Source organism: Cetorhinus maximus, chromosome 7 (genome assembly GCF_964194155.1).
Source record: "Cetorhinus maximus chromosome 7, sCetMax3.hap1.1, whole genome shotgun sequence".
NCBI lineage: Eukaryota > Metazoa > Chordata > Chondrichthyes > Lamniformes > Cetorhinidae > Cetorhinus > Cetorhinus maximus.
The window spans coordinates 124,035,619-124,107,707 of record NC_135885.1 but is presented as its reverse complement, the minus strand read 5'-3'; the positions used below and the strand labels follow the sequence as shown (position 1 = coordinate 124,107,707).

General features: G+C 43.1%; 1 protein-coding gene across 3 annotated transcripts; it reads right to left on the bottom strand.

Annotated features, from left to right (window-relative positions):
• Window positions 1-32,071: 32,071 nt before the first annotated feature.
• Window positions 32,072-70,887, bottom strand: slitrk6 (SLIT and NTRK-like family, member 6). Of its 3 annotated transcripts, none has more exons than XM_078545933.1 (2): window positions 69,859-70,834; window positions 32,072-35,816 (listed from the first exon to the last, which is right to left on the bottom strand). In XM_078545933.1, the coding sequence occupies exons 1-2, from the start codon at window positions 69,912-69,914 to the stop codon at window positions 33,236-33,238; spliced, it is 2,637 nt and encodes an 878-aa protein (XP_078402059.1). In that variant the 5' UTR covers window positions 69,915-70,834; the 3' UTR covers window positions 32,072-33,235. The 3 variants fall into 3 exon arrangements, 2 of the variants coding, with proteins under 2 accessions (XP_078402059.1, XP_078402060.1); XM_078545934.1 differs by having other exon boundaries at window positions 70,027-70,834; XR_013577153.1 differs by lacking the exon at window positions 32,072-35,816 and adding an exon at window positions 62,051-62,811 and having other exon boundaries at window positions 70,027-70,887.
• Between the last annotated feature and the right edge of the window lie 1,202 nt (window positions 70,888-72,089).

Sequence of the window (72,089 nt, the reverse complement as noted above, 5' to 3'; positions counted from 1 at the left end):
TCACCTTCATATTTCTATACTCTATTTATTCGTACCTTTTCATGAGCTATACTGTGGGTTTTAGTTGAAGGGTCTGTAATTGAGGTTTGTCTGAGTAGAACCAGTTGGTGTACCACTGGTCTCCTTTCAGCATCAAGGCAGAAATTCAATACAGACCAGCCTAGGTATCTGAGATGATTACACCCTGATGGATCTACTCTGGAGAGAGCCATTGCCAAGGAACAGCTGGAGAAGAAGAACACTTGTTTCAGTCAGTGCAAAAGAGGTCGGACTTCAATTATGTCAAGTGAGCCAGTGGCCATGCAGCTTACAAATACCTTTTGTTGGCTGTGGCTAGGGTACAGGGGGGAAAAAAAACATTGACATGTTTACATAGCAGCAAAACGGGTGTGCCTGTGCAGTCAGAAAGCAGCTGAATAGTTGCTATTGTGCTTTGTATTCTCCTTCAGTGGTGCATGTTATACAAGCAATGTACTAGAGCAAACTTAGCAGGGAATGCAGATCCTTCTCCCCCTGGATGGCTGCACAGGACAATTTCCCCTTGCCTATGGATTCCTTGCCCCATATGATTCCATAGTGCCTCAATAATGAAAATGACCTCTGGCAATGGATGGAACTGATAGATAATAAACAATGGACGAAGAAAACTGAATCCACTGTGAACCCGAAAACATTTATGCTCCTAAATAGGCCAAAGATTCCTAAGAAGGGACTTTCTTACTATGGCACTGACACTGAAGATGCAATATAAATGGTTTGCAATTGCAATTGTTTGTACAAATTCATACTGAAAAAACAGACTGGTTTTGTTTTGTCTGTGTATAGAAAGTTGGCAACAGAGATAAGGATTCATGAAAATATGGACTTTGAATTTTTTTGGCAATTTCAATGATCTTGAAGTAATTGTTAATCAGAGCATATTTTTATTTAAATTTTGCAAACTAACTAAACCCATAGGACAATACCATAGAGTCTATTTTCAATACTTCACTGTGATCTAGAAGTCATGAGGGTAAGTGTTACTGTTTATGCCATCAACAGCATACATCTCTGAATTTGCAAATCCCAAGTAATTATTTGAAACAATTAATTTTCAGCATAACCTCATTCACACACGGTTGCACAATGCCTGGCATTTCTCCAGTAACAATGAACAGACATTCTGCAGCAAAATAAACTAGTCAGGTTCCCATCAAACCTCTCCACAGTTGCTGTCAGCTTGACTGGTCAACTCTCAGACAGAAATATAGTGCATTGTCCACTGCTTAGAAAGATAAAGGGTAGTCTAGCTAAGATAATCTACTAACTTTCTGTTCAGTAATGATCTAACCACAGACTGAACTGTAAGATCTGGGGTTCGCTTTAACTTAATTGCAAGATTTAAGTCAGTTACAATTGTAAGAGCTGATCTAAAAGGGATTTCCAGTCCTGACCAGCTACAAGACCATTCTGGGTACGAGTGTACTGTCATAAATTTCACAGAATTTATTAAGTTAATCACAATAAGTACAAAAATGCGATATCCAAAGGCGGTGGAAGCATTCAGTTCAATTTGGAACATCAACTCGCGACTTCCGGCCGACTGTGGCATTCTATCTTGTTCTATTGCCGTAATCTATCTTCTTTCTTCATGCTGCATGCCATGTTGCTGAAAGCTGGTGCTTATTAACTCTTTCTAGATACAGCCCCTGTGCATGATCAATGGTGTTCCTGAACTCTGATTGGTCAGGCAACGCATGATCAGTCCTTGATTGGTTTAGTTGGAGCATGACTAGTGCCTGATTGGTCTCTTAAGGTTCATAGTCACCTTACTGACATCCCTTCCTGTTATCTCCTGACTGATTCCCTAAGATGTCAGTCACTTGTGGGAGCATATTTTTCATTACAGCTTTTCCCTGTTATTTTATTAAGTTTATAGCTTTCTATTAAAATAATCAGGCGCCACGCGGTAATTTGTGCATCTGCTGATTTGAGATAAGAAGATATGTGGTGTCACATCCTAATGATTAAAACGTAGCCTCATCATTCCAAACGTTTAATTGATGTATCTAGATGTTCTGGAGAGTTCAAGCACCTACCAATATATTTTAGTTAAAGAAACAATTTGTTTATTTGTGACTTCATTGTGACTGCTTGTGCCTGGAGCAAGTTAATTAAAAATAACAAAGAGTACAGGCAGCAGGCAGCCTCAATGACAAAGTTGCTCCAACATAAAAACTATGTAAAGTGTGTATAAAAATCAGCGCATAGAGACAACCAGTGTGGTAAGCTGAGGTAACAAGATACACATATAAGGTACAGCATAACAGATTCAACTGGTATAATAAAATAAAAGCAAAAAAACTGCGGATGCTGGAAATCCAAAACAAAAACAAAAATAAAAATACCTGGAAAAACTCAGCAGGTCTGACAGCATCTGCGGAGAGGAATACAGTTAACATTTCGAGTCCGTATGACTCTTCAACAGAACTAAGGAAAAATAGAAGAGAGGTGAAATATAAGCTGGTTTAAGGGGGGTGGGACAAGTAGAGCTGGATAGAGGGCCAGCGATAGGTGGAGATTGCCAAAAGATGTTATAGACATAAGGACAAAGAGGTGTTGACGATGGTGATATTAGCTAAGAGTGTGCTAATAAGTGACATTAAGGGTAGACAGCAGGACGAGCAAGGTGCAGATAGCCCTAGTGGGGCTGGGGTGGGTGAAAGGGATCAAAATAGGCTAAAAGGTAGAGATAAAACAATGGATGGAAATACATTTAAAAATAATGGAAATAGGTGGGAAAAAAAAAATCTATATACATTATTGGAAAAAAGGGGGATCGGAAAGGGGGTGGGGATGATCTAAAGTTGTTCATGATCTAAAGTTGTTGAACTCAATATTCAGTCCAGAAGGCTGTAAAGTGCCTAGTCAGAAGATGAGGTGCTGTTCCTCCAGTTTGCGTTGAGCTTCACTGGAACATTGCAGCAGGCCAAGGACGGACATGTGGGCATGAGAGCAGGGTGGAGTGTTGAAATGGCAAGCGACAGGGAGGTCTGGGTCATGCTTTTAGACCTCCCTGTCGCTTGCCAATTCAACACTCCATTCTGCTCTCATGCCCACATGTCCATCCTTGGCCTGCTGCAATGTTCCAGTAAAGCTCAACGCAAACTGGAGGAACAGCACCTCATCTTCTGACTAGGTACTTTACAGCCTTCCGGACTGAATATTGAGTTCCACAATTTTAGATCATGAACTCTCTCCTCCATCCCCACCCACTTTCTGATCCCCCTTTTTACCAATAATTTATATAGCTTTTTCTTTTCCCACCTATTTCCATTATTTTTAAATGTATTTCCATCCATTGTTTTATCTCTACCTTTTAGCCTATTTTGATCCCTTCCCCCCCCACCCCACCCCCACTAGGGCTATCTGCACCTTGCTCGTCCTGCTTTCTATCCTTAATGTCACCTATTAGCACATTTCTTAGCTAATATCACCACCGTCAACACCTCTTTGTCCTTTTGTCTATGACATCTTTTGGCAATCTCCACCTATCACTGGCCCTCTATCCGGCTCTACTTGTCCCACCCCCCCTTAAACCAGCTTATATTTCACCTCTCTTCTATTTTTCCTTAGTTCTGTTGAAGAGTCACATGGACTCGAAATGTTAACTGTATTCCTCTCCGCAGGTGCTGTCAGACCTGCTGAGTTTTTCCTGGTATTTTTAGATTCAACTGGAACATGTTCATAAGGAATAAAAGTCACAAGAAATATACGACTACAAAACTAATTACAGAACTTAACTCCAAGGTGTAGACCTGTTACTTATTTTAAACAAAGTGATTGTTTCTCTTTAAGGCACTTAAATTAAAAGGCTAAGACAGTTTAGGACTTAGAACTGTGGCTTGAGACCTAACGTCACACAATAGGCTTTTGAGGGGAATAAACAGCGTTAATTATTGACAGGTTTGTGACATTTGCTTGGACAATTAAACTATGTGGCTTATTTCACCTGTCATGTAAGGATGCAGCTATAGACAAAGGGTCATTCACGTGGCACTAGTGACAATGGCTATTTATATTACTTAAACAAAGAAGAGGAGGAAGAACAGAGCGATGCAAACCAATTTGATATGTCATAGATGGACTGCACCTACCTGCCATTACTGGCCAAACACATTTGTTATCAAAGGCAACTTCTCTAGACTCATTTGAAAAACAATGACTGTAGAAGTTTTTGATTAGCCAGGGAGGTGTGAAACACATAGTCAATCTCCAGGACATGCACAACATTCCAGTCACTTTACTGTGTTGTAAAGATTCACTGGCACTGTTTGGAGAGGAGCAGAGAATTTCTCCTGGGGCAAAGTTTTATGATCCCCCAGATGTGGGTTTGCAGCCAGTTGCGGGAGAGTGGGGGCAGAAAATACACCGGGTTGCCTTCCCACCGCCCCACCGCCCACTCCCAACCTGTGCGTAATTTTACATGGGACAGGCGAGGCCTAGAGGCCCACCCTGCGTCACCCTAGTTGAGGCCCTTAAGTGGTCAATTATTGGCCACTTATTGGTCACTTTCCGCCCAGCTCCCATTCTGAGGTTGGTGGAAGGAGTTTAGGGTCAGGGTGGAAACCTAGCCGGTCACCCTGCTTGAGCCCAGCTGGGAAGGGATGTGCTTCCCGCTCAAGAGTTCCCTTTCCACATCGGGCACCACCCTCAAGGTCTGCTCCCCTCATCCCATGGGCTCTCCCTCCCTCCCCTCTCTATCAAGAGCTCCACCCCTCCCCCTCTTTTCCTCACCACCCATTCCCCCCGCCCGGCCTCACCTGCACCCCTCCCTGTCATGAGAACCCCTGCACTTACCTGATCCAGGGCTCCGAGACTTAGGATGCTTGTAGTCCTGGTCCTGGCCACTGCTGCCACTGGCACTGCTAGGACTACAGAGCTGTCAGCCAGTCAGATTGGCTGACAGACCTCTGAAGCAAGAGTCTTGTCTCCAGCCAATTAACTCTCCTGGGAAGGCGAAGGTGGGGTCTCTACCCCTAAAAAAAATCCTGCCTGATGTTCTGACCAGTATCTATTCTTTAAACATTACCTAACAAGAGATGATCTGGTCATTTATTTCATGGTGTTTTGTTGCTTGTCACATTTCAACAATGACTATACTTCCAAACACCTTAATTGGCTGCAAAGTGCATTCAAATGTCCTGAGGTTGTGAAAAGTGCCGTATAGATTACAGTTCTTTCTTTATGTCAAATAGTTAATAAAGTTAAATCCAGTCAGCACAGGTGATTTCTGGCTGAATGTAGTTTTGGCTCTGAATGTTTCACCATGGTTGAAAATGCAGTGCAAAATGGGAGCAGTTAATTTTCCTGTGAAAACTTGTCAAAAATCTACATGATCGGCTTTTCATACAGAATCTGAAAGATGTTGCCCATGTCATTCTTTTGTTATATATAATTATATTCAATTAGAAAATGGTAAATCATGTTTTGTCATATTATTACTGCTGTCATGAGATTGGAGCTTGCATGTTGATACTGTACAGTTTGTTCTCGCTTAACAAAAAAAGTTCCTCCGACGAAAAGCAAAATCACTTGTTCTTTCACCCCCTCTATTCCATGACAACAGTTTTAAATAAAATACTCAATTACAATCCTTCATATTGCCCTAGGGTTCCAATTAGTTGTCAGAGTTGTAAAAGTATGCTGTCTGCTTAGGGATTTATTTTAAGGTCACTCAATATTTTCAAATCAGAGGAAGTAATCTTATCTTGCTAATGCATTTCTATCTATACATGAAGACAGAAAATAAATTTGTGCTTTTTTCACAATAAGCTATTAATAGAACAATTCTATTTGTTGTGGGTTGTAGCCACTGTTCTTGGGGGGGGGGGTGGTGGTGGTGGTGGTGGTGGTGGTGGTGGGGTGGGGTTTGGCTCAGTACGCTGTACAGCTTGTGTAGATCAGATTGGTACCAACAGGGTTCGATCCCCGTTCCAGCTGGGGTGAATTCGGGTCCTGCCTCCTTGGATTACACATGGAGGAGATTGCAGTGATGTGGGTCAGACCTGCCTTTGGACAAGAAAACAAAAGTCTGCCTCTATAGATAAACACTGGTCCGGAAACTCTATGTGTGTTCATTCCAACTTTACCTACTGGGAGATTTCAACGTAAGAGTGGATATCATGGCCTGGTAAAGATAAATGAGAATGGATGGAGGCTACTTGAGCTTGGCTGCTACCCTGCGCTTTGTATAGCTAACACCTTCTTTCGGAACAAACCATGCTGCAAAATGTCCTGGAGTCATCCAAGATTAGGACATTAGCACCAGATGTGACTCTCTGAACAGGATTCACAGCTACAACAGCACTGACTGTGATCCAGATCACTCCCTGGTGCACACTAAGGTGAGGCTGCAACTCTTGAAGCTTTTTCATTTAAAGCATAAATGTTACCCTTGTATCAACGTCAGCCATACTCCCCACCCACATAAAAACCTCCTGTGACTCAATCGAACAGGCGCTCTCCAGCATTCCCACACAGAGTGCAGAGGGGAAATGATACTTACTTCAAGACACTATCTACAATATCACTCTCTCAACATATGGGTGCAAGGAGTTGAAAAATGCTGACTGGTTCGAGGTTAACATCACTGTGATAGAACCTGTCATTGAAGCCAAACAGTCTGCTCTAAATAATTACAAAAGGGATCTGAGCGAGCAAACTCTGAATACACTAAGAACCACACAAAGTAGAGTCCAACAGACTGCTAGGCAGTGCACTAATGACTATTGATTACAACTCTGATGAAATTCTCTATCCCAGAGGGCTGTGATGCTCAATTGTTGAGTGTAGTCAAGATTGAGATTGATACATCTTTGGACACTAAGGGAATTAAGAGATATGGGGATAGTGTGGGAAAGTGGAGCTGAGGTAAAAATTCAGCCATGATCTTTTTGAATGACAGCGCATGGTTGAGTGGTCTTATGACCTATTCTTGCTATATTCCTTATGTTTTTATGTCTCCCAGCCCAACATTTCCTGGTAAGGTTCTCATTTCCACAATGTTAAGCCTGAGGGTTGAGGGAAAGAGTGCAGTTGTCTCATGGCTATCACTGGTTACCCACCACAACACTTGGCTTGATCATGTCAATCTCCTTTTCCATGGACAAATCCTCACACAACTGGCATATAATTATAACATCTAGTTGTTTGGTTGTAGAGGACTTGAGTATCGCTGAAAAAAGAAGAGACATGTCGAAGCTTTCCATCTTGTACTCATCAGGACACTTCACAAGAATACCAAGATAAGAAGAAAACAACAATGTATACTGTAAAAAATACATATAGTATAAATTGTTATTATCCCCTTATATTGATATTGTTGCGAAGTGCCCTGACAAAAAACTTCAACATGTGTCTTCTTTTTGCAGCAGTTATAGCATATTCAAAATACTTCTGTATCAAACCCCATGATTCCACATGTTTCTGACAACTGGAGCTCCAGGAACCTAGAGCTATATTGATGCCAGCAAATTTGACTTCAGGCTTAGATTCCCTAAATGCAAGAATTTCAATTCCTGTTCAGTGAGCAATAGAGTCAAATCCCTTGTCCGTTTCCAGTTATGTTTATATTTGTGCATGACTGTAAAATGGTTTTCACTTCACTAAAAATCCAAAAATTACAAAATAATTTTAAAACAATTCATTTTTTTAAAACTCTGACATAATTCATCTAAAATCAATCTATCTGGGCTGTTGAAGTGATATAGGTCTAGGTAATATCCTCTTAGCATATCCATTTTCTGATAAAGCAAAGTGAATATATTAGTTTACTATTACATTGTACTGTGTTAAAGCAAAGAGCTGTTAGGTCTGAAACCATGTGTGGAATCTTCTCAACTTAATCCCTGCTGAAATGATGGACCTATTGCAGGTTGGAAACCTGTTGACAGCTGGAATAGGCTTTGTTGAGGTTCTTTAACTGAACCCTCCTGCCTCCTGTCTTCCTGGCCAAAAGGAGGATGAAAGGGGTCACAACATGGGTTCCAGTGACATCTTGTACATCATTTTTGAGTGGAAGCAACCATAGGAATGAAGAGGAGTAGGAATGAAGGAGACCTGAGAAGCTGCTCTCCGGGCCCCTCAGTCTTATATGGGGGTCCTGCGAGTTGCATTGAGGTGAAATTTCCAAAGGGCAGGAGGGAGAGGGCAGCTTATCCAATGAACCAGTCATGAATGGAACAAGCCAAGGAATACAGCAGCAGAAGTGTGGTCCCTCCTGGCTAGAAAAATGTACTAAGAGGATCCAGGACCTCAGGAGGGCAATTAAGGTGAGTGGCATAATACAGGTTCTAAGCCCCACACTCTGTCTTTCCTAGAATTCTTCTAGAATCATAGCACTCCTTAGAACAACATGCCTTACAGCTGCACTGATTCCTCTCTCTCCAGGCACCTCACATCCCAATCTGAGCAGGCAATACTCACTTGACCTTTCACAGCCAACCCTCACTTCCACTCTCTACAAACGTTGTCCTTGCCTATTACCCACAGAAGGCATTACTAACACTCACAGCTCTCTGCTTTCTCTCCTTGCAGGAGAAGAGAATATACAACCTCAGCAAGAGGCAGAGACACAGGGTAGAGAGTGGGCTGTGGCTGGGAGTTGGCACCTTGAAGGCCACTGGCAATGCATGCCCACCTGGCCCACTGGGGAGGAGGTCTTATCCAACAGTTCTATGGGGTTCCCAGCTCACCTTCAAACCTACTTACTGTTTGCCCATGTTTAGATCTTTAGTATGTATCCTGGTGACTACAGAGTGGGAGCACGCATCTACCAGTTCAATTGAAAATTGATGGGCATTTTCACTGCCTGATCGGCCTTAAATGGTGAATAAACCTTGTTATATTTAATCTTTAGTTTAGACAGGTTGTCCATTAGTTTAATAATGGTGATCCTGAATATAGGATAACATGTGTTATTAAGACCAGATGAGAAGGGGTAAACTGGCTCCCCTCTATTCAGCCTCCTCCGTTGGCCACAACAAAGGTTTGGGTTTCTTTTTCAGAAGGATATGCTCATTCCAAATCAGAATGTATTTAACTAGTAAAAGCTGTGAGCAGTAAGGAGCCATTCAAACTAGGCTTTCTTGAGTCAAAGAAAAAGAACATTTATTAACCACTAAACCTGAAAAAAACACAATGTCAAGCATTCGGCCCTCATGCAGCCATTCACACACACACACACACACACGTATGAGAGATGAAAGGAGTTACAGTCCAATATAAAAAGTTAAAGAATATATGGTTAAGCGTCCTTTGATTGTCCTTGAGACATAGATTTTAAACGCTGCAGCCAACTTAGGTTAGCTGGTTTCTTGGATGCGGTTAGGTGTAGAAGATGTTGCAATTGTTACAAGATCTCGGTTCGCTGATAGAGTTGGCTTCTCGAAATGGGCAACACTTCTAATCCAAAAGAGAATAATATTCTCTCTGAGAGCAGTCTTCAGCCTGCATCCTCTGCTGAAGACTTTCTTGACACTGCCTGTGTCCCTTGCAATCGCTCTCAAGCGGCTGGGCAGCCTTGCCTTGGAAATACTTCACCCATTGTGTATTTCCAAGAGGTTTTGGGTGTGTCTGTCTGTGGCAACCATTGTTTCAATATCCAGTACTTTGAATTTTTAATGTCTCTTCCTGAGTTTCGATGGATGTCTGGTTTATAGGAAATAACTCACTCTTCACACTCCCTTGAGGGTAATTTGTTTGTTTCTCACCTTCATCTTGGAATGTGGCCTTGCATTTTTAAGCAGTTTGCTCTGTCTCAGTTCAAATTGCAAAATTTTCAGTCAGTTGAAAGTTGAAAAATAATATTTTCAAAAATAAAGTGGCACAGCCTCATGAATGTGTTGGTGGTTTCAGGCAAGCTCAATGTCAACCTTAGCTGAAACAAAATGAAACTTCCAGGTGCACCCAAGTCTAAGTTTCAGGCTGAATAAATTGCTTGATTGGGTCAAATCAGCAGGTAAGAGATGGCACTGCTGCACCCTCTCTTACAATTGCAGAAAAGCAGAGATTCTTTCTGGTAGGAAATCTGTTCAATGTACAAAAATAGGTTTGTGAAGCAGCCTCTGAACTGGATGTGCTGAAAGAAATCTGTCCCCAACATGCAAGTTTGCAGTGATTCTGTGAAAATAATTCCCGTTGGTGCATGGATAAATTTTTTAAAGGAATTAAATGCCTATTTTAGCTGTTTTAAGAAAATCCACTCAGACTAGTGTTAATTGCATTGCTCCACTTGGAATTTAGAGCCTTGATGAAGCGAAGCCTGACTATGTATCCCCAATAAATAAGAGTTCCCGCTACATCCCACCTGAAGGAAACAGATGTATTCTGACAGCTTCCCATAGCTCATTTAAATTTTGTGAAGTTCTTTCCATGCTTAGCTTTTAATGACAGACCCAGGGCTCCAAAGGCAAGCTCTGCAAATAAAACTATTCCCAAATCAACTGGTTACAGATGTGTGTGTATATATATTAAGTCCCCTTTCAAAATCCAAATTGAATGTTAAAAAAAAAGAGACAACAAGTAATAAGCTTTTTTTAGTTTCAAAGCAAACCTCCCCTGAAGCACAAAACCAATACTTGGCATGCAGATTGCAGCTGAAAGGCTCCAGCTTCATTATGGGACTTCGGCTTAATTTACATGGAAACCACAGGCAAAATAAACATTGTACACATTTACTGCAAAGGCTCAAAGTGACAATTACATAATGGGCATATTAACCAGCACAAACTGCATTGGACATTGGACAGGCCTCTGCACTCGAAACACAACTTTGAGGCCACTGGTGAAGTTGGATTCAGCTTTGGTATAAAAGTTTACGTTACAGTTAGTTGAAGAAAGAAAGGACTCATATTATATAGTGCCTTCAATAACCTCAGGACGCCTCAAAGTCCTGTAGAGCCAATGAATTATATTCAAAGTATATCACTGCGGTACTTCTCGGCCTCTTGGCTAAGATCAAGTGTAGTGTTGCAGGGGCGACACCATGGCCATGCCATGGCAAGGTCGAGATGGAAGGGCGAAAACCAATCGCAATCCGAATTCATACCGTGGGTTACCTATCACCGTCCGAGTCACGGTGAACCACAGCGACGAAGGAGGATCACCTATGGATCGGGGCTTCTTCACCAGGAGGATCCTGTTGAAGGCGTGCGGCTTCCAAGCTACGGAGATCTTCACCCTGCACGACTCCCGCAAAGGTGGTTACTTTGACGTGACGTTCAAGCAAGTGGCAGACTGCGTCCGGCTCCTGAGGGTGTTCGAGGAGAAGAGAGACCTGCCGGAGATGAAGATCCTGACGGCGGAGCCGCACTTTTCTCTGCCGTTGCAACGGGAACGTGAGGTGATGGTGCATGTGTACAACCCCTTCGTCCCTGTCGCCGACGTGGTCACCTTCCTCACCAGGTACTTCGATAAGGTGGGGAGCGGCACTGAGATTCGAGACGACTTGGGGATCTGGACAGGCAAACGCCTGTTTAAGGTCACGCTAAAGACCGATGGTAAGGGAGCCATTTTCCACCCTCCTTCCAGTTTCGCTATCGGGGGAAACCGTGGCTACCTGGTCTACGCTGGGCAACCCAAGCATTGTCGCTCATGCGGCAAGGCTGGTCATGTGGCGGCCAACTGCAGCGCCTCCCTCTGCAAGATCTGCAAACAGGAAGGGCACCAGACAAAAGACTGCAAACAGGCCAAGTGCTGCAACCTGTGTGGCGAGGCAAGTCACCTCTACAGGACCTGCCCCAAACGCTGCCGTACTTACGCACAGGCAGCCAAAGCCGACCACGGGGAAGCAGAAGAAATGTTCCGTGTCACTCCAACCACCAAGGCCCCCAGGGAGCTCAACGGGACAAAGGAGGACACAGAGAGAGACAAGGTGGAGAAAGAGATTGAGGCAACAGAGGGCCAATCAACAGCACTACCCCCTGAACCTTCCAGTCCTCAGGACAGCGAATCAATGGAGGAGGAGGCAGCAGTGGAAAAGCAGCAGGGGGAGTGGCGGACGGTGAAGAACAAGAAAAGTAAGAGGGAGCGAAGAAGAAGCAAAGGCGTTTCCCAGAGAAGCGGCAAGAGGCGTCTCCCATCCGACACGGATGACAAGGGCAGCAGCTCTTCGGATGAGGAAGTGCCAGAGCGGCACCGACAGAAGAGGCAGCAAAGCTCCAGGGCGTTGGAGGACGAGACACCCGAGCTCCAGAAAATTGGAGACAACAAGGAGACCAACGCACCCCAACTTTGCCTGCAACCTGAGGAGGCCAGTGCACCACAGCCCCTGGAATCTGGGAGCAGTGAGGCAATCATCGCACCCCAGCTCCAGGAAGCCGGGAACAGCAACCCCCCAGAGGGGGTGAGTTTTGGAGAAGCTTCTCCAGCAAAGGTCATCTCAAAATCCGCTCACTACGTGAACCTCCAGATGCCACTGGAGCAGAACACGGCCAAGGAGATCTACCTCAGCCCATCCAAAGTGAAGGAATTTGAGCTCACTACGGGTATGAAGGAGCAGACTAAAGGTCTGGGACTCTCAGAGACAGTGGGTTTGGTAGGAGAATAAATGCTTTAATATGGGTTTAAAGATTGTATCCATAAATGTGCGTAGCATTAAATCTACTACGCGATGTGTTGCGACCTTGGACTACCTAGCCAAGGTCAAAGCTGACCTGTTGTTTCTGCAGGAGTGTGCGATACCGCACCTCAGCTCCTACAGGCAATGGTCACGATGGTGGTCCCACGGGCCATCGATCTGGTCGGGCGGAAACGACTCTCGTTCCTCCGGCCTGGGTATTCTGCTGCGGGGAGGCAACTTCACCGTCTCCGAGGTCAAGGAGGTGGTGGGCGGGCGACTCCTGGTAGCAGACGTAATGTACAAGAACGCTCCACTCCGGTTAATTAACGTGTACGGCCCGGCACAAGGGGCTGAGCGGCTGGAGGTTTTTCAGCAGCTCCCACTGCTGCTGGCGACCTCCAGGCCGGTCATTCTGGGCGGGGACTTCAACTGCATCATCGATGCGGCTGGACGATCCGGCAGGGCCGGAAGCAGATTGGACGCTACGTCCAGATCCCTGATGGAAACAGTTAAGGATGCCAAGCTGCACGACGTCTTCAGCAACCCTGCAGACGGAGCGCAGCGTAGATACACCTGGTCGCGGCCAGACGGGTCCATTCGTTCCAGGATAGACTTCCTGTTTGTGTCCCGTGCATTCACAGTCAGATCCACCGACGTCAAGCCGGTGTTCTTCTCTGACCACTGCCTCCTACTGGCGGACTGCCACTTGGAGGAAGACCTGAGGGTGGGCAGGGGGGCATGGAAGCTAAATGTGCAACTGCTGACCCCAGAGAACATTGAGGAGCTCAAGAGGGATTACAAAGGTTGGAGAACCGTGAAACCCCTCTTTGAGTCCCTGACACACTGGTGGGAAGTGATCAAGGGAAGCATCAAGAGGTTTTTCATCCTCAAAGGCACCCAGAAAGCTAGAAAGGAACAGAGGGAAATGTCCCGACTCCAGGAAAAGATGCAGAATCTGCTCCGGCTGCGGTCGATGGGGGTCGATGTCAAGGAGGAGCTCCAAGAGGTGAAGGGCCAGCAAGCCTCGCACTTTGCCTCGGAGGCCTCCAAGATCATCTTCCGTTCCAGAGTCCGCTCCGTGGAGCAGGATGAGACGTGCTCACGTTTCTTCTTCCAAAAGGTACACAGAGAGCGCTCTGTGATCAGCAGCCTGAAGGAAGAAGACGGCTCAGTAAAGTCATCACGGCCCGACATTCTGAGGATCAGCAAATCCTTTTATGCCGGACTGTATGACGTGAAGCCCACGGACAGCACGGCCTCCCAGTCCTTCCTGTCCTCTATCACGGAGGTCCTAGACCACAGTACGCGGGAGAGCCTAGACAAACCGCTAACTCCTGACGAACTGACTAAGGCCCTCGAGTCCTTCGAGAAGAGTAAAACCCCCGGAAGCGACGGCCTGCCGGCGGAGTTGTATTCGGCTCTGTGGGACTTGATCGGCCCAGACCTGCTAGAAGTGTACGAGAGTATGCTCCTGGCCGGCAGCATGTCAGAATCCATGAGGAAAGGCATCATCACCCTCATCTACAAGCACAAGGGGGAAAGGGAGGAAATTAGAAATTGGCGACCCATTTCACTGTTGAATATGGACTATAAGATTCTGTCCAAGGTCATCGCCAACCGGGTCAAATCCGCTCTGGAATTGGTGATTCACCCTGACCAGACCTGCTCTGTGCCAGGCAGGAAGATCTCTGACAGCCTGGCGCTGCTCAGGGATACGATTGCCTATGTACAGGACAGGGGTGTGGATACCTGCCTCATCAGCTTGGATCAGGAGAAGGCCTTTGACAGAATATCGCACACCTACATGGGGGATGTGCTCTCCAAAATGGGCTTTGGGGAGGGAATTCGAAATTGGATCCAACTGCTCTACACTAACATCAGTAGCGCAGTCTCAATCAATGGGTGGGAAACAGATAGCTTTCCGATTAAATCTGGAGTCAGGCAGGGCTGCCCTCTCTCGCCTGTCCTTTTTGTGTGCTGCATAGAACCCTTTGCCGAGTCCATCAGGAAGGATCCGGGCATAAGAGGAGTGACGATCCCAGGCAGTGGAGGCACTCAGGTAAAAGCCTCCCTGTACATGGACGACGTCGCCGTCTTCTGCTCGGATCCGCTGTCGGTGCGCAGACTGATGCACGTCTGCGACCAGTTCGAACTGGCCTCGGGAGCCAAGGTAAATCGTGGGAAGAGCGAGGCCATGTTCTTTGGGAAGTGGGCTGACCGATCCTTTGTCCCCTTCACTGTCAGGGCTGACGGCCTAAAGGTGCTGGGGATATGGTTCGGAGGGACCGGGGCATGCGTTAGAAACTGGAAGGAGCGAGTGGCTATGGTGAAAAGGAAACTGGGCATGTGGGAGCGACGCTCCCTCTCCATTGCGGGTAAGAACCTGGTCATCAGGTGTGAGGTACTCTCGCTGTTGCTGTACGTGGCGCAGGTCTGGCCCATTCCACACTCCTGCGCGATGGCGATCACTCGAGCCATCTTCCGCTTTATCTGGAGGTCGAAAATGGATCGTGTCTGCAGGGACGCGATGTACAAGCCTCTAGATAAAGGGGGAAAAAACGTGCCCAACATCGCCCTCATACTGATGGCCACCTTTGTGTGCGGCTGCATCAAGCGGTGCGTAGACCCTCAGTACGCAAACACCAAGTGTCACTACGTGCTGAGGTTCTACCTGTCCCCGGTGTTGCGAAGGATGGGTCTGGCCACGCTGCCGCGGAACGCTCCAAGTAGTTGGACCGTGCCGTACCACCTGTCCCTGGTGGAAAAATTTATGCAGAAAAACACCTTTGACCACAAGTCCATCAGGCAGTGGTCAGCACGTAACGTCCTAGAGGCCCTGAGGGATAAGGAGAGGGTGGACCCTGTGGGATGGTTCCCCGAGCAGACTGTCAAAGTCATTTGGCAGAATGCCTCATCGCCAGAACTTTCCAACAAGCACCAAGACGTAGCTTGGCTGGTGGTGAGAAAGGCCCTCCCCGTCAGATCCTTCCTACACGCCAGGAGTCTCACCCCCTCTGCACGATGCCCTCGAGGTGGCTGTGGTGGGGAAGAGACCGTTGTTCACCTCCTTGTGGATTGTGCCTTTGCAAAGAAAGTCTGGAGAGAGATGCAGTGGTTGCTGTCGAGGTTCATCCCGAGCAGTTCTGTGACACAGGACTCTGTGCTCTACGGGCTGTTCCCAGGGACACACACCGAGACAAACATCAACTGCAGCTGGAGGATCATCAACTCGGTGAAAGACGCGCTTTGGTCTGCCCGAAACTTGTTGGTCTTCCAGCACAAAGAGTTGTCCCCGACCGATTGTTGCGGACTGGCACAATCCAAAGTCCAGGACTACGTGCTGAGGGACGCACTAAAGCTTGGGGCAGCTGCCGCAAAGGCGCAATGGGGAAGGGTCGCTGTCTAAGACCTTTCTACCACAGCGCACCGAGAGACTGGGAACTGTTTAGAGCCCCTCGGGCTGTACAGATCAAAATGAAAGGCTGTAAATGACTGTAATATTGTTTGTACTGATGCACCTGGTGATACATTTTGTAAAAGTTTAACCTGGATTGTACCCTTGTAATGTTGTTTTTGAAATGGTTTTGAATGTGATTGAAGATTTTTATGAATAAAGTATATTTTTACAAAAAAAAAAAAAAAAAATATCACTGCGGTACTGCAAGGAAACCCTGCAGCCAATTTGCCACAAACAGCAATATGATAACGGACGGATATTTTGTTTTAAGTGACAATGATTAAGGAATAAATATTGGCTGGGTATCTGGTGAGAACTCTCCTGCCCATTTTTGAAATAATTCCATGGAACCTGTATGCCCACCTGCATGAGAGGGCCGACAAGGCCTCAGCTTAACACTTCATTCAAAATATGGAAGTGCAGCACTCCCTTAATACTGCAATTTTTTGTCAGGCTGGATTATGTGTTCAAGTCTGTGGAATGGGAGTTAAACCCAGAACCTTCTGCTCAGAGGTATCACCGAGCCACAGTAATATACCCTGTGTAATAATGGTAATCTGTTCACAAAATTATTGAAACACATTAGCAAATAGACATAGCATACAGTACAGCAGTTCATCCAATACACACAGTTCCATGCAGCTACAAAGTTCAAATCTTATGTATTTGAAGTAATGGACATGAACTTCTCAATTTGATTCAGCTGGACAGCTGAGTGACACTTTCTTGGTAGGCAACAAAAAAGAAAGATAATAATTTCAGGCTTTGCAACAGAAAATGTATTTAACTGAAATTGCAGCAAATGCTCTTGTGATTTGTTTTTTTTTTCCCCCAGTACCTTTCTAAGTTAATAAATGTAGTTGCAAGCTATTGGTAACAATCCATTACACACACGGCTGTAAATCGGGTTCAGCAGTGTTTGGATGTGAAATCTAGGTTTGACATTGAGTCTTACAGGCAACTAAAAGATTTATATTGGCCTTTTAAACCCTCCCTAGCACTAGCTCTGATGAAAATCTGGAACTATTTGGTTAGAAAAATTGGCCTACAAATCAACCACATAGCATTTTAATTTGATAACACAGTTCAACTACAAACAGTTCTCATGTACATTCATTAACATCAATGAATCTCAGAAATGGTTTGGTTTACTGGTTTATTTTCTTTGGCAAATATATGGTATCACTTAGTCAGAAATCCATCAAACAACAAAATGATGGCCTGAATAAACTTCCGGTTTCATTGAGATGTTACTTACTCCAAGGTACTGTAAGTATTTTCAGATATTTTTTGAGTTAATTTGAACATTTACAGACTTACATCGCGAATGTCTAAGAATTTTGCTATGTGTGGGCTGGTCTTACACCACTAAAAGCAAAATGCATGCCATCACAGTACTTCATTTTCTTGACTGGAGTTACACTATAACCAGTCTCCAATCAGTCTTTATCGCAGCTTGGTGCACAAATTGGGTTAAACTTTTAACAGCACGTTATTGCAGATCATGTCCATAAGGGCCCTTGCTGCAGCAAGACCTGTTCAGAAAAATCCTCTACTTAAGGGACAATAATTTTAAGGACATTTCAGGGCAAGAGTTTCCTGAGTGGTGCAGATAACAAATCACTAGGTTTCTGGAATGGTATGGGCTATAGCATTCTGAATCCTCCCTCCCCCGAAGTCCACTTTCTGAAGTGGTACCCTATTTGCAGTGGTTTACTTGATCTAACATATGCTCAGATCTGAGGGCACTGGGAAAGATTTGATGATACCAGCTGGACTTATAGAAAAGCCTTTCCGTACTGGGGTTTTTACCACAGGTATTTATTACCTTGGGTGCAACATCACTGGCTACTCTGGTAAGCAGACCTCACATTCCTTAGAAACACAGTGTGTGCCTTGACCAGTATCTAGTTACTTGCAGTGATACACATGAATTGAACAAACAACCCTTGATGGCTTGCTGGAAAATATCACGTGCCATCACATGATCCCCTTGTCTTCAGAAGGTGAAAGAATATCAGTTTATAGATCAGGTTATAAAGCATTTTGCTAATTTATTTACCATTAAACAATTCATTTAACATGAAAAATACCTATTGCAAACAGGTTGGTGTAGATTGTTTTCTTTACTGTCTGGCTCTAAGATTTGGTGGAGAGAATCAGATGTTCATTATAGAACTTAAAAACAAAAAACTAATGCGGATGCTGGAAATCCAAAACAAAAACAGAATTACCTGGAAAAACTCAGCAGGTCTGGCAGCATCGGCGGAGAAGAAAAGAGTTGACGTTTCAAGTCCTCATGGCCCTTCAACAGAACTGAGTAAAATTAGGAGAGGGGTGAAATATAAGCTGGTTTAAGTTGGGGGGTGGGGGGGGAGGAGATAAGTTGGGGAGGGGGTGGTTGTAGGGACAAGCAAGCAGTGATAGGAGCAGGTGATCAAAAGATGTCACAGACAAAGGAACAAAGGGGTGTTAAAGGTGGTGATATTATCTGTGAATGTGCTAATTAAGAATGGATGGCAGGACACTCAAGGTACAGCTCTTCCATCCCCACCCCCTTTCCATTTCTTCCCCCTCCCTTTTGTTTTTTCCAATAATTTATATAGATTTTTCTTTTCCCACCTATTTCCATTATTTTTAAATCTATACCTGTAATGCCCTGTCAGTCTTTCCACCCCACCCCCACTAGAGCTGTACCTTGAGTGTCCTGCCATCCATTCTTAATTAGCACATTCTCTTAGATAATATCACCACCTTTAACACCCCTTTGTTCCTTTGTCTGTGACATCTTTTGATCATCAGCTCCTATCACTGCTTGCTTGTCCCAACAGCCCCCCCCACAAACTTCTCTCCCCCCACCGCCACCCCCCCCCCACCACCCACCTTAAACCAGCTTATATTTCACCCCTCTCCTAATTTTACTCAGTTCTGTTGAAGGGTCATGAGGACTCGAAACGTCAACTCTTTTCTTCTCCGCCGATGCATTATAGAACTTGCCTGATTTTCTTTTAAGTTAAACGTTTGGGATGAAAATCAGGCAGGTTCTCTAACAGATGTGCAAACCTTTATATCCAATTTTCCTCTCTCTGGTTCTCCCAGATGATGCTTAATCTTAGCCATACATTTTCCACTATGGTTACAATAATCATTGGCTCTACTCAGCGCTTCAAAATGTTAAAGGCAGCAAAAGGTACTGTTCCTGGACTGACCTTCAATATTAAACTGACTCTTAAAGCACAATTACTTGTAGCGATACATGACTGCAGAATTGTTGACCAACTATTACATCTGATGGTTTCAAAACAACTGCTGTTTGGTTGCAATACAGCCTTGAGATAGATCAAACATTCTTTGAAGATAGTACAGAACAAAAGTATTTTTAAAAATCTACATTAGATAGTCAAACCACTTATAGCGTTCAAAACAGGCTTTTCCGACAGTGGTCAACCTTATCTGAACACTAAATTTCCCCACAGGATGCTTATATATGAATGGAATAGCTTAGCCCATTGATCAATTTTCAAACACTGCATTACCAATAGACAGATTCTTATCCAATGCAAATGGCAGCATTCCATCCAAATACACCTGCTAGTCTGCAATATGTATTTGCTGCAACCTGCAGAATGATATGGCTGTTATATTATTCAAAGAGCTGGGAACTGCTTGTTATGTAAATATATACCCCAGGGTGTCACTTTTCCTGCTGCACTGTGCTGAGTAACAATGTATCATTCTACGAAAAACATGGAGAGCTGAAAGATATGCACTTGATGAATCTCCAGCGATTTGAGTCGGAAGTGTGATTATTTCCAAATTAGGGAACCAGAAGACTTAACAGTGGCAGTGATTAATTTTAGCCCTGTTTGCAGGAAGAAAGCCATAGCCAAAAATGCTTTATTTTCATCACAAAAGCTTTCTACTTGTCTATAACCTCTTGGAACCCACAGGAACCCCTTCGATTACAGATGGGTTGACTACACTGCGTTAAAATTGTGTTTAGTTGAAATCCATTTTTTTTTCCCGTGACTTGCAAAATCCCAGATAAATTAAAGGAATACATTAGGGCAGCAACATGAACAGTGAAAACAGCAGTACCAATGGAAAGGGGCTTTTTGCTGAGATTCATAATTAAAAACAACTTTAGGGGGATTTCATTGAAACACACCTCTTGGATACAAAAACTGCTTTTAACCATCTCTAAGTCCTGTCACGTCTTAAAAACAGACTCCATAAAATAACGGGACCATTTTAACAAAAGGCCCTGCAACAGGAGAACACTAAAAACGTCTGAAAATATATTCAGCAGGGTCTCAGGCTGGAACTAAAACCAAGGCCAATCAACATTGAATACTCTTGGCAGAGATAGACATAAACAAAAAGAAAGCTCAACATTTGAAAAATATTCTTAGTTGTATTCATACGAAACCAAGTCACATAGAATTTATTGTTTCCAGCAAAGAGAAGTTTGTAACTATATTAAAACTAAATTAGAACCATTTCAGCTATTAGGAATACCTCATGCCAACTATCATTTCATTACAGATGAGACTCGAAAGCATACATAAAGAAACATTCCAAACGATGGTATGGTAAAACAGGTACTTGGCAAACTATTGGACATGACATGGACAGGCCATGGTTTAATGGTAATGTCACTGTGCCGGTATCCAGGCTCATGCTCTGGGGGACATATGTTCAAATGCCGTCGTGCAATTTAAATTCAATTAATAAAATCTGGAAGTGAAAGCTGAATTCACTACTGGTGACCGAGAAACTATCATCACTTGTTGTAAAAACCAGTATGGTACACTAATGTTCTGCAAGAAAGCTGTCATTCCTACCTGTTCTAGTCTACATGTGACTCCAGATCCACAGCAATGCGGTCGATTCCTAACTGCCACTCAGTTTCAGGGCAATTAGGGATGGGCAACGAATGATGTCCTTGTCAGCAAATACCACATCCCATGAAAGAATAGAGAAAGACAGGCCTTCATGAAATTTCTAGTGCTGGGTTACGATCTCAGCTGCTAGAAGTCAATAATACATAAACCAGTGAAAGATTCAAGCAGCCCTGGCAATACAATGCCGGCTGAAGTGAAAAACTGGCAGCCAGTAATTGGAAGTTGCCCCAATGAATCCCAGCTATAAATACCTTTTACCCATTCCAGTCTAAAGCATGAAATGAAACCCACCTATCAGATCCTATCAGATAAACTTGAGGCAGAGGAATAGGAGCTTGCTGGTGGAAAATCTGGAACTCTTGCTTGAGGAGATATAATTAAACTGCATTAAAAATACCAATGAATGAGAGAAGTATGGGAAACATGGACCATCCTAATCGGGTTCTCACTATTATTAGTGTGCTACAATTGGTCTGTTCTTATGGCCTGAATTTTAGAGCAGACATCAAAACCCCAATATTGCAGTAAAAACTGGGCCCCAAGCCTGCACTGTGTGTGGCAATGGAACCAGCTCAGCAATTTCACTGCAGATCGCATCCTAATTGGCTGCCTGTGGGATAACTACCCAATTAAGCAAGGCAGGTGGTCTCCTAATGTTGCTAGTCCAATCAGAGTGCTGACAGACCTGAAGTTTCAATTGTGCCACCAGAAGATGCAGATGGTCTTGGGAGCTAGCCATGTAAGTTTAAAAATAAATAAAAAGACTCAGGGAGCTAAGGGTCAATGGTTGGAACTATGGGGGCTGCTTCCCCTACCTGGTTCCCCCTCTTTGAGCTAGCAAACTTCTGGCTCTGATGGCCCCTGCACTAAGAGAGACCGCTTTCATTTATCTGGTAGCCCCCCCTATGCTGTGGAACGATCGACCTGCCATCGGCAAGATGCCAGCAGTCCTGTAAAATAGCCCTTAATAGGGTTGTTAATTATGCTAAATGGCTGCCCACCTCCTTGTAGTGGGCAGCCGCTCCACACCTGGTCCTGCCGCTGGGGAAGTGTCTCAGCGACAGAAGAACATAAAAACATTAGAAATAGGGAGCACGAGTCCCATTGAGCCTGTTCCACCATTCAATAAGATCATTGCTAATCTGATTGTGGCCTTAATTGCACTTTCCTGCCTGCACCTCCCCTCCACTGTGCCCACTACCCTTCCCTCCCTACCCGCCCTATATCACTTGACACCCTTGCAGATCAAAAATCTGTCTAACTTAGCCTTGAATATATTCAATGATCTATGAATATTCACTGAAAATTCCAGAACAATCCTTTGAGGGGACAAATTTCTCCTCACCCCTGTCTTAAATGGGAGACCCCATTTTCTGCACTGTGTCATCTAGTTCTAGATTCCCCCTATGTCTAGATTCCCTCATAAGGGAACATATTCTCTCGGGGTCTACCCTGTCAACTCTCCTCAGAATCTAATATGTTTCAATAAGATCACATCTCACTCTTCTAAACTGCAATGAGTATAGGCCCAAACTGGTCTACATCCTTCATAAGACAACCCCTTGCCGAAGTGGTAAGGACTCTGCCAGTCAACATCCTGAGATGGACCCACATGTGGACAGTACTAACACTGCACTTTAGACTCCTCATTCTTTTACCTTGACTGATTGTTCACACCACCCCCACCACACCCAGAATGTCAGGCCCTTCCCACTTCACTCCTCCATGCCCTGATCCCACTCCACACCCCCCCGTTACCCAATGACCTACCCTAACGGGCCCCAAGCTTCCATGCAAGCTGCCATTCTCCTGCTCCCTTCCCTTATGCCATAGAGTTCAACAAGGAAAACTGCTGACCTCAGGCAGAGCTACACAAAGTCAGGTGTGTTGCATGCTACCGATTGTAAACCAGGTGCAACAAGATTCTCTTGCACTGCTGACTTTGTCTCTTGGGTAGGAATTTATTAAAAAACTGGTTCATGCTAATGAGTATTACAAGCATGAGCTTGCCACAGGCTGGCGTAATGCTCAACATGCACTGCAACCACACTGCTGACTTTATCTTTGCATCTCAAACGCTGTCAAGTTGGGTCTTGCCAATCAAGTCCTCTATTTCTCTCCCCACAGATGCTGCCAGGCCTGCTGAGTGTTTCCAGCACTTTCTGTTTTTACCTCAGGTTTCAACATTTGCAGTATTTTGCTTTTAATTTAATATTTATGGGAAGTTATTATATTAATTGAAATAATATCTTTATTTGAGCCTAATAATCATCTAAATGGACTGAGACAGCTATTAATACTGATTTGGCCAATTGTTTTGGCTGTTATCCGTGAAGTGATTGGGTGAGTGAACCAACCAGATAGACAATCTTACCACAGTAAAAGCAGTTCAGTTAGCATGCATTAGTATGTTGTGGAATCACACCTATCCTTTACCTTTAACATGGACTGTCTCAACAGTGAAGATATCAGTAAAATAGTCCTCAAATTGCTCTGCCAAGTAAAGCCTATTTTCTTAAAACTGTTATCAAAATATTTTTTACGTGCAGCACTTTTGTATTTTAGGTGTTAAATTGTGTTATAATTTAGATGAACCTAATTACTAAACCATTTGAAAATGGGCTCTTCAACTCAAAAAAGTTTGGAAGCACCGTGTTAGTGATCAGGTCTGTATGGGTTTTAAATGTTGCAAAATGTCAAACAGGTTTTATCCACTTTTCCCCTGATTCTTTTTATACTTTGCAATGGAAAGTTAGCAAAATATTTGTAAGGCCCATGCTGCACACATTTCCAAAATTACTTAATAGGGTGCAAACAGCTAGGGGCGGATTTTCAGATTGTGGTTGAGAACCCAACACCCGGGTGAATGCTGAGTCCCTGCCCTGCAATCAGGCTGCGTTGCTCATGTGATTTTTAAATATAAATGGCCAGGAGGTAAGCTTGGCACCCAACTAGATCTTCCAAATGCCTCAAGGAGGCGGGCAATGCCTGTCTGATACCAGCTCCTCAAAGCCCAGGTGGCAGCCAATTTGGGGTCTGCCTTGCTGAAGGGACCAGGCAGCTGCTGCAAGCCATGGCGGTGAAATGAGGTGAACAGCAGCCTTCACAAGGCAAGGGTCAGCCCCACGAGTTTGCTTCAAATATAAATGCAAAGGAATTTATTTGGGTCCAGCAGAGAACATGGCACCTTTGCACTGGCATGCACAAGACTGTTTGGGCTTGCTGGGAAAAAAAATGAAAATTGCTTCCGGGAAAATTAGGCCCCTTAAAAAAAATTCCTAAAGCAGCTTAAGGGACCATTAAATGTCGGTGACCGTGTTCCCCACTCCTTCCAGCCCACCCAGCCTTACAAAATTCGAAACTGTCCCAGAGGCATCAGGGTTCTAAGGCGACTTCTGGGACCACAATTTTCAAAGTCTGTGCACACCGGGTCCTGCCCCTGCAGTCCTTTGAAGATCCTGGCACTAATATATTGTTAGACTGAAAACCAGTTCTTACAGGAGAAGCTATTTATGCCTTTGGCATTTCGCAGCCTTCCTAATTCAGTTTTGTTTTGTTTTTCCAGTTGAATGTAATCTCTCTTGGATCACTGAATGCAGGAAATTGTCAATATTTCTTGATAGAGCATTTCGATTTGTTAAGTATGGCCTGGATTTGCATATTACTATGGTATTTTTTGCTAGGGAACAAATGATATCATTAGTTCCTATGCCATTAGGCAAGAGATTACAAGAAGATATATTTTCCCTTTTGACAACTCGGTTTCTGATTTTTCAAGGATTTTTTTCCCCAAGTTAATTATGTTCAATAAAAGAAGAAACTCATGGGGCAGAATTTTGCCGTCGGCGAGCAGGGGGCGGGGCCCACACGCCGATGCGTAAAATGACGGCCCATTTAACTTTTTGGGAAGGCGTGTCTGCAGCAAAATAATTAGTAAGAACTACCCACAAATATTTTTGGCATTGACTTTTTCAAAAAAGCCATGGGTGAAAATGGGAACAAAGAACATTCAAATCACTCATGTTTATACAGATATTAAAGAGTGATGAAAACTTTCAGCATGCAAACTACACACCTGGCTCATTGTGCTAGGGTTGATGCTAGTTGCAGATCAGAGATATCTAATCTAATTGTATTTCTTGCTATTTGTATATATATTTTTGCTCTTCAAATAATTTCTGCTTCTGCTTCTGCTTTAGTTGCCTCAGCATCGGAGACTAATGTCTGAATTCTGCCAACATTAATATTGGTAGCACTAGCCATACCACCATGACCTGCTGAGATGGTAGTCCTGACAATGAAAACTTATAAACAAAATTTAATCTAAAGATGGTTCTTGAAGATTTCAAGTGACTATTCCCTTTGTTAGCTTGTTCCTTTGTGAAATTGGGAAGAAAGATTGTTGATACACTGTCTTGGAAACAAATGGTCTTTGTAGTTTGTGTGGATGGCTACCTCATGTTTTGTCCTTGTTGGAAGGCACCAGGTACTTGCTTCTGTCAATTCCCACCAGCCCATTCCATATTTTATAGAACATGGTCACTCTATTTTTTCCCTCCTTTGCTGTAATGATTCCCATTCCAAATCTTCATTCAAGGATGCAACCTTGGTCCACTTCCCCTACAGGACCCCTTTTTCAAAATCATACCTGCCATTTTTCAAAGTTTACTCCAAACACAGAACCAATGGACCTCTGGACTCTTAAGTCCTGAATTTTCGTGCAGATGAAGAGGCTCTCTGTCCATGCAAAAATGTTGGCAGAGGCCCGAATCCATAAGTCTCACTGCCAAACCCGGCCTCTGCCATTTTTGCAGGGGTGGAATAAATGACGGGTCATAAATCACACATCCATGTTTCATGGAGGCAGCTGCCCATATTAATCAGAAGCTGACTCCACTCGTGTGATTTTGGTGAAATAGGTGTCTAAACCTGAACTGTGCAGATTAGACTTGGTAGGCACAGGTCTGAACCTTGTAGATTAGTTTGGATATACAGGATATCCTTTCGGAGGGGTAAGGTACCCCTTTGATATGGCCCTGGGGCACCTTTGGGAGAGGTAAGTCAATCCTTTGGGAGAGGTGAGGCACCCTTTGGGTAGGTCGGGTGCCTTTTGGGAAATGTTAAAAGTAGACATGACTGTGTGTAAAAAGTGCATAAGCTCATTGGAACTGTCAAGATGTCAAATGAACCTGTCAAAGCTGCCAAGAACTGTCAAGGCCACAGGGTTGAGTGGGGGGCATGCGTTGGCATGGGAGTCTGAGGGTCCATAGGGGTGGGTAGAGAGACATAAAACAGCATAAGGGGTATGAGGGTCCATGGGGTTGGATGAAGAGGTGTAGGGTGGCATGGAGGGTCTGAGGAGACATGATGAGTGGGTGAAGGGCATGAGGTGGCAAAGGTTGGCATGGATGGGACATGGGGAGTGCGTAGGAGTGAGGGAGTGTGAGGGATGAGGGCTGGAAGACTGTTTTTTTGTTTTACTCACAATTTAAATACCTTCAACAAAGTGCCGGTGCACAGAAGCAGTCCACCTCCACACCCAGCAGATGGGTGATGGGCCTGACTTCTATTTCAGCCTGTATCCCTGGAATGAAAACCCTATATTTCGAGCCTTTATTAACCAGGCCAGTTTTGCCAAGCTGGGAACTGTCTCATCTCTGCGACCCCAACCCAGGAACAAAAATCCGGGCCTATGTCTCCAAGTTTGCACTTAAACAAAAGAGAGCTGATGATACCAGCTATCCATAAGTTAAGTGTGAAAGACCACCATCTATCTCCCATTGTGTAGTGACGGCTTTGGACTTCCAAAGCATTCTGGTTGGATGATATCAGTATTGGTTATGTTATTGAAACCAGATTGCAACAAAGTGTTTGTCTAAGACCCAGGGAGAGACTTGCAGAAGGACATCATAAGCCAGCATCTGCAGAAAAGGCAGTGTCATCTTTGCCTTTTAAGAACAAGGAGGCTGTAAAGTCCTTAAAAACCTCCCAACCCGATTCCAAAACTCCAAGACCACCTGTAAAGAAATTTGGCCTTTTGATGTGAAAATTACAAGTGCCTAGCATTGCAACCTTCTGAACATTCATCTCCTTGAGGAAATCCTGCAACAATCCTGATATCTGACTTCAGTTATTTGAACCCATCTGAACTACAATTCATGAGTGGAAAAAGATACCTTTCTCCACTGGGTCCGCAATGACTGACCTCCTACAAGTCAAGCATATGAACTGTTATTCTTTTGCTTTAACACTTGCAGATATGCATTATCTTCTTTAGTTGTATCTTTCTTAAGCTTGTGGAGTATGACCTTTAGATTTTCGGGGTGAGTGTGTGAATAAATAATCTCTATTTAACCCCACAAAAGTTTGCTGCTGGTTCTTTAAAAGTGACCACATACTAAAGGGGGCTTAGAAACACACAAATCTGCCTCTCCAAAACAACCACACTGATTGTGTACAGTAAGGGAAGGAAATTTGGGGTTTCAGTTTATTTCTCCTTCCCTGTCCGTAACAGTATAATCTGAATATAATTCTCGCTTTTTAAAAATCCCTTCATTGTAACTATGCCCTTTCATTCCTAGTGTTATCTTAGCAAATCAATATTACACTCTTTCCATGATTTAAATATCATCTCCTCATTTTCATATCCAATATTCCTAAATATAAAACCCAAAATATAATTTGCCTATTTTAAAACTTCATCCACTTACAATGCTACTTTTAAAGAGCTGTTGTTTTATATTTATTCTCAGGTTATGGGCGTCACAGCATTTATTCCCTATTCCTAGCTGTTTTGCCAATGTGTGGTGAGCCTTGTTTTCTTAAATACCATTGAATGTGTTGCTAGATCACTTCAGAGAGTGGCTATCATTCACATAGGTTTGGGACCTGGGTTTACTATAGATCAGAATAGCCAGGATCCTTCCCTAAAGGACATTGGTGGACTAGAAGGACTTTCTTTTTTAGATATATGACAATCCAAAAGCTTCATGAAAATTTATTTATTTCCAGATTTTTGTAAAACTGAATTCAACTGAAAGATTCTGTGCCTCTAGGTCTTGTTCCTTTTCCAATGACAATTTTACTTGTTGACAGGACATGGACATTGCTGACAAAGCCAGCATTAATTGACCACCCTTATTTACTCTTGAGAATGTGGTGATGGGAGATTTTCTTGAAGTATTGCAGTTCATATGGTGAAAATACCCCTACACTTCTGTTAGGTAGGAAATACCAGGATTTTAGCCTAGCTACAAGTGAATGGAGATTTACATCAAGTCAGGATGGTGAGTAATTTGGAGAGAAATTTGGAAGTGATGGTGTTCCCATGCACCTGTTGCCCTCTGTTTCTAGATGGTGGAGCACCATGGTTTTGGAGGTTAAATTCCATTTGTCATATATAAAATCACTCTCCTGACTTCTTTATTCCCCTTCCCTTTCTCCAGGTCTAAGCCTAATATAGTCATCAACATTTAAACTCCTCCATATGTCTTGTCCCACTAGCAGCTTAGGCCTGCTAGAATGGAAACATATTTGGGTACAAGCAAGTGATCTGGAATCCTCAATGTTGACTCTGGACCTAATGATGTTGCATGGCTTCAGATCAAACAAGGTCAGGGGAACCTCCAGCTGGCCACCACTTGCCTTGCACTTGATGAATCAGTACCCTTCCATTTGGAACACCCTTGAGAGAAAGCATTGAGGGAAACATAAACACAACAAGGGCTCTGAGCGGGAGGTTTCCACATCCACCACCAAGAGTAGCTTAGCAATATCACTATTGACCAAGCTGAGGCATATAAGTACTAAACTCGATCTGCACCAAGTGATAAGGGAACCAACATGAAGGAATCTCATTCTCACCAATCTAACTGTTGTAGGCATGTCTGTCACTGATAGTACTAGTACATTCTCTGTTGTGTATTAGGTATTGTCTGTTGTTAAATGAATAGATCTAGTAACAATCAGTTGGCATTCAGAGAATACTGTGGGCTATCAGCATCATAATTGTACACCTCATCAATTTGTAACCTTATAACCCAATGTATCCCTTACTGCACTATCTCCATCAAACCAGGATACCAAGGTTCGATGGAGAATGTAGAAGGGCGAATCTTCATTTTTTATGCTTCTGCTTATTATATGGCCGTTCATTTGAAGTTTGTGAACATTCCTATCACAAATTGTCTGTCGTGTTTGCTTATATCACAATAGTTACTGTCCTTCAACATTAATTCATTTGTTATAAGGTACTTTTAAACAACCTGAAAAGATGAAATATGTTACAAATGCAACTTTCTTTTTCTTGGACTTTGTATTTAGCTTAATCTCCTTAATCATCCATGGAACTATGACCTTTGATGGAACTTTTTTCATTCCTGGTTACAATGTCTTCAATCCATGTCCTATCCAATTAAACTTAAATGCATGCTACATTTGACTTGCTATTTTATGTACCAACTTCGTTGTTCAGTTCTTCTGGGCTAGATCCCTTTTATTCTGGTATAACTCATTATTTTTCATTTCATTTCAACACCTTGTCTATTTTATTTGAGACAGTGATAATGCCCTTAGCAATCAGACCTGAATAATGGGCATCAAGCAATTAAAAGGGAGCTTTTCATTCCCAGCATACGCACCTTGCTGAACAGTAAATCATTTCTCATATGCTCCTGGTATAATGCAGGGGCACCAAAGTATAAAATCTCCCTCATAAGTTTATATATTAAGATTATATACAATATATTACATTTTGCCTTTAACTGTTTCACAAATCCTAGTTTTGAAGACTGGTGGCAGGTCACAACAAGAATAACTTTAACTCCCCTATCTGGTGTAAATGAGATGGTTGCAGCTCAAAAATGCCTTTTGGTCACTTGCTGGCCCAATGATGCTGCAGTTGCCACCATCTTAGGTACTGTTACGGAGAAGAGGGGGCCAATTTAAACAGCATTAATTTCTCCTCTCACTACCTGTCTGTAAACAGAGAGGTGTTTTTGATTTTTTTCCCACTCTTTATAAGTGGTGGTGTATTTCCCAACCCCTTGGCTTTGGTGCAATTTAATTTTCTAGTAATAACCCCAGAGCAAGCTTGAGATTGGATGAACTCAAAGGGTTAGTTTATTTGCACAAACAAAACACAGGAGGGTCGCACAGCGCCTCCACACTCAGACAGTAAAGGGAGGGATAGAGAAAAGAAGGATTTACAGTACAGAAACCACAGAGAAAATAAATATTGGTTCATGTGTGTTCTAGAGTCCAGAATCAAAGTCCAATGAGGTATTCCTTCACAGAGGTTGGTGGTCTGAAAACCAATGCTGTATGATTCATTTTTCCATTGGTGTTGACTTCCCATGATGAGATAGACACGCAGAGATGGATCAGTCTTGTAAGTGATGGTACAAAATTTCCAGCAGAAGCAGTGTAGATTGGGCCAGGTGTTTAACCTGGGTAGAGCTCCATTTCTGTGAGGCTGACAGTTAGATGGTAAACAGCAAACTGAGTTTTGCAGTTCAGCAAGGCAATATTACTGATTCCACAAGCCAGAGGCCCATGTCACATGACTTCCACCTCTCCGCACTGTCTTTGACAAAGGTTGGGTATCCCTTGTCTAGGTCCCCAAGATTGTTAAATGTTTTAACCATTAAGAATTGAAAGGAAGGTTGTGGGACTCTTTATCTTTGCAGATGAGTAGACTACTGTAGGCCAGCCTGGGTTATGAAATGCAGATGTTTTTTTTATAACTCTCTTTGAATTTGGCCTGTGCAGTTCACAGGAGGTCATTAGTGGCTCCCCAGAGATAACGACGTGTGAGTCTCCTGATAGGGCCAAGCAACTCCTTTTGTTCGGGGGTCACAGAGTTAGATTCAGCCATTTTAAGGATCTTTGTTCCGTCTTTTTTTAATTTTAGAAATGGCCATGAGGATATCTATATATATTTTATAAAAATATATAGTGTGAAGTCTTAGTCCCTCGCAGTATGGTTCTAAGCTGGGTGGCTGGATTGCCTGCCTGTTTCACTTAGATCCACTGCTGGGCCATTAGTTGATGCCTGCATTTGACTGGCAGCATGTAAACGAGGCCTCGGCCTCTAAATAGCTCGGTCATCTCTGCAGCAAGAATAGTTGCGAACAGTGGGTGCTGGCCTGTTCTCTACCTTTATCTATGATTAGCCCTAACATGTTTAATTAATCCTTTCATTTGTCTACCGTCAGGAGGAATTCTGTTCTAGTAAAGTGAAACAGTTTTGCAATGGTAAAACTAGAAAATGTGTATGTTTAAATGATTATACTTTCTTTCTCAACAAAGATCTGTATAGTGTCAGTGACTGACTCCTTCAAGTCTTTTCATTTGAAACTCAATAGACCATGAAATATTACACAACATATCCCATCATGTAATCTTCTATTCACACAGAGAACAGGATCACACAAGTGTGATGACTGGATACCTAAGGTTTGTTAGCCCAGTGATAGCTGATGGTAATCTTGAAATTCTTTGATCAGAATTCTTCCTTTTCTGTAACACTTGTAATACATTTTCCAATACAGCTCGCACCTCATATAGCAGATGTGTTTGTATAATGTGATTTGGCCATTGTATACGGTGGATGGGTAAAGTTGACTCCTACTCAGCTTCAATCCCTTTTCTCCCCACCAACATCTTCTGGTTGTTGACGCTGCTAAAAACTATGCTGATGGAATCTGTCTGCTCCCGTAATTGATTACAATGCAAAAAGCTGATTGAAGCTGCTTGAATACCTAACTTTGCCTGAAATCAGTGGAGCAAGCACTGAAATTAATGCCCTGATATGGGTGGCTTATCTATGATAAGTTTGGTCAGTGCAAATGGTGGGGACTGTAGACCAAAGACATGTTGGACATCACTTTCAAGCTCCTCACGCTCTGGCTGATGTAACTGAGCCCGAATTGCAGTGGAAATCCTGCTTGCGCAGGTAAATATGGTTCCTGCCTCACCAACGTTGCATCCATTGAGCAGGTGCGGTGCTGAAGGAATTCCTGGTTTGTCTATACAGACATGAATAGCAGGAATATGACTGGATCCATACCAGGAGCAAGGCAGAAGGGAAAGACACGGTGAAAGGAGAGCTTATTTTATCCTGACTTTATTTCAACTAAAATTTCAGTGCGCATACTTTATTATTTTTTTACAAGAAAGGCACCCCTGATTTATTTGCAAAACTGTACAGAATAAATAGTTTACAGGAATCTTACATTTTTGTAACTGAAAAAATAGCTTGCAGAGTCCTATATTGTATTTGAAACAAATCGTATCCTTCAGCATTTTGGTCTTTGTGTGCTTTTTTACCCTACGTGTGTCAGCATTAAAACTTAGAGTGATTTAAAAATTTACAAATAAAAAGCACATTTTTTTTGTTTTAATTTCTCTTTAAAATAAAAAGCAGTGAATGGAGTCCCAGGATTAGAGGAACTGGGAATGCCTAATGACATAACTGACACAAAAAGAGAAACGTCACAAAGAGAACATGACACAGTCTAAATACAGTGCGCAGCCACCTCTATGTCTGCTTCTTACAGTAGTTATTTCAGACTTGGCAGATTTGCAAGTACAAACTGTAGTCTACAATGTAAAACAAAATCCAGCAGCATCAGAAGATTGGATTGTCAGAAGTCATGTAACATACCCCCATATCAGACAACAAAATCTTAACAGAAGATTGTAAGAGTATACACGTTAACTAAAGTAAAAATAAGCAAGGTCACTCATTTACATTGACCAAATAAATCAGAATTTGTTTAGTTACATGCAATTATTACTGTTGTTTTGGGGATCACGTTCCACGATTTCATCCATTTTTCCATGAAAACTGCAAACCAGTACCCTTGAAAATAAGGCTCCCAGTAAATGTGCATACAAGCAGTAATCACACCTTCAGGTACCCTCTTTTAACCACCATTGGCTCACATGACAACATTTTTAGGTTATATTAATAGGATTGTCTTTACGACTACAAAATGATCGTCCTGACGCTTTATAAAGCTTTGTGCTTGACTACTGCACAGTCTATGCTGTGAAACAAATGCTGTTGGCAGTTACTGTACCTGTATCTGCATTCTCAATGGCTGTTCCCAATGGTTTGTCTATCGATCCCTGAGTTTAATAAGGATTACTGCTGTAGTGTATGTAGAAAAAGAGGATCATCTGAAAAGGCACTAATGTCTCAGTATAGCAAATGAGCTCATTTATCACAATGTCACAGCCAAGATAAAAATGTTAATGTCCTTCCAGAAGTCATGGTTGGTTTAATGCTGTCTGTTGTTCCAGTACCTCTAGGTAGTCAGGCTCAGTTTGTAGCTTTGCTTTCAGCTCAAAATACTCATTTTTTGTCTCTTCCACTACAACCTTTTTAGGTCTTGAATACATGATCGCTTCCATCAGTTTCAGCTCTTCATGCCGAGATGGGTAGCGAACATCGAGTTCTGATTGCAGCGGTGGGATATTTTTCTTCAGGTATTCAGCGATCCCAATTTGCTGTAGCTCCCTTTCTTTCTCAAGGATATTCCTGTACATTGAACCAGGATCCCGGAGGGGCATAAACTCTGGGGCCTGCTCTATTACACTGAATTTGGAGCCTGTGATCAAAGAATCCTTTTCTCTCATCATGTGACCCCTGTAAATCATTTTTGGTTCATTTCCATCTTTGCTTTCGTTGTCCAGCTCTACATCTCTTATGTTATAAGGACGGCTTCTGCACACTGGACCTATTGCATTAATTGTGTGCTGCTCATATATATTTCCATCTGGTCTTTCTTCAGTATGGTGTGTCCTCTTATGTCCATATACGCTATATTGAACGTGCAATGGACTGCAATCCTGTACTGGAGTAGTTTTTTGTTTTTTCTTTGATCTCCTCCGACGATGGAGAACAAGGACCACTATTCCAGCTGCACTGAATACAACCAATATGAATACCACCAACATGCTAAGAATCAAAACAGAAAGTGGCACTGTGTCCATGATAGAATTTAGGAGGCTGGAAGCTGTACTACTGGCTGCTGTGGCCGGGCTGATATTATTGGGCTGTGTCGGTGCGACCGGGTTGTTTATTAATCCAGGACATATCAATTCATTGTTTAGCATTTGCAAATCTTTCTTGGCAAACTTCTCAGGGGACTCACACATAATCTCACTCACAGTTACATTTTTGTTGAGCTTTTCCATCCATTGCTTCAAGCTGACCAAGTCACAAGTGCAATCCCATGGGTTGTCTTCTAGATCAATTTGAACTAGGAATTCAAGTTGATCTATTACATTGCTTACAGGGAGATGCATAAAATGGTTATGTTTAAGATTTAACCGTAAGAGTGGAATGCCAGAAAATATATGTGGAGGCAAACTATGAAGGAGGTTATTGTTCAAATATAAGACCTTGAGCTGTGGTAGGACGCTGAACGTCCCTGGTAATATCTCTTTGATTATATTGTGTTCCAGATACAAGTATTGGAGGCAATGGAGCCCAATGAACATTTCTTTTGTTAATCTTACAATACTGTTCCCATTCAAATACATCTTGTGGAGATTAGTGAGGTTTGCAAAAGCACCATCCTCAATTACTGTTATTCTGTTGTTTCCTAAATGGAGTAAATCCAGGGTGCCATAATCTAGGAGGTCATATTTTGTCACAGCTTGGATAATGTTGTCAGTCAAATAAAGCTTTATTGGATTTGGTGGGCTGGGCACAAGGTCTGATAAACTCTTAATGTTTCTTTCTTGACATTTCATTACTTGTCCTACATTTGGTTGTGTGCTGCAATGACAAGTTGTTGTGCAGGGTGATTCTGGATATTTTCTAGGCTCTGTTATAGGAATTTTACCATCATCCTGTCCATCAGGTTGTGGAATATATGGATCCCTTTTAGGTTCTTTAATAACTGATTTATTTGCACTGTGAATGTTGATATGAGTATTATCAGCAACTGGAGTTGCCGCCAAATGAATTGAATTTACGGGTTCTTCAAAGTCAGTACCAGATCCAGTTGGGCAAATCTCAGTAATGGGTGTTTTGGTTAAAACTTTACCTTTCAGTCTAAACGGGTGTACACAGACAACATCACCAATATTAGATTGGGGAGGCATGTTTTCCAGCCAGGATCTGAGTGGTAATAAATCACAATCGCATCTCCATAAGTTATCCTCCAGCTGAAGCTCCATTATTCTACCAATATGCTCCAGCAGACCGACATAAGGAAGTGAATCTAAAAGATTTCCTCGAAGGTCCAGATGTGTCAGGGGCACAAACCGGAAGATGTTGGTGGGGAGAAAAGGGATTACATTGTCATTCAGGATCAGCACTTTTAACCGGTGAAGCTTGCTGAACGCGCCAGGCTCAATAACGTGGATTAGATTATTGTCTGCTTGAAGGAATTCCAAATTGTCCAGTCCTCGAAACGTGCCCTCTCGCAGCACTTCCAAGTAGTTGCCATTTATATGCAAGCGTTTCAGAGAACTAAGGCCAGTGAAAATTCCAGCTTCCAAGTCTAGCAAATTATTTTTGCCCAGGTGTAGGGACAGAGCATTCTTGAAGTTGATAAAGCCGTTGCGATGTAATACGGTCACAAAGTTTTCTTGTAGGTTAAGATTGTAGGTAGACGTTTGAGGCGGTTTTATTTGAGCTATTTCGGTAATGTCCTTGTTTTGACAGTTTATGTGTAGCAAACCGTCTCTTTCCTCACAGGAGCAAAGACTTTCACACACTTCCTTATCTGAAGGATCTGCCTTCTGGGAATTGATTAGAACTAAGACTGCACTTAGAAGAAGGATCCAGGTCAACATTTTCTCAGAATTGAAGCCCATCAAATTTTCACGGTAGCATCTGTGAAAAAAAAACACAATTTTTGACATATTGCGACTACTGTATATTTAAAGGAACATAAAATATGTTTCGGATTTCATCCCGAAAATAAAATTTTTAGTAGAGACTTAAGTTATGATAAACAGGATCATGTTTCTGACGGTGTTTGAATTGCAAATTAAGAGGTTGTGCCAAGCAGTTTTCTGCTTCTATACAGACACTCATATGAAGTGCAATCCTGGAGTAAGTGGTCAACTGACTCAACACAGAGAAACACTGGAGTTGTGGACTCACACCACTTATGTTATCATCATATGGAACGTAACTCCAGTGCATTGCTACCTAAAGCAATGAATTTTCTCATAGGAATAACAAAAAAAAGATAAATCAGAGCACCTTCTAAATGATGCAAAATGAGAAGAGACTTGGGGGTCCATGTGCATAGATCATTAGATCATAAAAATGTCTTGGGCAGGTACAGATATTAATCAAAAATGAAATGCTAAATTTTATATGTGGAGTATTATTATAGAAAGGGATAGAAGTTATGTTAGAACTACACAATTTTAGACACAACTAGGGCAATATTCAGTTCTGGGCATTCAATGCCAAGAAGAATATACAGGCCTTGGGTGGGCCAATAGGGCAGAATTTTTCGCTGAGTGGGTGGGCGTGCGCCCAACCCACTCAAGCGTAAAATGACGCGTGATGATATTGGGCAAGCGTCCCGATGTCATTGCGCACTCGCGTGATATTTCGGTCGGCGGGCGGGCCCAGGAATCGGCAGCACGCCTGCCGACAATTAAAAAGCCTATTAAGGCCAGTAAACTCCCAATTAAATGTTTTTTTTTGCTGCTTGTCCAACCATACGGCTGGCGGGCAGGCAAAAAGACCAAGCGGCCCTGCACCTTTTAGGAAACCTCATCCAAGGGCAGGATGAGGTTTCCAACAGCAATTAAAAATTTTAACATTTCATTAAGAACATGTCCCTGTTCATGCCACATGAGGGGACATTTTTTTTAACAATTTTAAAATTCTTTATTTTTAATTCTTAACCTCGTCATCTCCCTGAGGCAGCTCTGTGCCTCATGGAGCTTTCCCAGTGCGCACCTGTGCGCATGTGCGAAGTTGTGCACACGCCCTCCTCCCCCTCTACGCAGGCAGCGCTGGCCGGTGTGTTTCGTGCTGGGCGGGCCTTAGTTGGCCTGCCAGCGTGAAAACGCGTACAGCCCAATCGCGGGCAGTGGTCGGCTTCCCAACCGCTCCCGCCCATCCCCGTCAAGCCCCCCTCGACGAGGAAAAAATCCTGGCCATGGATTCCTGGATGTTTACAGCACAGTAGGAGGCCATTTAGCCCATCGTGTGCACGCTGGTCAACAAAGATCTGACTACACTAATCCCATTCTCCAGCGCTTGGCCCATAGCCCTGGAGGCTATGGCAACACAAGTGAATATCTAAATGCTTCTTAAATGTTATGAGAGTTTCTGACTCAACTACCCTTTCAGGCAGTGAGTTCCAGGCTCCCACCGCCATCTGGGTGAAAAATTTCTCCTCAACTCTCCTCTTAGTCTTCTACCTCTTACCTTAAATCTATGCCCCCTGGTTATTGACCCTTCTACTAATGGAAAAAGTGCCTTCTATCCACCCTATCTATGCCCCTCACAACCTTATACACCTCTATCAAGTCTCCTCTCAACCTTTGCTGCTCCAAGGAAAACAACCCCAGCCTATCCAATCTTTCCTCATAGCTCAGGCCCTCCAGCCCAAGCAACATCCTGGTAAATCTCCTCTGCATCTCTCCAGTGCAACCACATCCTTCCTATAATGTGGTGACCAGAACTGCATACAGCACTCCAGTTGTGGCCTAACCAGCATTTCATACAGTTCCAGCATAACCCCCCTTGATATCCAGGGTTCTTCGGACTTGGTCCATCACTTTGTCTTTATGGGAACATATTTGCCCTGTACTCTCACTATTTCCTCCTTGAATGCTCTGACACAGTTTTATCTGCAAGTAGCTGCTCCCAGTCCACTTGGGCCAAATCGTATTTCATCTTCATAAAATTAGCCTACTGATACGCCTTCCACCTGCCCAGGCTTATTTCCGAATATTAGATCCAGAACTGCCTCCTCCCTTGTCAGGCTTTCTACGTCCTGGCCAAAAAATTGTTTCCGCCCAAATGTGATAACCAATATGCTCTGGAAACCTGCATTTTTTTTTAAAAAAGCATAAATTTGCCAGAATGATATCTGGACTCCAAGGGGGAGATTACACAAATTAAGGTTGGTATTGCCTGGAATTTGGAAGGATAAGGGGTAATGTGATCAAAGTTATCAGGATGTTATGGGGAACAGATAGGATATATAGAGAGAAACTATTTTTACTTGTGGGACTCGAAGGCTACAAATTAGTAGTCTACAAATTAGAGCCAGACCTTTCAGTGGTAAAGTTAGGAAACACTATCACACATAAAGGCCGGATTAGCAGATGGGAGGCAGTGGGGGCGGGGCATGAAGTTGGATGCCATGCCATTTGCACCATTTCTGGCACCTTCCTGGCTGCCCCATGCTGCAAATTTACCAGCCGTGGGCGAGGGGTCAGAAGACCCGCCCACCCATTGGTCTCTTAAGAGCTTCCTCCTACTGCTGTAGGGATTTAACCCACGATGGGAGAGGCCTTACCATGAGCACAGTCGGCACTTTCACTGCTCGGGACAGTGGCCTGGCAGAGGGGGGTGTACCCAGTGGAGCCCCCCCACCTCCCCTGCCAACCCCAGGTCTTTCAAGCCTTGTGTTTCCTCTTCACCTCTGCCCTGTCCACCCCAGACCACATCATCTACCTTAACCCACCCCACCCCCACTTCGATGGGACCAAACTGTCAGGCCCCGCCAAAAACCCCCAGGAATTACTGTGAAGTCTGGCTCCATTGCTGATCGCCATTGGGCACTGGGTGCAGTGCTAGCAGTGGCCACTGGTCCCGGTGATGCTGCTGGGTCCGGACAGCAGCTGAACATTTGATTGGCCGACGGCTCTCGGAAGCAGGGCTTCCTCTTCAGATGAGGGTGAAAGGCCTGCATCAAGCCAATTAACGGTCTGACAGCTGTTAAATGGCTGCCAGGCAAACCAACCCAGTGGGCTTAGGTTTGTCCCTGACTTTTACGCTGGCGTGTGGGGGGTCTTGACGTGAACATAAAATCCCAGCCCAAAAGGTGGTAGAAGCTTAAAACTCTCTTTCACAAATTACAGTTAAAATTAAAATAATTGTTCATTTTAAATCTCAGACTGAGAGGCTGGGATTTTCCAGTCCCTCACGATGCTGGGATCTTCCGCTCCTGCCAATGTGAATGGAGATTTCAATGGCTCACTGGCCCCGTTGCCAGGGAACTCGCCATGGTGGGGCTGGAAAATTCCTGCCATAGGTTTTATAACCTGAAGTATTAAGGGACGTGGGGTAAAGGATTAAGTCATAGATCAGTTATCATCTCATTGAATGGCAGAAGGAGGTTGAGGGGCAAAATGGTCCACTCCTGTTCCTATATTCCTATATTTCTATGTTTACTGTCAAGTTGGGTGTAAAATGTGCAATGGTATCGCTTGAATCTTCTGGACCGATTAAGCCGTTAATTTTAAAGTTTGGACAATGTGGATGCTGCAAGTTCACTGTCTAAACATTTAAAATGTCACTTCCTGGAGAGGGATTACATGCTTACAAGCAAATAGGCAACAGGAATCTCTCCTTAACAGCATAACTGAAGTTTCAGCAAGCAAGTATGAACAGAGCACTTAGACATCAAGCAGCAGTTTGAATATGCCCTTAGCATCAGAACAGGCACTCTGACAAACCTATAAGCTCCAATATCCTTCATTTCAATTATTTAAGGGTGAATTTTCATCATTGACTTTCCCAGTTCAGGTCTTTGCACGCTGGGAGCAAAGATTGGGCATTCAAGTGTGATCCTAGGACTTTCTAAACCATTTACTTTTAATCGGCTGAAAATCATGGCCAGGCAAGTAGTTTAGGGCTAAACTGCTTAATGGATAGAAAACTGCTTGTTGTGCGTTCATAATTCCCTTGGTGAGCTCTATGAAAACATAAAGCTTTGCACTGGGAAGCACTAAAGGTAAAAATTTATCCTTTACTGCTTATCTTCAAGCTGCTTATTATGATGTCACCTTTTTAGTCACAGTTTTCACCAATTACGTAGATGTGAAAAGAGTAATGTATTTGCTGTGCTTTGCCTTTTAGATGTTCATAATGGTGGGTGGGGGGTAGGGAGTAGACACAAGCAATCCCTTTCCATCATTTAATAAACAGATAAACACCAATATTGCCTGAATAGGAAAGAAATTCAGGTAGACAGGATCACAGGCCCATAGGATGTCTGTCCAATTTCCTACTCTTTAAATAGATAGGATTATGATCTTTCACAGCAATATGACCATCCCTATCCAATGTTCCAGTATGTGCTGCGCCCCTATTGGGCCCAGGCATACAAACAGCAAAATCCAGTTTGTCATCTGCATGTCACACTTCACAGATACCGATGTGTGACCAGTTGACCTGATGGGCTCAAGTTAGATGTCCAACATCACAATAGTTTATTTTGTTCAGTAAACCGAAGGCTACACTTTTGTTCCCAGCAGGGAGATGTGTTTGCAGGATCACATTCTGGGCAGCATAGAATAGTTCATCCATTAAAATTACTAAATGGAAAAATCACAGCTTGAGAGCTACATTTCCCATGGTGTGCTCGCTGCAAGCACAGCTCCCCACTTGGAGCGTGGAATTGGACATCAGCTTCTATTATGTTTCCCTTGTCAATTGTTACTTGAATTGTTTTAAAGCTTCAGACTAGATTGCAGGCAAACATTTTAAAATTAATCAAATTTAGTCTCTGTAAGTGATGCATGTATTTTTTATACATGGCATTTTTAGATTCTTGGTGTAAATTAGCATGCAGTCAAGAACTGAACCCTTTGTAATGCATTTAGGGTTGCGCATAACATAAATATATAATACGCTTCTGTATCAAAATTAGGCAATACAAACAAATGTGAAGCTAGGAAGCTGTATGTTTTGGGGATTTTTGCCATATTGTAAATGGCTATGAATTGGGAAGCCGCAATAAACGCAAAATGCTGCAGATGCTGGAAATTTGAAATAAAAACAGAAAATGCGGGAAATACTCAGTAGGTCAGGCAGCATCTTTGGAGATAAACAGTTAACATTTCAGGTCGAACACCCTTCATCATTTATTAATGAATTAGGAAGCATTGTGGGACTGGTGGTCTTGAGCATAGTGAAAGATTTTCACCTTGTTCCATAATGATCACCCTTTACAATGAATTCTGCACCACACTGCAGGCTGATACAAAATGAAAAGCTAATGTTCAGCTCTAAACTGATTATAACATTTAAATTTATTCAAATTCAACCAAATTAGGACACTTATGGTTCATTTTGCATTTGGACTGTTTCATTTTTTATACGTGTGAGGTTTCCCAATGGTAGTTTATCTCCAGTTAGAAAAGGTGCCGAATGTATATGCAGTTGGATACATCTTATGTATGTGTATGAGTCTCAAATTTAACTCTCTCCACACATCTGGTTGTGGTTGATGTAGTTAAAATATCAGGGTCAGGCAACCCAACTCCATCCCTATCCCACACCTGCTCCTATAAATTTTAAAGTGTAGAAATAAAGTCCTGGGCAAGACTCCCACAAAAAGGAGGCCAAACTAATATCCCAAAGTCAGGGCTTGATGTTATCATCAGTTGCATGAATTGAATTTAACAGTGAGTGAGGGAAAGGCTTGAGCTCTGGGATGCCTGACAGTTGATCTGAGGCAAGAGTTTCTGGCTCCCCAAGGCAAGTGACTCTTTTAAGCATTCCTTGTGGGCCAGGAGGGGCATTAGTGCTCCCTTCAGCACCTTCAAGGAAGCCTTTGGCTTCCCTAACTCCCGATTATCAGTTCCCCCTCTCCCCAGCCCTCCTGATCTCAAACCTCCCGCCAGCCCTCCAGATCACTGACCCTTCCTCAGCATCGCCCCCGTCACAGCCTGGAGCTGATGCTCATTTGGAACCATCCCCAAAGGTACCTGGCTGCAGCTTCCTGCCACTGGTGTTTGCACAGCCCAACAAACAGGCTGTCCATTTGAAAGGAGGGAGGCAGCTCTACAAGATGTAAATGAAGCCCTGCCATTAAGTTTGGTAGGGCCTCCATGTCCTCAACTTTGCTCATCCTCAGTCTTCCCATTAATATTTGACCCATGGTATTTGAATAATGACAAGCTGTGTGTTCCATTGGTTCCAACATTTCTGTGGAAGTTTGGCAACAAAAGTCCTTTTTCCCCCTCAATTGCAGATTAAAAAATCTGATCAAGCAATTTTATTTATTGAAAGAAATGAAGCAGGCATTGGGTAGATTTTCTCTTTGGTATAATACCGCAAGTGCTATTTGCCTGAACACTGTGATTTGTCAATCCTATTTCAAGTGCAGCTTGTGTTTATGCCAGGTTTTACATTGCCAGAAAATCTTAATAGCAGCACTGGAATGCATCAATGAATGCTTTAATGGTGGTGGTGGGGGTGGTGGGGATTGAGGTCAACGTGCTCCATGTGAAATTTACACCTCACTTGTTCAACACAAATCACTAACATTTATATTCCAATGTAATACACAATTTGATGCAAAAGTAACTTGCAAAAGGAAAAAAAAAAGTGTCAGAGAAAAGATACAACTGAGTTTCATTGTTATCTCCGTGTGGGCTATCTGAAAGCAAAACTTGTGCGTTGGTGTGAGCAAGAGAGGATTTTTGGACTGAAAAGGCTATGGGTTTTATTGATAATTAACATACATTTTGAGTGCGTCAGTTCCTAGCCCACCTGGTTCTTGTTTTATTTTAGTTTGAATTCTTAAATGTGCATAATTAGGTTGTCAGAACACGTCCTGCATGGATTAAGATTATTCTTGTTGGGGGTGTTAACATTATGAAAGTGAATGGAAATGGTACACTGAAATTTCACAGCTGAGCCAAAGAAGAGATAGTTTTATAGCAATCATGTGTGTGTGCCTGTGTGAGTGTCTTGTTGAAAGTACACTTACTTATTTTTAATATGCCAGTGCTTTGCATTTTTCAATACAAGTGCCAAATTTGTTTTCTTCCAGAAAATATCTGCCAGTCTCAAATGTTTACATGTCATGGAGAAAAACTTGATGATCTTCGAGTGACTTGTTCATTTATCTCAGCATATTGGCCATTCTTTCCACCATAGATCATTTTACTCCTGTTGTTGTGTTCTTCCTGTGAGTCATGGAGTCTTTAAACCACAGAAGGGGGCTATTTGACCCACTGAATTCATGCTGATTCTTTGTAGAGAAATCCAGTCAGTCCCAACCCTCCACTCTAACCCCATAAACCAACAAGTTTATTTCCCTCATGTCTATCCAACTTCTTTTAGAAATCATTTATCGTCTCCTCTTCCACCAGCCTCATCAGCAGCAGGTCAGGTCATTCCCACTCGCTGTGCAATAAAGTTCTTCCTCACATCCTCTTATATAACTTGCCCAAGGCCTTAAACCTGTGCCCCTTTGTCCTTATGCAATAAGCTAATAGGAACAGCTTTTCTTATCTATCTTATCTAAGCCTGTCATAATCTTGTACACCTCTATCAAATCTCACCTTTTTTTTATTCATTAATGGGATTAGGGCTTCGCTGGCTGGGCCAGCGTTTATTGCCCAGCCCCAGTTGCCCCTTGAGAAGGTGGTGGTGAGCTACCTTCTTGACCTGCTGCAGTCCATGTGGTGTAGGTAAACCCACAGTGCTGATAGGAAGGGAGTTCCAGGATATTGACCCAGCAACAGTGAAGGAACGGCAATATATTTCCAAATCAGGATGGCGAGTGACTTGGAAAGGAACTTCCAGGTGATGCTGTTACCATCTATCTGCTGCCCTTGTCCTTTCAGATGGTAGTAGTTGTAGGTTTGAAAGGTGCTGCCTAAGGAGCCTTGGTAGTGCATCTTGTAGATGGTACACAGTGCTGCTACTGTGCATTGCTGGTGGAGGGGATGAATGTTTGTGGATGTGCTGCCAATCAAGCAAGTTGCTTTGTCCTGGATGGTGTCAAGCTTCTTGAGTGTTGTAGGAGCTGCACTCATCCAGGCAAGTGGGAAGTATTCCATCACAATCCTGACTTGTGCCTTGTCGATGGTGGGCAAGCTTTGGGGAGTTAGGAGGTGAGTTACTTGTCACATGATTCCTAGCCTCTGACCTGCTCTTGTGGCACAGTATTTGTATGGCTAGTCCAGTTGAGTTTCTGGTCAATGGTAACCTCCAGGATGTTGACATAGGAGATTCAGTTAAGCCATTGACCATCAAGGGGCGACGGTAGGATTCTCTTTTCTTGGAGATGGTCATTGCCTGACATTTGTGTGGCGCAAATGTTACTTGCCACTTGTCAGCCCATGCTTATTATCCAGGTGTTGCAGCATTTGGACATGGGCTGCTTCAGTAACTGAGGAGTTGTATGGTGCTGAACATTGTGCAATCATCAGTGAACATCCCCACTTCTGACCTTATGATGGAAGGAAGGTCATTGATGAAGCAGCTGAAGGATACTACCCTGAGGAACTCATGCAGCGATGTCTTGGAGCTGAGAAGACAGATCTCCAACAACCACAACCATCTTCCTTTGTTCTAGATATGACTCCAACCAGCAGAGATTTTTCCCCCTGGTTCTCATTCTCATTGAGCTTTTCTGGGGCTCCTTTATACCACACTTGGTCAAATGCGGCCTTGATGTCAAGGCAGTAGCTCTCACCTCACCTCAGGAGATCAGCTTTTTGTCCATGTTTGAGCCAAGGTTGTAATGAAGTCAGGGGCTGAGTGGCCCTGGTGGAACCCAAACTGGGTGTCAGTGAGCAGGTTATTGCCAAGCGAGTGCCACTTGATAGCACTGTTGATGACCCCTTCCATTTCTTTGCTGATGATCGAGAGTAGACTGATGGGGAAGTAATTGGTTGGGTTGGATTTGTCCTGCTTTTTGTGTACAGGACATACCTGGGCAATTTTCCACAATGCCGGGTAGATGCCAGTGTTGTAGCTGTACTGGAACAGCTTGGCTAGAGGCGCAACAAGTTCTGGAGCACAAATCTCCAGTACTATTGCCAGAATATTGTCAGGGCCCATAGCCTTTGCAGTATCCAGTGCCTTCAGCCATTTCTTGATATCATGTGGAGTGAACCGAATTGGCTGGAGACTGGCATCTGTGATGCTGGGGACCTCCGGAGGAGGCCGAGATGGATCATCCACTTGGCACTTCTGGCTGAAGATTGTGGCAAATGTTTCAGCCTTATCTTTTGCACTGATGTGCTGGGCTCCTCCATCATTGTGGATGGGGATATTTGTGGAGCCTCCTCCTCCAGTGAGTTGTTTAATTGTCCACCACCATTCACGACTGGATGTGGCAGGACTTCAGAGCTTAGATCTGATCCGTTGGTTGTGGGATCGCTTATTTCTGTCTATCACTTGCTGCTTATGCTGTTTGGCAAGTAGTCCTGTGTTATAGCTTCATTAGGTTTACACCTCATTTTTAGATATGCTGGGTGCTGCTCCTGTACTCCTGTACTCCATGTCCTCCTGTACTCTTCATTGAACCAGGGTTGATCCCCTGGCTTGATGGTAATGGTAAAGTGGGGGATATGCCAGGCCATGAGGTTACAGATTGTGTTTTGAGTACAATTCTACTGCTGCTGATGGCCCACGGTGCCTCATGGATGCTCAGTCTTGAGTTGCTAGTTCTGTTCAAAATCTATCCCATTTTACATGGTGTAGTGCCACACAACACAACGGCGAGTTTCCTCAATGTGAAAGCGGGGCTTCATCTCCACAATGACCAAGCGGTGGTCACTTCTACCAATACTGTCATGGACAGATGCATCTACAGCAGGCAGGTTGGTGAGGATGAGGTCAAGCATGTTTTTCCCTCTTGTTGGTTCCCTCACCACCTGCCGCAGAGCCAACCTAGCAGCTATGTCATTTAGGACTCAGACAGCTTGGTCAGTAGTGGTACTACCGAGGCACTCTCTTGGCGATGTACACTGAAGTCTCCCCCCGCGCCCCCACCCACCATGTGTCACCCCCTACCCCCCACCCCGCGCCACCCCACCCCCCCCACCCTGCACCACCCCCTCACCCCCCCCAATCCGCGCCACCCCCCCACCACCCAGAGTACATCCTGTGCTCTTGCCACCCTCAGTGCTTCCTCCAAGTGATGTTCAACATGGAGGAGCACTGATTCATCAGCTGAGGGAGGGCAGTATGGTAATCAGCAGGAGGTTTCCTTGCCCATGTTTGACCTGATGTCATGAGGCTTCGTGGGATCCAGAGTCGATGTTGAGGACTCCTAGGGCAACTCCCTCTCGACTGTATACCACTGTGTGCCAGCTCTGCTGGGTCTGTCCTGCCAGTGGATTAGGACATACCCAGGGATGGTGATGGTGATGTCTGGGACATTATCAGTAAGGTATGTCAGGCTGTTGCTTGACTAGCCTGTGAGACAGCACTCCCAATTTTGGCACAAGCCCCCAGATGTTAGTTAGGAGGACTTTGCAGGGTTGACAGGGCTGCGTTTGCCGTTGTCCTTTCCAGTGCCTACGTTGATGCCGAGTGGCCCGTCTGGTTTCTTTCCTTTTTTGTGACTTTGTAGCAGTTTGATATAACTGAGTGGCTTGCTAGGCCATTTCAGAGGGCATTTAATAGTTAACTACATTGCTTTGGTCTGGAGCCACATGTAGGCCAGACCAGGGAAGGGTGACAGATTTCCTTCCCTACAGGGCATTAGTGAACCAGATGGGTTTTTACAATAATCGTCAATGCTTTCATGGTCATCATTAAACTTTTAATTCCAGATTTTTATTGAATTCAAATTCCACCATCTGCCATTGTGGGATTCGAACCTGGGTTCCCAGAGTATTACGCTGGCTCTCAAATTTGTTTGCTCCAGGAAGGAAAACCCTAGCTTCTCCAACCTAATGTTGTAGTTAAATTCCCTCATTCCTGGAGTTATTCTGGTAAATCTTCTCGGTACTCTCTCAAGGACTGTCATATCGTTCCTAAAGTGTGGTGACCAGAACTGAATGTGATATTCTACTGGGGCCTAACTAGAACTTTTTAAACGCTCAGGATAACTTCCCAGCTTTTGTATTCAATACTTCTATTTATAAAGTTCAAGATCCCATATGCTTTGCTAATTACTCTTGCAATATGTGCTGCCACCTTCAAAGATCTATACACATGAAGCCCCAGGTCCCTCTATCTCTGGACACTCTTTAGAATTTGGTCATTAAGCCTTTATTGCCTCTCCCTATCCTTTCTGCCAAAAATCACCTCACACTTTTCTGTATTAAATTCCATCTGCACTTGTCTGTCCCATCTGCTAGCCTATGTTATGTTGCAGTCGATTAGTATCATTCTTTCTGTCTGTTATACTTGCAAGTTTGGTATCATTGGCAAGTTTTGAATTTTTACTCTGTATTCAAACATCCAAGTAATTTATTTATATATATATATATATTTTTATATATCAAAAATGCAATGACCTTAGCCTGACCCTTGCGGAATACCACTATCTACTATCTGACCACGTCTCGCTGTTTTTTGCCTTTAAACCAAGTTTATACCCAAGGTAACCCTGACCATCCTACTCCATGAGCCTCAATTTTGTGAACAAGCCTTTTATGTGGTACCTTGTCAAACACTATCTTCACATCCATATAGAGAATATTCATTGTGTTTCCTTCAACAACCTTCTCTGTTACTTCATCTAAAAGGTGATTAGGTTAGTGAGGATCACTATTATAATGTGAAATGTTTCACACCACACCCAAATGTTAATTTATGAGGGATTCATATTTTGGAAAGATGTAAAAGCAAATGGGTTGATGTGCTGGGTGATTTTAACTTTCCCTATATTGACTGGTGATCACTTAGTGCTAGGGGTTTTGATGGTGCAGAATTTGTAAGGTGCACCCAGGAGGGCTTCCTGAGACAATATGTAGATAGTCCAACTAGGGAAGGGGCATTACTGGACCTGGTATTAGGGAATGAAACCGGCCAGGTGGTCGAAGTTTCAGTAGGGGAGCATTTTGGGAAAAGTGACCATAATTCAGTAAGTTTCAAGGTACTGGTGGATAAGGATAACAGGAGTCCTCGGGTTAAGGTGCTTAATTGGGGAAGGCTAATTATAACAGTATTAGGCAGGAACTGAGCAATCTAGACTGGAGGCGGATGTTTAAGGGCAAATCAACAACTGACTTGTGGGGGGCTTTCAAATGTCAGTTGATAAGAATTGAGGACTGGCATGTTCCTGCTAGGATGAAGGATAAGTATGTCAAGTTTCAAGAACCTTGGATAATGAAGGATATTGTGAGATTAGTCAAAAAGAAAAGGGAAGCATTCGTAAGGGCTAGAAGGCTGGGAACAGATGAAGCTTATGGAGAACATAAAGAAAGTAGGAAGAAACTTAAGCAAGGAGTCAGGAGGGCTAAAAGGGGTCATGAAAAGTCATTGAAAACCAGGATTAAGGAAAATCCCAAGGCCTTCTATACATATGTAAAAAGCAAGAGGGTAGCCAGGGAAAGGGTAGGCCCGCTCAGGGACAGAGGAGGGAATCTGTGTGTGGAGCCAGAAGAAATGGAAGAGATACTAAATGAGTACTTCTCATCAGTATTCACCAAAGAGAAGGACTTAGCGGTCGATTTGTCTAGGGAAGAGTGTGTAGATAGCCTGGATCATGTTGTGATCAAAAAAGAGGTGTTAGGCGTCCTGAAGAATATTAAGGTGGATAAGTCCCCAGGGCCAGATGGGGTCTACCCCAGAGTACTGAGGTAGTACAAGGGAGGAGATTGCTGGGGCCTTGACAGAAATCTTCGTATCCTCACTGGCTACGGGTGAGGTCTCAGAGGACTGGAGAATGGCCAATGTTGTTCCATTGTTTAAGAAGGATAGCAGGGATAATCCAGGAAATTACAGGCCGGTGAACCTTACGTCAGTGGTAGGGAAATTATTGGAGAAGATTCTTCGTGACAGGATTTACTACCATTTGGAAGCAAATGGGCGTATTTGTGAGAGGCAGCATGGTTTTGTGAAGGGGAGGTCGTGTCTCACTAACTTGATCGAGTTTTTCGAGGAAGTGACAAAGATGATCGACGATGGAAGGGCAATGGATGTTATCTACATGGATTTCAGTAAGGCCTTTGACAAGGTCCCTCATGGCAGACTGGTACAGAAGGTAAAGTCACACAGGATCAGAGGTGAGCTGACAAGATGGATACAGAATTGGCTTGGTCATAGAAGACAGAGGGTAGCAGTGGAAGGGTGCTTTTCTGAATGGAGAGCTGTGACTAGTGGTGTTCCGCAGGGATCAGTGCTGGGACTTTTGCTGTTGTAGTATACGTAAATGATTTGGAGGAAAATGTAACTGGGTTAATTAGTAAGTTTGCAGACGACACTAAGGTTGGAGGAGTTGCAGATAGTGAAGAGGATTGTCAAAGGATACAATGGGATATAGATCGGTTGAAGACTTGGGTGGAGAAATGGCAGATGGAGTTTAATCCGGACAAACGCGAGGTAATGCATTTTGGAAGGTCTAATACAGGTAGGAATTATACAGTAAGTGGCAGAACCCTTAAGTGCATCGACGGGCAGAGGGATCTGGGTGTACAGGTCCACAGGTCACTGAAAGTGGCAACGCAGATGGATAATGTAGTCAGGAAGGCATATGGCATGCTTGCCTTCATCGGCAGGGGTATTGAGTATAAAAGCTGGGAAGTCATGCTGCAGCTGTATAGAACCTTGGTTAGGCCACACTTGGAATATTGTGTGCAATTCTGGTCGCCACATTACCAGAAGGATATGGAGGTGTTGGAGAAGATGCAGAGGAGGTTTACTAGGATGCTGCCTGGTCTGGAGGTTATTAGCTATGAGGAGAGGTTGGCGAAACTCGGATTGTTCTCACTAGAGCGACGGAGATTGAGGGGCGACTTGATAGAAGCTTACAAAATTATGAGTGGCATGGACAGAGTAGATAGTCAGAAGCTTTTTCCCAGGGTGGAAGAGTCAATTACTAAAGGACATAGATTTAAAGTGAGAGGAGAAAACTCTAGAGGAGATGTGCGGGGCAAGTTTTTTAAGCAGAGGGTAGTGAGTGTCTGGAATTCGCTGCCAGAGGAGGTGGTGGAAGCAGGTACGATAGTGGTGCTTAAGAGGCAGCTTGACAAATACATGAATAGGATGGGAATAGAGGGATACGGACCCCGGAAATGCAAAATGTTTTAGTTTGACAGGCAATATGATCGGTGCAGGCTTGGAGGGCCGAAGGGCCTGTTCCTGTGCTATACTTTTCTTTGTTCTTTGTTCTTCTTTACTATTTTACTCTAAATTAGAAAGTTTCACCGTATACTTATGTTATTTAACAGACTCTACTTCAGCAAGTTTTTTATTTTTCCTAGCACAGTTTCAGGTGTTTGTCAGCTTTAACAGAATAGAAATGTGAACAGATGTCTTCTGCAGTAGTATTGATATAGAGAATATACTGTACTGGTCGCTCTGTCGGGTGTTACATGTCATCATTATGAAGACATATGTGAGGACTGCTATTGATCACAGCTCTTTTTCATCTTCACCCTCAATGCAATGCAGTGGAAGATGGAAGTGTCTGAAGTAACAGTATATGAGATCCTCTCTATATAACAGGCTATGGCACAGTAGAATCAATTAAAGGTTAACCAGATCCTTTATTGAGATTAATATAAAAACAAAATACTGTGGATGCTGGAAATCTGAAATAAAAACAGAAATTGCTGGAAATATCAGCTGGTATGGCAGCATCTATGAAGAAGAGTCATATTCGACTTGAAAGCTTAACCTTGTTTCTCTCTCCACAGAAGCTGCCAGACCTCCTGAGTATTTCCAGTACTTTCTGTTTTCATTTCTTTATTGAAGCACTTTTTTATTTACCACAGTTAGTGACAACTTCATGACAATGCCATTGTAACAAAAACTATCTTTCTTGTACTGTGACAGTTAATCGTGTTCAATGCAACATGATGATCCCACGTGAAACAAAGCAGGAATCGTTTGACAAGGCGCGTTAGAAATGATCCAAAAATACCCCAGAGACCTGTCACAGTCAAGTCTCTTCTCACTGTATTCCAGTTGTTGTTGTGCTCTCTCTGTCTGTAAGGATCACTTATAAATATGAAGTATTTTATGTCACACCCTAGTGGTGTGACTTTGTGAAGGACTCTACTATTTTACTCCAAATGAGAAAATTTGAAGTTCCACCACATAGTTACAATCTGTAGCAGATGTACTTCAGCGAGTTTTTATTCCTCCTAGCACTGTTTCAGATGTTTTGTCAGCTTTAACAGAATAGAAATGTGAACAGAGGCATAAATGTACTTGTACTTGTCGTAATAAAAAAAAGTGATAAAGGAATATTTTGACAAGATGTGGAAGACATGATCCAAAAATACTTCAGTGACGTGTCACCGCAAAATCCCCTTTCATTGTCTGATTAATATTCAGAAAAATGTAGAGTTACAGAAAGAGGTTTTAAATTATGTTTTTTTTAATGAAAACAAATGACTTTAAAAATATACTCAAACTAATAGAGAGACTTTGAACAAATACCTGAAAAAAAGGAAATAAAGAATAATGATTTTTCTCAAGTACAAAAATTCGCCTGACCTCACCTAATGGCAAATGGCCAAATTAGCAAGAAACACGAGCTACGTATTAGGGACTCGGGTGAAAATGTTTCATTAAGTTATGGAACAAAGTAACAAAGAAGACCATTGAGGAGCATAGCACTTATATGGAAGGAAGAATTGAGGATTTGGTGAAAAGCTGAGCATGTGAGGCTGTTCTCTGTATAAGCATCAAAGGCTTGTTGGATATGATAATCTTTTCCTGTTTCTAAAAAATCTTGAGCTGGATTTTCCTCTCCCCCCGCCGGTGGTTCTAAAGGTCAGGGCAGGGGTAAGGGGGGTTGCTAGGGGGAGGCATGTAAAGTCCAGGGGGTGGCCTTCCCACCACCTACCTGCTTGCTCCTGACCTGTCTGGATGTTTTACGGGAGGACATGGGGGAGGCATCAAATGACCTGCCTTCCCTTAAGCCTAGTGAGGCCCTTAAGTGGCCAATTAATGCCCGCTTAAGGGCCTCATCCTGACCCTGTCAGTACTTTACCCAGGGCATTGGTTGGCCCACGTCATTTAGCTGCACAGGCTGCTCTCGGGCAAGGACCTCTTAGGCCCACTGGAGGCATCACCGCACCCTCCCCTCAACACCAAGGGCAATCCCTCCTTTAATCTACCCCCCCGACATCTTGAACCCAACACCCTTGACCCAACTCAACCCTCTCGCCATGACATCTATCCCTGGACTTATCTGTTGCTCCAGGCTCCTCATCATTGACGATTGCCTATAGTCCCATCTGTGGCTCTCGGTAGCACTACTTGGAGTACAGAGCCACGGCTGGCAGCTCTCTGAGGTGGGACTTCCTCCTGAGAAATGGGTGGACATCTAACCTTAAAGCAATTAACATTGCTCCCAGCATTACATTGCTGCAAGGGCAACCTTGCAATCGTGGGCAGCTCTTTGCCAGGGCAGCAGGGTCCAAAGCGCCTCATAAAATCCATCCCTTTATGTTGCAACTGTCTGCTTACATCTGATTTATTTTAAATTCATCATGGGATGTGGGCATCGCTGGCTGGGCCAGCATTTATTGCCCATCCCTAATTACCCTTGAGAAGGTGATGGGAGTCTGGAACTCACTGCCTGAAAGGGTGATTGAGTCAGAAACTCTCGTAACATTTAAGAAGTATTTAGATATTCACTTGCGTTGCCATAGGTTCCTGGGCTAAGGGCCAAGTGCTGGAAAATAGGATTAGTGTAGTCAGATCTTTGTTGACTGGTGCGGACACGATAGGCCAAATGGCCTCCTTCTATGCTGCAGATGTCTATGATTAAACTGCTGCAGTCCATGTAGTGTAGATACACCCACAGTACAACATGTTCACACCTGCTTACTGGCATGTGTTTCCAATACATGAGGCAAGCCCTCCATCCCACATAGACAAGTGCATGATAATATTCTAAATAAGACATCTGGCATATATGTAGACTCAATATTTTAACGGAATAAATAAATTCTCTTTTGTAACTGCAATAAGTCAAGATATCTTTTATTTCAGTTTGTGAAGTTTAGCTGCAACCACAAGACAAAATTAACTGTGGACAGAAACTATAAGGGCAATATTGAGTAAAAGAAAGAACTTGTATGTATCCGTATTTATTTTTTTTATTTATATATAGTACCCTTCACAACCTCTAGACATCTCAAAACACTTCACAGCAAATTAAGTACTTTTCATGAAATGTAAGAAAATGGCCTTGGCCAATTTACACACAGGAAGCTCTATTCAACAAGAATCAAATCAAGAGGTTTCTTTTTGTGAGGTCAGTTGAAGGATAAATAATGGCTAGAATACCTGGGAAAATTCTAAGTTCTTCCTTGAACAGTGTCATGAGAACGTTTACGCCCACATGAGAGAGCAGGAAGGGATTTGGTTCAACATCCCACCCAAAAGGGTATTGAAAAGGATTGTTGTTCTGACAGTAAAGGTGTTCCTTCAGATCTGCACTAGAGTGCCAACCTAGATCATGTTCACAAGATTTGGAAAGGGGCTTAAACACATGGGACGGAATTGTCCCAGATTTGCACTAAGTGCGGTAACAGGCTGGTAAAATGATATTAAACCCACCGGCCGCGATGGCGGCTTGCCACACCGTATCATCCCAAACCCGCCACATTATTTATGCATTCCCAGGAAACATGCCGTTTCCATGGTGGGCGGGCTCCCATTTGCACACCACACCATCACTTTGCCACTTCATCATGCCGGGTGCCATACTTAATGTCCAGCCACATGCACACATCTCAGTTCTTCCAGCCCACGACTACAGCCGGGAAGAGGTCCACGAAAGGCAAAAAGACTGCAGCCCAAGGTTTAATGGCATGTCACTGGAATGCCATTTGGACGCCATGGAGGCCCTCCGCAATGTCCTCTACCCCTGCTCTGGCCACAGAACAGGCAGTGGCATCACAAATCCAGCATGGCAGGTGGTGTCGGCGGTGGTCAGTGTCAATGCTGCACAGACGTGATTGGCCACCCAATGCTGATAAAGGATTAATGATCTCACCCGTGCAGCTAGGGTATGGCAACCATCTCATCACTCTAAACTCACACGCTCAAGCCCATCACACATTCACTGGCATCTCACTCACTGCCAGCTCAAGGAACATCACCACTCACTCTCTCACACACACCCTCACATGTCCATCTGACCTCATCTCCTCCGGAGACTGCCTCCTCAGCCCTCACCATCTTGAGACCACTTGCACAGATCAACATGTGCCCCCACACACACCCTGGGATACCCTCCTTCCCCAGTACAGCTCTCATCCTGCAGCCTCTTCCCTTGCCTGAGGCCACTTCTCCCCCTTCCCCAAACAAGACCTTCTTCTGCAGCTGTTGAAAAATCATCCAAATGTGGCTGATCTGGTAGATACAGACCTACCTCTGAACCTCCCTAAAAGTGACATGGTGCTGTCTGTGAAGCCTGTCGCTGGTGACTGCGAGTGCTGACCAAAGCAGGGTAGGCAAACAAACCTTCAAGTTAACAGCGAAGTGCAGCCCGCCAGGTGCACGTCGCTTATGTGCTGTTGTGAAACACATCGGTGTGTTTTCCCGCCAATGTGGGTGAACGATCCAGCAGGGGCAGGAGGGTGAGACCAGCAGGCTGGTCTTATATGCAGATGTATTACAATGAGGTTCCTGACTTCCAATGGTGGGAAATGCTCCAAACTGACATCAAATATTTTGGAGACTTTGAATCAACATATGAAATATGGATTTGAAATACTAATTTAAAAGAAGATACTGTAGATATTGAAGGCAGTAGGGACATTGCATACAGGGGAAAACGCTTTAACAGGATTGGATGCTGGCATGATTGCAGCTTTTAGCCAAGCCAACCCCTGATGCACCCCCTACCGACCTGCTACAGGGAGGCTACCTCCAGGCAACGGCTGCGCTTCAGCAAGGGGCTCATCCTCCATTGGGAAGATCTTGGTGGCATCACTAATATGACCCCAAATGGGCATGTAATTGGCTTAATAAGTTAACTGCTGCTGTCAGGTATGTAGCTGGTACCAATCAATACTCTTACAAGGTCGCTCGGAGCCGGGATCAGGTCGGAGAGCCAACCCAATGCGAGAATCTCCAATTTTGCTGTGAAATTGAATCAAAAAGTATTGAATGAAACTGCCTCATATTGCGCAGGGTGACTATTACTGTGCATCTGCAAATTGGCATGAACACTGTTAGTGGCCTGATGCTGGTTCTGAAGTTATGGTCAGGGTAGCCAGCATCTAGTTTGTCTGGCTGGCATGATCCATCATATATTCCTTTTTTTAATGTGGGCTTCACCGGCTAGGCAAGCATATATTGCTCATCCCTAGACTCATAGGCGTTTACAGCACAGAAGGAGGCCATTCGGTCCATCGTGTCCACGCCAGTCACCAAAACCTGATGACACTAATCCCATTTTTCAGCACTTGGCCCACAGCCCTGGAGGCTATGGCAAAGCAAGTGAATATCTGAATACGTCTTAAATGTTATGAGAATTTCTGACTCAACCCCCTTTCAGGCAGAGAGTTCCAGACTCCCACCAATCTCTGAGGGAAAAAAAATCTCCTTAACTCCCCGCTTAGTCTTCTACCTCTTACCTTAAATCTATGCCCCCTGGTTATTGACCCTTTTACTAATGGAAAAATTGCCTTCCTATCCAGCCTATCTATGCCCCTCATAATCTTATACACCACTAACAGGTCTCCTCTCAACCTTCACTGCTCCAAGGAAAACAACCCCAGCCTATCCTATCTTCCCTCATAGCTCAGACCCTCCAGCCCAGGCAGCATCCTGGTAAAGCTCCTTTGCACCCTTTGCAGTGCAATCACATCCTTCCTATAATGTGGTGACCAGAACTGCACACAGTACTCCAGCTGTGGCCTAACCTGCATTTTATACAGTTCCAGCATAACCCCCATGCTCTTGTATTCAGTGCCTTGACTAATAAAGGCAAGTATCCCATATGCCTTCTTAACCACCTTATATACCTGCCCTGCTACCTTCAGGGATCTGTGGAAAATGCACACCAAGGTCCCTCTGATCTTCAGTACTTTCCAGGGTCCTAGCATTCATAGTGTATTCCTTTGCCTTGTTAGCCCTCCCCTACTGCATTACCTCACACTTTTCTGGGTTGAATTCCATTTGCCACTGCTCTGCCCGCCTGACCTGTCCATTGATATTCTCCTGCAGTTTACAGCTATCCTCCTATTTACCACCGTCCCAATTTTTGTGTCATCCGTGAACTTCTTGATCATACCCCCTACATATATGCCCAATCCCTAGTTGCCCTTGGGAAGGTGGTGGTGAGCTACATTCTTGAATAGCCCCAGTACATGTAGTGTAGGTACACCCACACTGCTGTTAGGAAGAGAGTTCCAGGATTTTGGCCAGCGACAGCGAAGGAAGGCAATATATTTCCAAGTCAGGATGCTGAGTGATTTGGAGGGGAACTTCCAGGTGGTGGTGTTCCCATCTATCTGCTGCCCTTGTCCTTCTAGATGGTAACGGTCATGGGTTTGGAAGGTGCTATTGAAGGAGCCTTGATGAGTTCCTGCAGTGCATCTTGTAGATGGTACACACTGCTGCTACTGTGTGTCAGTGGTGGAAGGGGTGAATGCTTGAATGATGTGGTGCTATTCAAGCAGGCTGCTTTGTCCTGGACGGTGTCAAGCTTCTGGAGTGTTGTGGGAGCTACATTCACTCAGGCAAGTGGGGAATATTCCATCACACTCCTAACTTGTGCCTTGTAGATGGTGGACAGGCTTTGGGGAGTCAGGAGGTGAGTTACTTGTTGCAGGATTCCTAGCCTCTGACCCACTCTTGTAGCCACAGTGTTTTTATGGCTAGCCCAGTTCAGTGTCTGGCCAATGGTAATCCCCAGGATGTTGGTAGTGGGGGATTCAGTTATGGTAATGCCATTGAACATCAAGGGATGATGGTTGGTTTCTCTCTTTTGGAGGTTGTTTTTGCCTGGCACTTGAGTTACACAAATGTTACTTGCCACTTGTCAGCCCAAACCTGAGAGTTATCCTAGTCTTGTTGCATTTGGACATGGACTGCTTCAGTATCTGAGAAGTACTGAATGGTGCTGAACATTGTGCAATAATCAGAAAACATCCCCTCTCCTGACCTTATGATGGAAGAAATATCATCGATGAAGCAGCAGAAGATGGTTGGGCTGAGGACACTACCCTGAGGAACTCCTGCAGTCATGTCCTAGAACTGAGATGACTGACCTCCAACAACCACAGCCATCTTCCTTAGTGCTAGGTATGACTTCAACCAGTGGAGAGTTTTCCTCCTGATTCCCATTGACTCCAATCTTGCTAGGGTTCCTTGATGCCATATTTGGTCAAGTGCGACCTTGATTTCAAGGGCAGTCACTCTCACCTTACCTCGGGAGTTCAGCTCTTTTTGTCATGCTTGAACCAAGGCTGCAATGGGGTCAGAAGCTGAGTTGTCCTGACGGAAACCAAACTGGGCATAAGTGAGCAGATTATTGCTAAACAAGTGCTGCTTGATAGAACTGTTGATGATACCTTCCATTACTTTATTGGTGATCAAGAGTAGACTGATAGGGCGATAATTGGCCAGGTGGATTTGTCCTGCTTTTTGAGTACAGGGCATACCTGGGCAATTTTCCACATAGCCGGGTAGATGCCAGTGTTGTAACTGTACTGAAACAGCTTGACCAGAGGCACTGCAAGTTCTGGAGCACAAGGTTTCAGTACTATTGACAGAGTATTGTCAGGTCCCATAGCCTTTGCAGTATCCAGTGCCTTCAAGCGTTTCTTGATATCATGTGTAGTGAATTGAATTGGATGAAGACTAGCATCTGTGATGCTGGGGCCTCCAGAGGAGGCAGAGATGAATCATCTGCTTGGCACTTCTGGTCGAAGATTGTAGCAAATGCCTTATCTTCTGCACTGATGTTCTGGACCCCATCATTGAGGATGGAGATATTTGTGGAGCTTCCTCCTCCAGTGAGTTATTTAATTTTCCACTATCATTCATGACTGGATGTGGCAGGACTGCAGAGCTTAGGTCTGATCCATTTTTTGTGGGATTGTTTAGTCTTGTCTATCACTTGCTGCTTATGCTGTTTCGCACACAAGTAGTCCTGTGTTATAGCTTCACCAGGTTGACACCTCATTTTAGGTATGTCTGGTGCTGTTCCTGGCATACCCTCCTGCACTCTTCATTGGGTTGATCCCCTGTCTTGGTGGTAATGGTAGAGTGGGGGATATGCCAGGCCATGAGGTTAGATTGTGTTCGACTACAATTCTGCTGCTGCTGATGGCCTACAGCGCCTCATGGATGCTCAGTCTTGAGTTGCTAGATCTGTTCGATATTTGTCCCATTTAGCACGGTGGTAGTGTCACACAATACGATGGAGGATATCCTCAATGTGAAGGACTGTACCGTGGTCACTCCTACAGGTACTGTCATGGACAGATGCATCTGTGGCAGGCAGGTTGGTGAGGATGAGTTCAAGTATGTTTTTCCCTCTTGTTGGTTCCCTCACCACCTGCTGCAGACTCAGTCTAGCAGCTATGTCCTTTAGGACTCTGCCAGCTTGGTCGGTAGTGGTACTGCCGAGCCACTCTTGGTGATGGACATTGAAGTCTCCCACCTAGAGTACAATCTGCATCCCTGCCACCCTCAGTGCTTCTTCCACATGGTGTTCAACACGGAGGAGCACTGATTCATCAGCTAAAGAGGGTGGCATGGTATTCAGCAGGAGGTTTCTTTGCCCCCATGTTTGACCTGATGTGATTAGACTTCCAGAGTCAACTGTATACCACTGTACCGCCACCAGGAATGGTAATGGTGCTGTTTGGGACGTTATCTGTAGGATATGGTTCCGTGAGGATGACAATGTCAGGCTATTGCTTGACTAGTCTTTGAGACAGCTCTCCCATTTTAGCACTAGCCCCCAGATGTTAGTAGGGTGAAGGAGGACTTACTAAACAGAGTCAACAGGGCTGATTTCGCCGTTGTAGATGCCTTAGGTCGATGCCAGGTAATCTGTCCAGTTACATTCCTTTTTTGAGCTGTTGTTTGCTAGGCCGTTGCAGAGGACAGTTAAGGGTCAACCAGACCAGGTAAGGACGGCAGATGTCCTTCCCTAAAGGGCATTCGTGAAGCAGATGGTCATCATTAGACTTTTAATTCCAGATTTTTATTGGATTCAAGTTCCCCCAAGCCATGACAGGATTCAAACCAAGGTCCCCAGAGCATTACCCTGGGCCTCTGGAATACTAGTCCAGAAACAATACCACTATACCACTGCCTCCCCTAAAGGAGGAGACCCTTTAACTTCTATGAAACACTCCAGGTAAAGTCCTGTGGGTAATTCAGTGAAATGTGAAGAGTCTCACTCTCCCATCCCACTGCACAATATAAACCTTGGGTTCCCTATGGCTGATTATTTGACATCTCTAGTGCTTTATTATGATGTCCAAGAAAGCTATATTAGGTTTGGATTTGGCAGACCTAGGTGAAGGCAGATGGTCTGTGGAAACAAGAAAGAAATGATACTCACAATCTTTCTAGGCCATTTATAAGTTGTTGTTTATTGGAATTTCATGTTTTATCTACCCATTTTACATGAATGATATGCAAACCTTTGTGAAATTTTAGAAGCTTTTGTTGACTTCATTTATAAACTTGTCCAAGCCTTTTTGAGCCCTTCTATATTTGGGAAAATAACTTATACTAAAAAACAGCTTCACTTAGAAGAAAGTTTTATCAAAACAAACTGTTCAGTTGCAGAAAATCTTGCTTTATTTGGTCATTGATTTTGCACTTTTCATCAAAGATTTATTGCTATTAGTGTGCATTACATTTATTAGCACACATCAAGTATTCCCTCAATACCAGTTGATAAAGTAAACTTGAATCATTTCAAATAATATCTCATTGGAGGTCTTAACTTACTGTTGGCCATAGGTTAAGTTGGTGCAAATAGAAGTGTTCTTGACTGTGTGATTATGTGGTAGTTAAACACACTAATCACCTGCGCAAATGTATGAAGTGTCTTAATACCCAACAGTTCAAGTCAAACCTCCTCCAAATTAGTGTGATGCCACTACATATTTAATTCTATCAGCATAAACTATTGTTCTGTTTTGGAGTGTCTATTTACACCAATAAAGGCAGGAAGAGTATTACATCAATTAACAATCAGCATAACATTATGTATTTAAAAAGCCACATCAGATTCAGATGATCTTTAGTCGTTCACTTCACAGAGATCCCAAACATTCTTTCACTGATATCCAAAGTACAGATGTTGCATCATTCTAGATTTATGTCTTTTTCATCCATCAAAGACCATCTGGAATTTATACTAATCTGTAGCATATTTGTTCTGCAGTGATTACATAAAACATATCGCATTAACAAAGAAAGGTAATTTTCTTGCATAACTTAATTTGAGTACAAAAAGGCTTCAAATGGCATTTTGTGTCAATTAGAAGTAAATTTGTCAGATTTATAAAACAAAATAACTATATTTGGTGAAGGAAACTGAAGGGAACTAACAACCCTTCCAAGTTTTGAAAGAAAACAATATCCTTTGGAGGGTATGAAAATTCACTCTTTACTCACTTAAATAACATGAATTTACCCCTCTAATATCATATGGATTAGCATATTCCTTAGTAATAATTCCACATATACCTGTCATGTTAGTGTAACCTTTATATTAAAAATGTTATACTACCCTCAGCATCCAGCAGCACAACACACTTTTTCCCCAGACAATCAATAGTATATGACATTTAGAATGATTAAAAATATATATACGAGTATATTCATAAGTATGAAATGGGAGAGGAGATTGGATTGGAGAAAAGCCTGTAATGCAATACTACATACCAAATGATATTTATTAACCACTTGAATTTTGTTCTTCTCTCTTATGTTACTATCTTAATCCTTCAATTCAGCTATAACCTTTAAAACTTTATTCAAGAGTGTGCACTGGTATTTATTGAAATGAATCATATCTATTTATCTTTAGGTTATTAATCTCAATGCAGCAAATGGCCATCACTGAGCTATTAAACCACTAGTCCACAGATTTAACACATTTCCACATGAAAATTATATCCATTAAATGCGGTAATATGTTCCAATTTGCAAAAATCCTTTAGCCGGTTAAATGATTACACGATGAATGCTTTAGCATGCAGTGCCTTTATTCATGATTTTAACAGGGGCATTAGTCTGTTGAAAACAAACAGATTAAGTATTCACATGTTAAAATTTGAATAAAAATAATTTCAAAGTATTAAACTCTTGAAAACATTTTAGATGTCAATTTATCCAATGAAGATCTGAATTGTGCAGTTCCTTCGGCAATGACCCCAAAATACAGGCCAATGATTGACATTGATCAGAGCAGACCATACCACCTTCATTGTGCTGGCATTATATAGCACCTGAATAGTCAGAATTCCACAAAACACTTCACATTTTGAAACTACTGTGTAAGCAAAAATAGGTTGTCCACATATTTATCCACCACACAGCACTTAGATTCTAATGGGGCACTTTCATGTGAGCTCAGTGGCCAAACACTTTTGCACAGTGAGATATGGCACCATATAAAGCAAGAGATTATGGGTCCCACTACTCAACTGTGATAAGTTAACTAATCTTAATTGGGGTTGTACTTACCTTGGCCTTAACCTTTTCCCAAACTAAGGAGTTGGTGATAGTTTCTGCTCTTGATCATTATCCAACGGGCCCTGGCTGCAAAATGTACATAACTGGATTCTGAGTGAGGACAGAATTAGACTCAGCTATGCTTTCATCCATTGTAGCCAGCAGCTTGAGAGCAGTATTTGCCAGCTGTTATGCAAAGTTGGCAAATCTTTGTTAAAACACATGCTGATTCTGAAAAGCTCCCAAGTGCAGTTGCAATGATAATGTTTGATGCTAGTAGAGCTGTGGGATGTCCTAACTTAAAAACATTCCATTCACTGTTCTGAAAGTTCACATAACGTCCAATGAACTGACTAAGCATCTTTAAAACTTTACTTTCCACCAGCCGAGTTATGTGAGCCTTCCTTTTCGAAAAGACACATATCACTTGGTTTAATGCATTTGTATGTCATGCTGGAACCTGACAAGCAAAATATACTGCTAATTGGTGCTCTGAAAGTGGCAGAACCACTCTACTCTGGGAGTTGAAAATTAAGCATTCCATTTTTTATTGTATCTCTGCAAACCAACTGCCCCAAGTCAGTGACTAGTCCTATGTTATTAACTGTTAATCCCTCTGTCATCAAATGGTGACAATTAAGCAGAAAAGCCTGCACTTTCCTCGAGTTTTTAAAAACATAAATTAATATACCTAATCTATGTATACATGAACAGGGATCCTAAAACAAAATGGAAGATACAATAAATGCTTTTACATAAAACACAGCTCTTCGAATGTGACTAGATTTCATTCTTTCATGGGGTGTGAGCGTTGCTGACTAGCCCAGCATTTATCGCCCATCCCTAATTGCCTTTGGTGATGGGCCGCCTTCTTGAACTGCTGCAGTCCTTGTGGTGTAGTCACACCCACAGTGCTGTTAGGAAGGGAGTTCCAAGATTTTGACCCAGTGACAGTGAATGAACGGCAATATAGTTCCAAGTCAGGATGGTGTGTGGCTTGGAGGGGAACTTGCAGGTTCTGGTGTTCCCATTCTTCTGCTGCCCTTGTCCTTCTAGGTGGTAGAGGTCACGGGTTTGGAAGGTGCTGTTGAAGGAGCAAATGCCATGAGATGCTATGGGATTTGTAAGAACATTGTATATTTTATTGTGATAATGTGACAGCTTGTTAAAAGAAATGTTCCTCCCTTTTCCATTCATTTCTCTTTTCTTAATCAGGTCTCTTGCCATTAATGGTGAAGAGAGTGGGAAGGAAAAGGGCTTTGTGACATCTGCCAAATTATCTCAGACATCGACCATGAAGGAGGGTGAACAAGTGCCCCGTTGCTGATTCTTCATCATTTTTTTCTTTTTGTGAGGAGGTAACTTCCTTTCATTAAGTAGCTAACCGCTGCAACACAGCTGAGATGAGAGGGCTGGTTTTAAGCATGGGCAGTCCTGACATGGTGCCTCACCTGCCAGGGACATATATTAGAAACAAGGCATCCAGCTCCTTGAGCCTGTTCTGGCAATCACAGGAAATCACAGGCAAGCTACCCAATTTTTTGCAGGATCTGTACAGTGTTGAGGAAACGGCTGCAAACATACTTCAAATCAACACTCCAGTCATATTGAAACTTGATGCATACACATGTCTTAAATATAAAATGTTAAACCAACAGAAATAAATCTAGGGGAGAAAATTTCTGAGTCTGCATCTCACTGGTGCAATTTGCCAATAAGAAGCCTACGATGCCTTTGGAGTCTCAGGTAAAAAAAAAGTATATTAACTAGTGATAGAAAGAACCAGCACCTATAATGGTTGGTCTCTGTAATGCAAACTTGGGCACCAGATGTTTACAGATTCCTTGAGCTTTGATTTTCTAGCATTGGAACCTTCTGAATCCTTGTATTATATTTGTGTTTTTCTCAGCATCTAAATACCGGGGCATTTATTTTCATAAGTCATATGCATTATTCTTTGGTTGGAAACAAACACAGTGCTGCAATGGTTATCAAGGTGTCATAAAGTTCTCTAACATGCCCACTGAATCTGCCTCTATGTCGGGATTCTATTCCCCTTTGAACATTGAAGGAATCATGCGATGTGTATCATCTTAATGGCTAAACAAATAGTATGCTCAAAACTTTAAGGATATAGATCAAGTACATTTTCAGTTTCACCGCATCTGATGGAGCAAATCGACTGCCCTTTGTAGAATCTGCCTCGTGTATATACCACAATAAAAGGAGGCTTTCATATTCACTTAAAAAAGAATTAGGGCTTATTTATTTTCATTAACAATGTATACGTTCAAAGGATCAAATATTTTATTTACCCATCTTTAGATCTTAGCTTATTCAATTTTGGCTGCTCCTTTGCATTTTGGAGGTTACCAATAAGTTAGTAGTTATCTACTTTTCTGAAGAATATAAACATTTAAGGCCATAAAACGGTTCTTCAGCCACCAACGTTCATTGTTAATATGACCCAGGCTGACTGGTGAAGCCGAAACCAATAAAAAATAGTTTATTGACTTGTTCAGCCTCATGGCTCTCCTCCCACACAACCCAGTGTCCCAGCTATCCCCTATTTATATGTGCTCAAAGACAATGCCCATCACCTGTTTCTCTTAACCATAACAATGTAATTGACATGATATTAACAAGCCTTAACAATATAATTTACAATATATTAACATTTGACACTCACCCCTAAAGGGGTAATTCACGAGCATGTGCAAGCAATAGGATTTTAGCACCATAGCCAGTTCTTTGAGCTGCACCTGTCATTAGCAAGGTGCAGTTCCAGCAGTAGAATATTCTGAAATTAGTTCTCAAATCTTATAGCCATGCACACTCAGGTGTGTTTTCCTAATACAAGTCTGACAAATTATTCCATACAATTATCCTTTGTATGAAGAAATTATATTATTTCAAATTTCTTTCATGTACAGCTTTTGATCCTATTAGTTTACTTATAGGGGGTTCGTTAGGTCAGCTGGTTACAGCATGTGCTTAATAATACCGTGGTTGGGTTCAGCCCCTGTACCAGCTGAGGTAGTTCTTGGGGTCTGCCTCTTCTCATTGCTCCATTGTGCTATCATGGCATCATGGAGCCATGATTAACAACCCTCAGGCAATGAGGGATGGCACACAAATGGAGGGAGTTTACTTTGAAGTAATAATTTGTACCCAACTCACCTAAGCCATAAAATATCTGATGTATTTAATTGTCATCTCTTTAACCTGCAAAGATTGAGCTTTATCAAGCCTTTCTCATAACTCATCCTTACACACCCAGAATGATCTCTGTTGCTTTTCTTTGCACCTTTTTCAGGGCTTGTGCAGACCTTTGTACAGTTAGGATTGCACACAACGGAGAAAGAATAGTGCCTGGGAGTGTGATCACACTCGACTGGAGCATGAGTCGGAGGACTAGATGTACAGGCCATTCATTTCAATAGACAGGAAACTGAGACTATCATGAGTTAGGTGTGCTAAATCCAAATTCGATTCAATGGGGTAGATTTTCAACTTGCTGCCCAGATTTTAAACTGGTGATGCAGATCATACATATTTTATTGAAAGCAGCTGATTTTGATTTCTATTGATTTTACAAAGGCTCTCACATCCATTGAGCATAATTATGATTATAATGGAAACTCAGTCTCTGAAAATATACATGTCTTCTGATCAGTGCATTGTATAGACACAAAATAATCTTTGTAGAATTGTATTCTGCTGATGAGGTAATATACATCCCAACACTTTAGTGATCTTTTAAAAATTGCCTTCCCAGACATTGCCTATGATGGCAGATTAATATCCCCACGTTCCCTTTCTCAGTCTTCCTAGCTTAATTCTATTCCATTCATGTATCACATCATTGTGTTAAAATGTGCAATATTTCCTTTGAGTGTCAAGTTCCAAACGCGAGACCGCTACTACCTGGAAGGACAAGGGCAGCAGATGCATGGGAGCACCTTCACCTGCTAACTTCCCTCCAAGTCATCCACATCCTGATTAGGAATGATATTACCGCTCCCTTATTGTTGTATCAAAATCCTGGAACTCCTTCCTAACAGCACTGTGAGTGTTCCTACACCACATGGGCTGCAACGGTTCAAGAAGGTAGCCCACCAGCACCTTCTCAAGGGCAATTAGGGATGGGCAATAAATGCTGGCTTGCCAGAGATGCCCATATCCCATGAAAAAATAAAAATTACATTTTGCAGTATTATATTTCAGCCACCGACGTCCAAACTGTTGAACTTATTTTGAGTTCCTATTGCTCTCAGCCATAAATTCAGAATGTTGCACTTGGCATGAGTATCTAAGTCAGTTTTATTAATATGATGTGGCACATGTCTGAACGTGACCTCCATGGGACTTCATCCAACACTTCACCTAATCCTATTTTACATTGCTGAACTTTAAGACAACTTTGCATCCAGGTCCCTATTCTACTTTTCTAAGCTTTGTTGTCTACTTCATGTTCCATTTCTAAATTAAACATACAGTTCTGTGTCAATCTCAATGAATATTTTTTAGCATTTCAATTTTTCTTTCTATCTGCATGTTTCTCAAATGGTACTGCTCTTTTTACTATCTGTGATTTCTCCCCTCCCATACTCTCCCTTTTTTCATTATTAGCACAGTTTGTGGATGTTGCACATTTCTGCAAAGCAATGAGTAGTAGGAGATTACGTGAGTTTTTTTGATTTTGTCAAAAGTAAACAGGTGGCATAGATAATAGATAAATAGAGATGTTTTGAAGTAAATACAGCATGCATAAATGTAGCTGGACAAAGCCACTATGCTCAGGAATGAATTTGGCCATGTATGGAGAATGCAACAATTGTAAGTAATGATGGATGCAAGGTTTCTATATGTACATGGAAGCCACACAGCGAACAAAACATGACATGCATAAAGGCTACTACAAACCAGAAACATTATCATACATATGGCTAGGATTCAGCTTACTGATAACAAAATTAGGACAAATGGGCTAGAAGATCTTCCTGTCACAATTATATGCTATTTTTCCTCACAAGTACTTGTGCCATGTCTGAGAATAATAACAGGACTAGCACTCTGCTGCTTGTTAGTAGAGGAGTCATGACACAAGCTAATTTCTAATGGTGCTGAGTTCTAAAAGCTGTCATTACATCTGCTAACGACACGGTTAGGCATGCACTATGTCTTTTCCATGCCTGCCTCTGAAATTAGTGTTTTAACAACTTTGCGGTGATTCATATAAATGTGTAGGTGTGCAACACAACACAAAGAGAAATTGCAGATTAATGATGCAGATTGGATCAGCTCACTAACATTAGGGATTGTAAAAATTCTGAAGCATGCCACATATTCAACATAAGGGAAATTCTCCAAAAAAAATCTTGCTTGGCCAATTGGCCACTTAGTGACAATCATATTCAGAAAAACTTTTCCACAGTATGCATTTTCTTACTCTTGGCTAATCATAAAAATAGACCATCAAGTCTGCATTTGTATATTTCTGAAATGTGATGGCTGTGAGTTTGATGCAAGACTTATACACAGATACATCCATGCTGAAACATGAAAACAAGCTTGCAGTTAAACTGCAGATACCAGTCTCATACCAATATCAGTGGAGCATAATGCAGAGCTAGATCAAGAATTTCTGCCAATTGTGTAACACACTGAGGGCAGTAACAATGGAGCTCTGTACATGTAAAGAACATTAGGAGTGGGCAAGAGTGTTCACTTTAGTATTTAAAAGGTTTAGCGTGAAACTGAACAATCTGATATTAGCATATAAATGTGTTAATGTGTTGATATATATTTATGTTGTCAATTATTATAATTAAGGCACCATGAAATAATTAATTTAAATGAATGTCTTTGTTATAGTAGCAAAGAAATACCACACAAATTATATATCACACAGGACAATGCCATGAAATTTAATGAATGAGCTTGCAAAGTGCCCAAGTGATCCTATAGACTGCCTAAAGCAGCCTGGAGTTATATAACACCTGAAGCTTGTGTGGCATAGCCTCTGGAGAAAGTTTCACACCTGTTTTAGTGTCCTGAGGGTCAGACGTGGGACTGGCTCACAACATCACAAGCTGTTACCATGCTCTGAAGAAGAGTTGTATGGACTCAAAACTAACTCTGTTTCTCTCTCCACTGATGCTGCCAGACCTGCTGAGTTTTTCCAACATTTTCTGTTTTCATTTGTTACTGTGCCTAGGTTAGCACTTTCATCTTTAGCTCAGAAGGCTGTGGGTTCAAATCCCACTTCAGGTTTTGAGCATAAAAAATTAAGGCTGACACTCCGGTGCAATACTGAGGGGGTGCTGTGCTATTGGGCAGGGGCTGCCTTTAGCAGGAGGTGCCCTGTCTGCCCTCTCAAGTGGATGCAAAAGATCCCAGGGCACTATTTCAAAAAGCATCAATGCTGTTATTCCCTGGCCGATATTTATCTTTCAATCGAAATCACTTAAACAGATTATCCTGTCATTGTCACATTGCTGTTTGTAGGGGTATGATGTGTGCAAATTGGCTGCCGCTTTTCCTACATTACAAAAGTAACTCCACTTTGAAACGTAGTTCATTGACTGTAAAGCTCTTTGATACTGTTGGTCCGGAGCTTTGTGGTAGTGAACAGCCACAATTGTTTTTTGACAATAACATAAGCGGGACAATATAATCATAAATCAAAGTCCTGATCAAAAATAAAACAAAAGACATTTTACTTGTGTTCCTACGTTTGGTCATCTCTGTCGTTGACAATGTTTTAAAAAAGTTATTATGTGTCTGCTTGACCTACCTTCCCAATTCCGTTCCTTAATGAAACCACATCTCTATTATTTCTCTTCCTATTTTGAAGATTAAAGCAATTGAAGAAAGAGTCTTTTCATTGTTTGAAATCTGGGATTACATGGTGCTTTGGGCACAATAGAAATATTTGCTTGGTCGCGTCAACGCTGAAGGGACTCTCAATAGGCGTCGCAAGCCCCTAGCACAACAGCCCTAATAGATGCAAGCTGTTACCAACAGTGACCTGTGCTCCTGACGTTATACTGCATGGTTGTCGCAATCTGTTATACAATAGTCTGGTTAACTGCAACTTGATTGCTTGCTCTGACCTATTGCACAGATTAGGATTCGACTGCAAATGTAGGTCAGCGTGAATACAAAGTGATCGACACCGGGCGCCCATATGAACCTGCACCGGCCACTGAGTGGGGAACACAGCCACACGCACAGCGAGAATCTGCTGAGGTTTCATTCCCACGGAAGTGGATTGCGACAACATTCACTTGGTCCACGGAAACACGGGCTCAGCCAATTGATGGCAAACACCTTCGATCTGATATCACGAGGTCGGACTTATCTCCGAGGTAAATAACCAGCGTGTTTTGTTTTACTTTCTGAGTCGTAGAGAAAAGTGCAGAAAACTGACACAATTCGCCACTCCACATGAAGCACCCGCACACTTTAAATTGCGACGGGACCAAAGCGTCTCGAACGGTTTCTGAAACAAATATCCACAGGGAGGAATTTCCCCTCTACTGGAGTGCAGTGTGGGGGAGATGAGTGATGCCCCTCATCACCTGCACTGTACTCAAATCTTGTAAAGGGGACACTCCACTACAGCGCAATAACGGTAGATGTACCAAATAGATAATTGCACAGAGAAACAAAGTGTAAATACACGGCTCTCTGGAATCTGAATGCTTGCCACAATTTCATTGTCACTGTTCGTCACTTTCAAAGAGGCATTATAGTTATTCTTGTTTAAAGTTACAGAAATAGACCTTAGTAACAAGCTGTGCATGACTATCCCGAAGGTCCTCGGATTCCCAAGTGGCAAAATCTAAGGAAAATCCCCAAAACGCGTCATTATAAACTGAAAAAGCCCCTTCAACTCCATAAAAAAAAATAAACCCACCATCTTATCATCATCAAGCAGGCGGTGTAAACCAATTCGGCGACCGTGACTGTTTACATACACCTCGGGCATTTGTCATCATTGGACAATTCAAAAAAAAGCCAGAAAAGCTTAAAAATGCTCTTTCTTCCATAAATCGACGTTTGCTGAGCGCTGCTGGAAAGAAGCCACGTCGGTAAGGAGCAGCTGTGATGGTGGGTCACTTACCTGCAGGGCAGCTGGACAGTCCCAGGAACAGATCCCGCCGGGTTAGATCCAGGCATTTGCAGAGCGAGGCGAGGCAGAATCACACATTTCTTAAAGCTGCGAGTGGTGAATCGAACTGCATTTCCCAGTGGAGGATGTTAAGGATGGAGGATGTTAAGATTCACTTACCCGCAACTGCAGTTTGGCCAAGATCCGAACTGCCCAGTTTATCGATTGTGCAGAAGAGGGAAACAGGTAATTGTCAGTGAAGTTTCTTTCACTTCGCTTTTTTCCTTAGAGAGCAAAATCGTCTCATTTTGACCTCGTCTGTCAGTTTTCCAACAGGTCCGGAATTGTACTGACGTCGTGGTGGGAGTTGGACAAACTTGCAGCTGCTGGTTTTAAAACGATCGGAAGTACCAGTCAAGCTGGATAGGAGGATTCCTCTTTGATGGTCAAAAGCTGTGTTCACCCTCCCGGCGAAAAGACTCAACTTGCTCCTCAGATGCTGCTGTGTTTTTTTTAAATAAAGGCGTTTTGTTTTTCTCTCTCTCGTAAAAATAAAGGCCAACAGCAGAGAGAGAGAGAGAGGGAGAAAACAGTCCAATTCCTCAAGCTAGACTTTCCTGATGTCCTCTCAGTGATCAGATTGCCAGAGGGTTCTTATTTGGAGACGACTTGACTTCTGAATCAGCTCGGGAAGCCCTGCCCCCACTTTAGATCGCTTTAATCTGCCCCTCGTCAGAAAGCTTGCGAGCTCCACCCTGGCTATTTGCATAATACCTCGCCCCGTTACCCCCAGCGTCACAAAGTACCACCTAGACCGTCCGGGACTTCATGGAGCAGCGCTCATCTGCTCCTAGTAGGATACTTAAAACATGCTTCATTTTTGACTGCAGCAGCTCCATATTTCACTTTGCAACCGAGGTTTGATTTCCCGGCGAAGTGATGCAGCGAACTCGCTCAGATCGGGAAGTAACAACGTCCTGCTTCGCTTATTGGCTGTGTATCATGGGGGGCATTTTCCCGATTTAATACCGGTGACAATAAACGGCTGGCAGAGGGAAGAGTGATGGGGGAAGGGAGGGGGGTGGGAGAGATGAATAGAATTGTGGCTATGCCGAGAAACAGTGCCTGAATGAAACTGTCAAATTCATTCAAGCCTTTGTAATGAAAATGGTAAAAGTTTTTTTTTAAAGATGATGGGGATATGCGAATAACGTGTTTTGCCCTGCGACTCTATGCATTATTACACTCTCAGCACGTAGACAAGCGACTGCATTACTTGCATTTCCTCGGATTTGGCAGAACCCACGGTGATCTAATCTTGAATAAAGTAAAAACAGCAGGAGCCCCTGATCTTGCAACTAACAGAACAGGAACAAAATTTATGGGTCGTGCAAAAAGAACATGCATTTAGGCTTTTGCTCTGTATACATTCCAAGTAATTTGGTTTCAAACGCCCTATACTTCGTTCTCGTTGATTCTTACTTTAATCTCACTGTTCTGTATTATATGTTAACATGTTTTACAAATAAAATAACGCAACACCATGTTCTTTATTCAGTGTAGGACATAGATGATAGAAACCGAAAACATTCATTGTTGCTAACTTGTATTTGTGACAGACTTCTCCAAAGCGAAAGAGACTGGAAAGTAGCAAAAGGACACCTTTGCAGTTGCAGTGCGGGCCAACCATGTATCCCGTTCTAAAGGTGAATCAGATAGCCACCAATGCTCCTGTTAAAGTGATTCTCATTACAGAAGGAAACTCAACTCTCTAAAAGTACAATGGTTAGGCTGAATGCCTGATTTTCAAACGAAGATACCACGCACCCACTCAATATACTTTTCCTGATAAATGCAACAAGGTCTCTCTGGTAACATACTGCTTTTATTTGCTTTGCCAAATAAATACCATGCTAACATCGACGGGCAAATATTCGGCAGCCCAATTCAGCATTTTAAATAAGCAGCAGGTTAGTGTTCATGTCTCACTGTTTGATCCATATGTAGTGGAATCTTGTGGACGGACTTCAGTGAAGTTATGGATTTCGCCACTTGGTCGTGGTCTGATTGCTTTGGAATATTCACGTTAATTACAAGAAGTCTGGTTAACAACCAAATGGATTAAGTGAGAGCGACCTAGAAACAAGATTTTCAACTGTAATTCAACACCGCCCCCTTCTGACCACAAACTTTAAAGAGGGATTTGCAATATTTGAATTTCTTTGGTGACTATGAGTTCCGAG

What these genes read in the sequence shown, in the direction of transcription:
- slitrk6 (XM_078545933.1), bottom strand. Translation starts at nt 69,914, where the DNA reads ATGCCTGGATCTAACCCGGCGGGATCTGTTCCTGGGACTGTCCAGCTG. An exon ending in ACTGTCCAGCTGCCCTGCAG is followed by an intron (nt 35,817 to 69,858) that starts GTAAGTGACCCA and finishes TTTTTTTCACAG; the next exon opens with ATGCTACCGTGAAAATTTGA.